Here is a 72,089-nt window from a genome sequence, read left to right on the forward strand (position 1 = left end):
GGCTGACGTGAGGTCGCAACTTGAGGCAGAAAACTAGGCCCTCGCAGATATGGACTCCAAGACCAAGACCTCTCAAGCCAGGTTGGTAGCTGACGTTGCTGCTGAGGTCGTGGAAGAACGTGGCCGCGGCTTCTTCCTTGCCAAGGCTCAAGTTCAACATCTCTATCAAGGAATTAACCTTCATAGAATGGGAGCTTTCAAGAAGATTACCCCGCATGGGCTTGTTGGCCCTGACGATCCTCCGGGCTTCACTGCCGAGCATTTCGCTGCTGCTGAAATTGAGAGGGAAAAATCGTCAATGTAAAGATAACTATGTTTTGTCATCTTTTGTAATGGATTAATGTTGTTATATTTTTCTTTATTTTAACTTCGTCTTGCGTCTTTCCGTCGCCATTTAGGCAATTTTTCGCTCGCCCATCGCCATTTAGGCAATTTTTCGTTCGCCCGTCGCCATTTAGGCAATTTTTTAGGAATTTTCGCCTTGCGTTCGTGTAGCGATTTGAAGGTGTGCCGAAGAAACTAGGACTTTTGCTCATTTTGAGGCTTTCATTCACACCAATATTTCCCGTAAGAGCAGGTGTGGCCTTGGCGGTTTCATCCCGCCAAGGGCTTACACTGCTGGGGCCCAATGGCCATATGGGTTTACCCAGACTTATGCCTAGTTTATTTTCTCGCCCATATTTCGGGGAGGCCTCGTATTCCCAGATTTCGGGGAGACTAAGGGGATAAGGCACCCATCCCATTTTGGGGATGAGTCGCTTTCCCGCACACATCGCCAACGAGAGGTCAGCGTTTCGCGCCGGACTTTCCCGGAGCAATCCCCAGACATCAAGGTCGTGTTGGGATTGCCACCTTCGGGGAATTTTTCCCACCGAGCAAACGTGACGTGTCAGTTGAGTTGCTATTTGGATAGCACCGGTTCGCGCCGGACTTTCCCGGAGCAATCCCCAGACATCAAGGTCGTGTTGGGATTGCCACCTTCGGGTAATTTTTCCCACCGGGCGACCGTATCTTTTGAAATAGGAGTATTGCTGGTGAATATCATTTTTGTATTTCATTTGTAAAAGACTTTTTGTACATCGAGGGATGCCTCGTTAAAAAAGAGTGCATCTTTATTTTTGATCCTACTAGCTTTGATCCGACCCTTCCGCTGCGCTCTCGCCCTTGTCAACGAACTTCCCTGTCAAAGTATCGTGCCCAGAACCTCATCCTTTGTTCCTGACGTGCTTGCCACCCACTCCACGCCACCGCGAATTTGGCGTTCTTGCCAGCGGGTTGTCAATTCGCTCTCTTGCATGCTCCTTTTACCTTTCTTGCCCCTGAAGACCTCTCCTCTCGCCGATTTCTGCTGCCTCACCCTTGCCTTACCTTTATCCTTGATGCGGTAGGTCGGGCCTCCTCGCCCTGCCTCTAGCTTATCCCAATCCTTTCCAAACAGCTCCATTCTTTTCTTCACACCCTCCTGGCGTTGGAGAATTCTCAAGTCCGCCCCAGGGCTCACCGCCCTTCTTTCCCCCTGCACGCTCAGTCCCTTGCTTATCAAAGCTGGTGTCCTGAACTGCGGAAGTTCCCCAAATTCCATATCTTTAGGGCTCCAGCTGAAGAGGTCAAAATTTTCCTCTACCAACTTTTCCAAACGTTGTTCCTGTTCAGACGTGAGCCTGGGCTCAATTGCCAACACTCCTCTACTTAATTTGTACCTTTCTAGATCATCAACCATCCCTGCCCAGCGCTCCTCTGCTCTAATGTCTGTGAACGGTCCCTTTATTTCTGTTTCCTCAACCCCTTTAGCTTGCCTTTGATTCTTCCGTTGTCTCTTTACCTTTTCCCCCACAATCTCTCCTACCCTGCGCTCCTGCTTACCCCTCTTGTTCTGATTTCCCTCTTGAATCTCTATTTCATGGCACCGATGTCCCTCGCCAGCTCCTTTTTTGCCGTACATGCTGAGGCAGTTATTGTAACATTCTCTGGCTCGCCTTTGGTCGACTGCAATCTTTCCCACTCTTCCGCACATTAGCAGATACTTAACCGCCAGGTGAGCCGTGGAGATTACCGCACAGAGACGGTTAAGTGTGTTCCTTCCTATAATGACGTTGTATGAAGCTATGACCTGTATCACGAGGTATCTCACACGAAGGAGCTTGGCATTCTCATCAATCCCAAAGATTGTGCCCAAATCTATGTATCCTCGCACCCAAACTTGCTCGCCCGAAAACCCCACCAGAGTCCCTGTATAAGGCATTAAATCTTTATCCGTTAATCCCAGCTGATCGAATGCGTCTCCGTAGATGATATCAGCAGAGTTTCCTTGGTCCAGAAGAACTCGGCGGACGTTGAAACTGTTGATCCTGATCATGACAACTATAGGATCATCCTTGTGCGTCTTAACCCCCTCAAAGTCTGTCGTTGAAATTACTATGACGGGATGCTGGAAACCGAAAGGAGTCTCATATTGTTGCACCGACGTCACCGCCCTAGCGTGCCTTCTCCTTGCTGAGGTCGTTGCACCGCCCCCGCCGAAACCACCTGCAATTGTATTTAACATGCCAACCGGCGGTTCAAGATCTTTATTAAAGGTTTCCTCTACTCCCTTCTTTCGTGCAGCCAACGTCTCCTTTTTGTCAGTAGTCGGCGTTTGGCGACGAACCTCCCGCTGTCGCTCTCCATTCCAGCGGTCGCCACGTTCATTCAGCTGCGACCGGCCTGCTCGGATGAGCCTCTCGATTTCATTCTTCAGAGTAAAGCAATCCCATGTGTCATGTCCTGCTGATCGGTGGTACTCACACCACTTGGTCTTGTCCGTCGTTGCCCGCGGCGGGTCATTCCTTCTTTCGCCCTCCTCAACTGCATGCGTCGCCTTAACTTCACGTAGCAGCTCTGTCAGGTGGGCGTTCAAGCTTTTTCCTGCCTCCTCTCGGCGACGAGGGTCAGCCTGATGCCAGGGCCGGCGTCGCTCAAAATTTTCCTTTTTGGGATACAAAGATTCCCTCGGTGCCTTTTCCCTAGTCCGAACCTTCCTGTCCCGTCTTTTTCTTCCCTCTGCTTTCTCCTTGCTCGGCTTGTCCTCTGGTGACACGTCCCTCTGTTCACCATCCTTCTCTACCTTTGCGCACTTCCGCTTAAAAGCATCATCCTCCTCGTCGAGTATGTACGTGTTCGCCCGAGCTCGCACCTCCGCCATTGACTTGGCTGGCTTTCGGCTCAATTTACTATTTAGCTTTCCTGGCTGCAATCCATTTTTAAAGGCGCGGGCGCAGGCATTTGGCTCGGATTCCTCTATCTTTACTGACGCAGCGCTGAACCGCTTCACGTACTGCTTCAAAGTCTCGCCCTCGGATTGACGCACATTGTACAAATCTTCAATCGTCACCTGCTTAGTTTTGCTCGCCGAGAACTGGCAAAGGAATTTGGACGAGAAGTCATGAAAGTTCGTGATGGGTCCTCGTGGTAGAGTCGTGAACCATGCCATTGCCGTTCCTTTGAATGTGGCTGGAAACATCCTACACTTGACCGCATCAGAAGCGGCGCTGATCACCATCTTCGTGTTGAAATACAACAAGTGCTCCTTGGGATCAGCCTTTCCACTGTAGGTTTCCAGCACTATATTCTTCATATTGTTTGGAATGGCAACTTCTCTCACTGCCGCTGAAAACGGTTCGAACTTCGCCACAGCCTCTGCCTCGCGCTCTCCCTCATCTTGCTGCTCAATGCGGTAATACTCTAGCTCCTCTTGGAGATACTCGTTTCGCTGTCGTATGTCGTCAATACTACTAATGAGACGCCTCCATTCTTGGCTGGAGATCGGTGCCTGAGGTGCCTGAGTCTCTTCTCTTGACGTCGTTGGTGACCTCTGTTGCTCAGGCGAGGACGGCGGTGAGGGCAACAGAGAGTGTTGGAGAAGGAGGAAGTGGAGGCGGAGCAGGAGGGAGTCACCTGATCCGTCTCCTCACATTGAACCTGCGCACGTCGTGGCCTGCCTCTGACGCGGCGCGTCGGCAAAACATGCTGATGCTCTGGATCGTCATCACGTCGTCTGCGACGTGTTTCCATCGAAATTGGAGAATCTCTCCGGAAAAACTTGGAAACGGAAGAAACTGTATGGAAAATCGAAGAATCTTCCTCTGGATCACATTCTACCAAAAAACTTGAGGACAATCACTTAGAAGAACAAGCTCCACTCTTCTGAATCACGATCCACGTAGTCCGGGAATAGAAATCTACCGATCCCCACAGACGGCGCCAAATGTTCCGTGCTAGAACATAGAGAGGGAAGGTAGTACCCAAAGTATGAGGAAGGTGATGAGAATGCTTAGAGAGAGAAGCTCTAACCACTTAGAGAGAGAAAATGTAACTGAATTTCAATGCTATTATTATTCAAATGAGCTAAGAGTCCTTTACAATTGGTACTTCCTCTCTATTTATAGAAGTGGAGTTGGGTTTTGGCGCCTTTATCCTGCATAAATGGGCCAGTTGGGCCTCGGGAATGGGGGCCCAATGTCATGGCGCGTTCCCTGCCTAAGGTCAGGTTCCCTGGGCGAGGGACCCTGGGGTCTCGCCTAGTCCAACTACACTGTTTGTGAATATGGAGTGTTATGAGAGTTAGCAAGTAGGATCCGATGGAAGGTCTAAGCTACTGCGGACGTGGACGATCGAGGCTTTCTTAGGAAATGAGACTTGGGGATAATGAGGATCTTTTGACTTGTTAGATTTCGAAACAAGTGAATGCATAAGACTTGATTTTGAGAATAAATTTCATAATGAATTAATTCAAGATAGAACACTTTGAATGATAAGGATAACCCCTTTTGAGGAAATCTTAGGATATGAAATGAGTTTAAGAACGGGAAGGGTCGACGATCTAAAGTTCGAGGAAAGATAAGTATTTCGGTTGCGAACATCAAGAGGAGGAGATGTTATGACTAGAACAACCACTAAGTGCAGGTGCTACTCCTTGCTTGTGAAGCAATTAGTTAATGGACCGGCGTTTACCCTAGGGAAAAACGATAGAGACAATGAACTTTAGCTAAACACGTATCCGGGTAAGGACGAAGCATTATTTGCTAGCTTTTGCTCACACATATAACTTGAAGTGAGACGGTTGAAAGATCAGGCTCCTCATCCGTTGAGGGAATGAACCTCATTTTCTATATTATTTGATTAAGGGGACTGTCCTTAATCCTACTCTTTACTACTTGATTAAGAGGTCGGACCTTAATCATACTGTCTGTTATTTGATTGAGAGGTTGGACCTTTATAATATTATTTATTATATTATTAAGAGGTTGGACCTTAATCATACTATTAGTTATTTGATTAAGAGGTTAGACCTTAATCATATTATTTGCTTTTGGATTAAAGAGGATGGACCTTAATCATGTTATTTGCTTTTAGATTAAAGAGGATGGACCTTAAACCTGTTATTTGCTTTTGGATGAAAGAGGATGTACCTTATTCCTAATATTTGCTATTGGATTAAAGAGGAAAAACCTTAATCATATTATTTGCTATTGGTTTAAAGAGGATAGGCCTTAATCAAATTATTTGCTATTGGATTAAAGAGGATAGACCTTAATCATAATATTTGTTATTAGATTAAAGAGGATAGACCTTAATCATAATATTTGTTGTTGGATTAAAGAGGATAGACCTTAATCCTATTATTGGTTATCGATTAAGGGGCTAGTCTTTGATTTTTTTATTTGTTTGCTTGATTAAAGAGTATAGATCCTTATTGCGTTAGTTGATTGACTCTTGGGTCGTACAAATACGTTAGCGACACGTGGCTCTGCCATGGAAAGGATTTGAAGATACAACTATGCGTAGGCGGCGAGAAATGGACTGATGGCTTGACGTTCACATGCTAGAGATGGACATATTGTAAGATCAAGTTTTGATCTAGTAGTACAACTCTATGTTTTGATGATTACAAGTTATCTATTAAGTATGAACAATTATGGTACTCTAACGTTGTTTTCTGAGTGTTCAAATGGCAGGCCAAGACTCTGGTATGATTCAGAAGCACAATGCTCAAAGAGTAACCTCTGCAACGCTTTCGCACATACTATGTTCAAACTGAACAGTAGATCAAGCTTCTGAAGATTATAAAGCTCTGATATGGATTCAGCTCACTAGAAGCTCTGAAGGATCAGACGCTCTGAAGGATCAGACGCTCTAAAGGATCAGAAGCTGAGTAGTGAAGATTCTGAAGTCCAAGAGTAAGCTGGCTCTGAAGACCAAGCACTACTCCTCTAAGTCCAGAAGTAGAAGGTACAAAGGTCATAGGATCCAAGCTTCCCTCTGACTCTGATCATCAAGCTTCACAAGTTCCAAGATGAAGCATCACTCTGATCAGAAGTCAACATGGTTGAAGGTCATGTCGCTATCCAAAGTACAAAAGCAATTGTACCATTCCTGACGACCTTACCTAACTGATTCAGCCACAGCAGAACCTGGAAATTCCAGATCTGCCCTCCAACGGTAGCATCTCCATGCAACGTTCAAACCCTAATCCTTGGAGTATATAAAGAGGCTGAAGATTGAAAGATGCCGCCTAAGAAACTACGCGCAAGCAAAAATTCAAATATCTTCTTAGCAATCTTTCTTCAAATAGAACTAAGTGTGTTTACTATCAGCTTTCCAAGAAGCATTTATTTGTAAACCCTAAACCTTCAAACAGTTGTTTGATTTACCTTTAGGAGATCAAGGTTGATCGGATACTAGAGAAGACTAAGAGAGTGAATCTTAGTTTTAGCTAAGTCAGTGTATTGTTAGTCACTTTGCAGGTAGCAAGTGCAGTTGTAACAAAACTCTGATTAGTGGATTTCCTTCATTCTAAGAAGGAAGAAATCACCTTAACGGGTGGACTGGATTAGCTTGAGGGATTTATCAAGTGAACCAGGATGAAATCATTTGTGTGCTTTCCTTATCTCTTATCTCTGCACTTTTAACATTGGTGATTGAAGAGATTTATTTAAATCTCAAGTGGGTTGAGCTTTTAGTTTTAAAACGCTATTCAAACCCCCATTTCTATCGTTTTTCATACCTCCAATTGGAATCAGAGCGCAAGTTCTAATTACCACACCTAACAGTGTTCAGTGATTCGGGCCGGTGTGAAAAACTAAAATGGCTGCCACCATTGAAACGCAAAAAGATGTCTACAGTGCAAAGCCTCCTATGTTTGATGGGCAAAGATTTGAATACTGGAAAGACAGGATTGAAAGCTTCTTTCTGGGCTTTGATGCAGATCTCTGGGATATTATAGTGGATGGCTACGAGCGTCCAGTTGATGTAGATGGCAAGAAGATCTCCAGATCAGAGATGTCTGCCGAACAAAAGAAGCTTTACTCACTACATCATAAAGCTAGAACTATTATTCTAAGTGCTATTTCTTATGAAGAATATCAAAAGATCACAGATCGTGAGTATGCTAAGGGTATCTTTGATTCATTGAAGATGACCCATGAAGGAAACAAGAAGGTGAAGGAGTCAAAGGCGTTGGCCTTGATTAGAAAGTATGAATCCTTCCAGATGGAATCCAGTGAGTCCATTGAGGACATGTTCTCCAGATTTCAGCTACTCATTGTTGGAATTAGACCTCTCAACAAGAGCTACACAACTGTTGATCATGTCATGAGAATTCTGATAGGCCTTCCTGAAAGCTGGATGCCTCTGATAACTTCCTTGGAGCTCACAAGAGATGTTGATCAGATGAGTCTGGAAGAACTCATAAGCATACTGAAGTGTCATGAACTGAAGCGTTCTGAACATCAGGATCAGAAAAATAAGTCTATTGCCTTGAAATCCAAATCTGAAAAGGCTAAAGCTCTCCAAGCAGAAGAAGAAGAATCTGAAGAAGCCTCTGAAGATTCTGATGAGGATGAGCTGACTCTGATCTCCAGAAGGCTTAACAGCATCTGGAAGCACAGGCAGAGCAAGTACAAAAGCTCTATCGTGGAATGATAGGTTCACTTCTATACTTAACTGCATCTAGGCCAGATATTCTGTTTAGTGTACACTTATGTGCTCGATTCCAATCAGATCCTAGAGAAACTCACTTAACTGCTGTTAAGAGAATTCTCAGATATCTGAAAGGTACCACTAACCTTGGCTTGATGTATAAGAAAACATCAGAGTATAAGCTTTCAGGTTATTGTGATGCTGATTATGCTGGAGATAGAACTGAAAGAAAGAGTACTTCTGGAAATTGTCAATTTTTGGGAAGTAACTTAGTCTCATGGGCAAGCAAGAGGCAGTCTACTATTGCACTATCCACTGCAGAGGCAGAATATATCTCAGCAGCTATATGCAGCACTCAGATGCTCTGGATGAAACATCAGTTAGAGGATTATCAAATCCTTGAGAGCAACATTCCAATTTATTGTGATAACACTACTGCAATCTCACTTAGTAAGAATCCAATCTTACACTCAAGGGCTACATTGAGGTAAAGTAGCACTTTATTAGAGATTATGTTCAGAAGGGCGTACTTCTTCTGAAGTTTATTGATCCTGACCATCAATGGGCAGGTATCTTCACAAAGCCCTTAGCAGAGGATAGATTTAAATTTATACTGAAAAATCTGAATATGGACTTTTGTCCAGTATGGAGATGAATCAGAACCTCTGACTATGATGCTTCCTCATCAGAAGATGTCTAGTTCAGAAGGTAACTCAGTCAGAAGATAAGTACTCATTGGTGCTTACTCTGAGACGAGACAGTAAGCATGTGTCAGTTACTTTGATACAACGTTCCTTGTGCCCGTGCTGACAATCTGTTGTAATGAGTGTTGATGTGCTTTTTCTCCACCGTGTGATTTGTGTATTAACTGTTCAAAATGATGTTCTTAATTTTCAACCGTTGATTTTACTTTTGCTTTTACAATCAACAACGGTTACTTTCTAAAACCACTACGCACACACGTTCTCCATCATTCACGTCTTTTGCTTCTCTCTCCTGTTTGCAAAACCCTCATTCTCTTTGAATCTCTCTCGCTCTCACTCATCTCTCTTCTACCCAAACCTCCTACCTCCAACAATGGCGAATTCTGAAATAGCTGACTCCGGTGAAAGGTCTGATTCCGCCGATGGAAGAGTACTTCCTAGAATGGTTGTGGGTATTCCAACAAGGCAAGTGGGTCCTGTTCTGCGTCCAAGATATACTGAGGGTGCTCAAGCACAAGTCCAAGACGCGGAAGATGTTGTTCCCTTATCTCAAAGAAGATGTGCAGTTACCTGCGTTTTCCCTCCAGAAGATCTCCAAGTTCTTGCTGAATGGAGATTTGACCTCGACAAGATTGCTGACAATGGAGTTGATCTTCGTCCTGAAGCTCAAGCTCAAGGCTGGGAAGGGTATTTCCAAAGACTTCATGGTCCAGTTTATGATAAACTCGTGAAGGAATTCTGGAAGCACGCTGACTACAATGAGCATCAAGTAGTGTCATTTGTCCTGGGGAAGAGGATCATCATTTCTGAGAAGTCGTTTGTAAGGCTTCTGGGTGCAGAAACAAGCAATGGCTACAGATTCCAGTTGCAGGAATCAAAAGTCAAACCAAAAACCAAAGAGGCAGTCAACATGGCTCTTTATTCTACATGGAAGCCAGGGAAAAATGACTGCAAGACCAAGGATCTTCATCCTGAATTGAGAATCTGGCACAAGATTCTGCTAAACTGCATAAATCAAAGGCCAAAGGGAAGCTCTCCAGATTACATCAACTTCACTCAGAAGGTGTTGCTCTTCTTTATCAAGGAGCACCGCAAAGTCTGTCTGCAATCAAATACATACCTTTTGGCAGATTACTTTCTGACTTCTTCATAGAGAGCAAACTGATAAAGGCTCTGCAAAAATTAGGATGCACTGAAGACTTGACAACAATTACTGGGGATGTCTTCACTCCTACTTCCATGAAGAGAATGGGTCTGATAGAAACAAAGGCTGAAGTCAAAATTGCTGATGCAAGACCAAGAAGAAGAACCCATCTGAAGGACTACCCCCTCTGGTCTAAGGCTGATGACCTAGAGGCAATCAGAATCTATCTTGATGATCTGAGGCAGCAAGGCTATGAGATTGATGTGGATGAATTCTTCAGGAATCTTCCAGATCCTCCTGACTTTGAGTCTCCCAGGAAGAGGAAGACTAAGAGAAAGCAAGTTGAAGCCTCTGAGGAGAATGATCTCTCTGATGGTGATGACAATGATGATGATGAACCACCGCCTCAGAAGAAGGCCAAGAAGGTCAGGATTGTGACTCAAGTCACTCATCTGCAACCAACTCAGGAGCCTGCTAGAACTGCACCTTCTACCAGAATCACAAGATCTGCAGCTAGAGCTTCAAGTAAGTTTGTTGTTCTTTCAGATGATGATTTAAATTTGCTTGATGCAATTCATGATGAAACCAATCCTGAACCCACACCAATCAATCAACCAACTTCTCATCCTTCACCCCCTAGGGCCTCATTCTTCCAACCTTCCATTGAGGAAGAACCCATCTGGAAAATGCTCCAAGCTAACAAACCCTCTGCTTCAACCTCACCCATTATTCTTCCATACAATCCACAACCCTCTGAACCAATAATTTCTGAGACACAAGCTTGAGAAACACTCTGAAAGAGAAGATCTCTCTCCTTGTCCCACTATTTCCAATCGTACCAATGTACTTTTTTCTTCTCCTTCCAACAAATCTGAAACTTCTCGCCGATTCTTTCAACTTGTCGGAGAAAGAGGATAGACCTTAATCCTATTATTGGTTATCGATTAAGGGGCTAGTCTTTGATTTTTTTATTCGTTTGCTTGATTAAAGAGTATATAGACCCTTATTGTGTTAGTTGATTGACTCTTGGGTCGTACAAATACGTTAGCGACACGTGGCTCTGCCATGGAAAGGATATGAAGATACAACTATGCGTAGGCGGCGAGAAATGGACTGATGGCTTGACGTTCACATGCTAGAGATGGACATATTGTAAGATCAAGTTTTGATCTAGTAGTACAACTCTATGTTTTGATGATTACAAGTTATCTATTAAGTATGAACAATTATGGTACTCTAACGTTGTTTTCTGAGTGTTCAAATGACAGGCCAAGACTCTGGTATGATTCAGAAGCACAATGCTCAAAGAGTAACCTCTGCAACGCTTTCGCACGTACTATGTTCAAACTGAACAGTAGATCAAGCTTCAGAAGATCTGAAGATTATAAAGCTCTGATATGGATTCAGCTCACTAGAAGCTCTGAAGGATCAGACGCTCTGAAGGATCAGACGCTCTGAAGGATCAGAAGCTGAGAAGTGAAAAGATTCTGAAGTCCAAGAGTAAGCTGGCTCTGAAGACCAAGTACTTCTCCTCTGAGTCCAGAAGCAGAAGGTACAAAGGTTAGAGGATCCAAGCTTCCCTCTGACTCTGATCATCAAGCTTCACAAGTTCCAAGATGAAGCATCACTCTGATCAAAAGTCATCATGGTTGAAGGTCATGTCGCTATCCAAAGTACAAAAGCAATTGTATCATTCCTGACGACCTTACATAACTGATTCAGCCACAGCAGAACCTGGAAATTCCATATCTGCCCTCCAACGGTAGCATCTCCATGCAACGTTCAAACCCTAATCCTTGGAGTATATAAAGAGGCTGAAGATTGAAAGATGCCGCCTAAGAAACTTGTTCACGCGCAAGCAAAAATTCAAATATCTTCTTAGCAATCTTTCTTCAAATAGAACTAAGTGTGTTTACTATCAGCTTTCCAAGAAGCATTTATTTGTAAACCCTAAACCTTCAAACAGTTGTTTGATTTACCTTTAGGAGATCAAGGTTGATCGGATCCTAGAGAAGACTAAGAGAGTGAATCTTAGTGTTAGCTAAGTCAGTGTATTGTTAGTCACTTTGCAGGTAGCAAGTGCAGTTGTAACAAAACTCTGATTAGTGGATTGCCTTCATTCTAAGAAGGAAGAAATCACCTTAACGGGTGGCCTGGATTCGCTTGAGGGATTTATCAAGTGAACCAGGATAAAATCATTTGTGTGTTTTCCTTATCTCTTATCTCTGCACTTTTATCATTGGTGATTGAAGAGATTTATTTAAATCTCAAGTGGGTTGAGCTTTTAGTTTTAAAACGCTATTCAAACCCCCATTTCTATCGTTTTTCATACCTTCACATATGTTGTGTTTAATTGTTATTCACACGCTACTTATAACGATGCTGAATTTCGCTAGGACTTATATTACATTACTCTAGGAAGTTTGCCATTTCTTGCCTTGTTTGTTTTGTTTGTGCTTGGGCGGTCGGCAAACTTCCAGGCTATAACAAGTGTTGTTGTGGGTAGCTGTCGTGTTGCTGTGAGGAGGTGATTGTGTTGTTGGCTGAAACTTGTAAGGATGTTTGTATAACTTTCTTTGGTTTTGGGTAGGTTCTGATGCATTGCTCTTCTGCGATTCTCCACTGCGGGGATTGTAGGAAGTATATTGGACTTAGGGTGTTATCGCATTCTGAACTCTGTTGTCAAATAAAACATTACTTTATTGTAGTTCGCATGTTTTGAATATCCGTCGTCACTCACGAGTGCTTGCCTTGACAAGGCCGGATGTATGGGTTTGGGCAGGAGTACATATCATGTTTTGGAAATGTTTTGAAAAGAAAAGAAAAAAAAATATACCCGTATTTTTAAATTCTTTTGGAAACTCATTTCATTTTCTTTAGCAGGTTACTATTTGTGATCCTTGAAGGTCGGGGTGCTACACATTGGTACCCAGACTTCAAAGTATATGTTCATAGAATTGAAAAAATGCATATTGTGTTTTAGTTTGAGGTATGTTTTTTCCAATTATGCAAACATATATGTGGTTTGTTATTGTTCAATGACCCTATTGTACTGCAGTTTAATGTGCGATATAGAAACAAATGTATATCGCACTTTGAAAGCGTAGTATTTATGTTTTTAGGCAATTTGACATACTTCATTTTAATACGCGGTAGCACTCGTGCCATTAAAATATACGTACCACACTTTTAAAGTGTGCTACAGACATTTTGCAATGAAATTCGACAAAATAAAGGGGATAAATTGGCGGCAATCAAGGTTGTCAAACTGTCGAGTTGACTCTTAGAATCTTACGATTCTACATTTCTAGGTCTCCAAAACGAGTCAACTCGCAAGCAAACTCTAAAATTATTGAAATCTAGCAAACTCTTGCTGACTCAGTAAACTCGCATAGACTCGGGATTCAACACCGAGTCTACGAGTCATGGAGAAAATGAATTTCACACTAAATCCTCATATTAAGAGGGGTTAGTTTGTGTTTTAACGAAAAAAATTTCAACAAAGACTAATAGAGAGATAGGGTTTCTCATATCAATACAACATTCTAATTCACTTTTGAACCCTAGGTGAAGCCACGTCGGCGCTGCAAGTCGTCGCCACCACTGTGGAAATTTTTAAGCTCTCTTTGTTCTACATTTGTTCATGATTGTCTGCATTTTAGCTAAGATGTTTTATCTGTCAAGATGTTCGACCAAATGTTGGAGCATCCGGTGCAACATTTGTCCCTGCGTAGCTGCTGTGTGTTGCACGAATTTTCTAGAAGCTTACGTGATCAACAAGCTAGGGTTGTTGAATAAGCTTCCGTGTGTTATCTGGAAATATATCAGGTATAATCAAATCTGCTGAAGAAGATTTGATTTGGTTTAAATTGTAGAAGATTATATCTTTTTATGTTCAAATCTTATTTGATAAGATTTGGTACTGTAACACCCCGATTTCCGGGGGTCACTTTAGTAACCTATTAAAATAAATATGCAATATTTTCTAAAAGGGATTTATAAATGTGAGTATTTTTTTTCTTTTCAAAGTATTTCTAAATCATGAAATGCATACTCCCAACTGTATATAGATTTACATCCAGCCTTAAACAAGGCAAGTACCCGGAGGTAACAACAGATGAACCCAACTTACAAACCTAACGAATAGAATTAGATTCACGAGGAATCTTATTATGCAATGACTCATAAATCCGATATACTCCCTACGATTTCCAAATCGGAGAATCGCAAGATAGCAATGCACCGGAACCTACCCAAAACTTTAAACAATACTTATAAAATAATCCTATAAGCTTTAACCAACAATGATAAGTTCTTTACCCAAAAGGCTCTAGCCTTACACCCGACTCTATTCTTCGAGTCTTCTATAGTTCTTCGACATGAAGTAGCATCTGCTCGCATCACCACCTATCGTTGTCTGACAATGGGCGTAGTCCGCCAAAACACACACAGAAGACGCGAGGGTCAACTCCAAAGAATTATATAAATAATAAATCCAATATGTAAGGAAAATAAATAATAACCACTTAGGCTTATATTTTTAGGGATAACATCCTAGGGTTGCATATATCACAATGAATATGAAAGAATCATAATAACAATTAGCATGCCTCAAATAGGATTAACAAGTACCAATCACACTCAGCAACTAAGTCAGTATGTATGTTGCATGAAATGCAATGCTGGTTGACAAGATGCATTCCGGAAGAAAGGATGGACATCAACGAGACGGCCCTAACACCAGCCACGATGGGTACCTCCCTGCTCGCGTGTCTCTTACACCACACAAAAGTAGTCAGATCAGCAGTGAACCCGTAGGTCTGCCATTCCGTCTGCTACTAAGAACCACCGTAGTGTTCTAAATATGGAAATCCGGGTCTTATGACCATTTTGGAATCCACCGAGGTCCGGTATCACGCCGTGTATTAACCTCAAAATGAGTGCATGAATGCAAAGTGATTAGCCAAACAACGTCTCCGACCTCACTCGACACGTCGCCACGTGTTCTAATTAACTTAATGTCTTTAAAAAGAGTACCCTAAGGTAAATGTCGATTCTGCGACAAAATCAATAAATCATAAGAAGAAAGAATGCAATTATTCATGATAACTTCTTGAGTTATCCGACTCATCTCCATCCGATGGTCAAAAACTGCTCAGCGAGCAAAGAGTACCACAGTACTTGGAACTTAAAGTTCCCGGCTAAACTTTAGATAGCCAAACAATAAACTGCTCATCGAGCGAAAGAGTACGATTGTACTTGGAAACTTAAAGTTTCCGGCTAAACTTTAGATAGCCAAACAACAAACTGCTCATCGAGCAAAAAGAGTATCAACATACTCAGAAACTTATAAATTCCTCAAAACTTGGACTCGACGACACTTCTCATTTTTCAAACAAATCTTCAAGTCCTAAGCTCTTAACTGAGATTGTTATTATTATTCAAAGGTTTAGAGATTGATTAATGTCTTATGAATTTTCCTTGTCAAAATCGGTTTCGTTTAGTCTTGTCATAACCCTATGAGTTTTCAAAGATCCCATAATCCCAAGTAATTCCCAGAGAATGTCTCGATCCACTAAAACGTAACAAGGCCCGAACTCCGTTCGTCCTTTCAAACTCTCAAAAATCTCATAAAAATTCGGCATGACTTGCCCGTTATCCTCACTCTCCAGTATCACAGATTTACGTTCCATAGCATAGTTAAATCAGCACAGAAACAACCATCATAGCTCATATATAAATACATCCTAGATTAACCACGTAGCACTTAGCATATATGGCAGATATCACACATCCTAGATTAACCATTTAGCACGTAGCATGTAATTCAATCTCAAAACAGTCAGTAGATGAATCATCTACATTGTCATCCGAAGTCTCAGAAAACATTTTCCCAGTCAAACACAAACAAGTGCATAAACAGTAAATCAAGTCGAATACGTCGACACCTAAAGCATTAACTAATACTTCAGTGAGTAGCCCTCACCTTAGCCAATTCTCATACTAGCTGCAATTTCAATTCCAACACATCTTTGCTTTCCCGTGTCAGCTGTGCTTCCTTTTATTCTTTTAGCTTCGTCGTCAAGCGCTCCCGTTATTCGTACCCTTCATAAGTACACATGACGTAATTACCATTTGAGTTAACCTACTAACTGAAGGTCTAAAACTACGACTTCAGGCAATTGACTCGAAGCGAACGCATGTTAAACCTAATCCCCATAATGGTTATAACCCATTAGGATAAATCTCAGAAATCCAGACAAGTCGTTGTAATGACAACAAAACAGTAACAATATTCAATACTTCAAAAAGCTTTTGACTTAGAAAGTCAACTTTAAAACCAAATACTGATATCTTTAAAATAGAAAAGTATAAATAACTAGTATTTACTCCTCCAGTTTTCCTTAGAGTTCTCAGTCTCTATTAGGATACTCATTGAGGTCTTTTCACAATATCATACAAATGAGTCTCTTTCAATTTAATTAATTACATAGCATCTCACAATAAATCTTTTCCTTTATTTTCTACAATCGCACACACACACATAGAATAATGCCTTTCTTTGAAATTCTATTTTGGTGCCACGAGAAATACTAGAAATATAGTCACCTACATCATTTAATTAACAATTACAATTATTTAAACATTGAATCCCCAAAGGATTATACAACTAGGGCAATTAAAATGATTATCATTTAAATTGGAAGGAAACTTCATGTAGGTGTTAAAGGCGTATAAATAATAATTGAGGAGAAGCTAGTCTCAAATTCAAACTCACTTTAGGCAAAAGCATTTCCAAACTCAACTTTTAAAGGTATAGCTGTCCCAATTTTCGTGATACAAAATAGCTCACTAGAAATAAAAAAATTATAATGATTCAGCCCCAAATTTTATAACATAAGACTATGTTTACTCATCTTCCAATTCCAGCCCAAATTTTCTCAACGGAACTAAAGAACCTATCATCTAAATAAGGGTGGAAATCACAATAGAAAATTATTGTCAAAAACTTAAGTGATTCTAATTGCTTGACATTTAAAAGTGAGGTCTTTAATCAAAACCAAGAGTAATGAAAACGTGAACTAAAAGTTGCAAAGAACTATTCTTATTTTAATGTATTTTTGCTACATTCATCAATTGTTGTATTTTCACAAGTGCTATATCAAACTGTCTAGTGTCTAGGCAAGGCCATTATTTGTTAAAAGAGAATGATATTTTAAGTTAAAACTAGATGACCCCAAAAAGGAGTATTAGTCATTGTACATTAGCATATTAGGTAACTAGAAATAATGGCTAACGAAATTGGAGTTGAAATACATCAAAATTGGGGAGGATGGTCCAACATACTACAAGGCTTACGTGAGAGACCATTTTGACAGAAAAAGTCCAGTGAAAAATCCAAATTCTATTTAACAAGGAACAGCCCTAAATAACCATGAATCATGGCACAAAGGATTGAAATTTTTAATTATTTATTTTCAATATAACTCCATTGATCTCATCAGCCAAAATAACCTAAGTGTAACCTTCAAAACATTTACTTCAGCTTTAACATATGGTTTTATTTTTAGAATAACAGTACCAATATAGACACCAACAATACCATTTTCCATCATAACTAATTAATACAAGGATAAGCCCAAAATACTACCACTATATTTTTTTTCTATTAACATATAATTTCTAAACACAGTGTTCAATTCTTTCTCCTTCTACCTCAAGTCTCATGGTCATGGGACTGAGCTTCAGTTCTTCCTCTGGTCTGGTCGTGCTCTCCCCTTCCTCCAGTAGCCATTGACACTGAATAATAATAAGGGCACATAACTCAGAGAATGGAACTTAGGATATGAACAAGAGAAAAGCTAGGGTTTTGAAAAAGGGAAATTTGAAAAAGATAAGAATAATCACCTCTTAATGATGATTGAGCCTTAGATTCAGGAAGAGGAGGTCGAGAGCTTCAAGAAATTGGCCTCCTTTCTCAGAACAAAGCTCGCCGGAGAAGACGGCGGCGGCGGCGGTCGCCGGAGTCACGGTGGCCGATCATCGAATCGATGGAGGGGTTTTGTTGCGGATGATTAGAGGAGTTCAGTGGTGGCGTTGGTTTCTCCAAAAACTTAATGGTTCGCCGGAGATCGGAGGAAAAAGGTGGCGGCTAGGGTTTTGGTGGTGGCTTTCATGGAGAGGAAAAACAGAACGTGGACAGTGGTGGTTGCTGCGTGAAGGAGGCATGGAGGTGGTGGTGCTCGCGGTTTTGGCTCGTGGTGGTGGTGTTGTTCCAGACATGTTGGGAAGAAGAAAATGGTGAGGAGGAAGAAGAGAGGTTGCAGAAGAAATAGAATGAGGAAGAAGAAAAACATATTTTTCTTTTGTGGGAGAAAGAGAGAAAAGGTCGAGTGAGTGAGAGAGAGGATATGGTTCAGATTTTTAATGAGTGGCATGTGCATCCTTTGTGTGAGTATGTGGGACCAATGGTGTATCCATACATACATCATGTATGGTACATGCATGTGGTGAAAGGAAAAAGAGTGAATCACCATTTTGGTCCCTGAGATTGTAAGCATCGGTCATAGTAGTCCCTGGGTTTCATTAATGGTGAAAAAAATCCCTGAGTTTGTCTCCGTCGGTCATAGTAGTCCCTAACCACGTTGGGCCGTTAGTCCCTAGGACAAAATGATGTTAAGTGACACATAAGATCACACACGTGGCTGCCACGTGTGTAAAAGAAACGTTTCAAAAAAAAAAACAATCCCAAATTCTCATAAATCAATTAGGAAAGTCCTATTTATACTTTTCTAGAAACGTTTCAGATTTGAAGATATACTGAAACTTTTTTTCAATTTCTACGCCAGACACCAACAAATAAACAAATCAAAGTTCCCAATCATTCAAAACAGAAAACTAAAATTCAAATTTCCAATCCCAAATTAGTGACGAAGGAACCAAATTCAAAGCCTCAAATTTCAATCCAGTTGTTGTTATGAACTCTCTTCTGCAACAAATCGATGTAATTCCCACCCAACCAAAACACCGAAGCCACTCAACCTGCATCTTTCTTCTCCCTCTCTTTGATCCCTCATTGCTACTCTCTCAACACAGTAGGATTCTAAGTCATCAACTCAAACCCAGTCACCAACTCTCGACCAAAGCCACCACCTTTCATCTCCATATCAACAAATCCTTCAAAAAGGCACAACCTTTAGAGAGTGATTGAAGATGGAGAGAGCGAGATCGTGACGAAGAGAGCTATTGAAGATAGCGGCGGGAGAAAAGGGGAGAGGTGAAGATGGGTTTTTTCTGGTCTCTTTCTCTATCGGTCTCTTTCTCAAGACTCAGATCCAAACCCCAACAAGTGTATTTGAGCCTCAGATCTGCTTCCCTCTCTCCTTCCACCAACCTCAAGTGTTGAATTGACTCTGGGCTTTTTTTCTAGGGTTTAATCTGGGTTTGAAGAGGTGAACATGGGTTTCTTTTTGTCTTCTCTGGGTGAACTTGTACAGATCTGACCGGAGAGGAGGAGGAGGGCAGAGTTTTTTCTTCAATTGGAGAGAGGAGGAGGAGGAAGAATCAACAATGGAAGCATGTCACATTGCCAGCGTTGCTTTTCCTTTCCAGCGGCTGTCTTTTTGTCTTTTCTTTCCACTTTGTTGGATTTTTGGTTGGAGGTCTCCTTGGTCTCCTCCCAATGGAAGCATGGAGGTGGAAAAGAGACAAGGTGAGAGATTGATACCACTGTTTCTTTCCTTTTCTCTGTGAATCTGAGGTGGACATAAAGATGTAATTGTATAATGTTTGGGATTCAAACGTTTGGTTTGATGAAAAATTTAGATTTCATATATATCATTCATGTGTTTGATGATGAGTAGGTTTGAGGAGATTTGTTTTTTATTTTTTAGAAGTTTCTGGGTTTTATGAGGAAGATGTTTGAAGAAGATGAAGACATAAGGGTTTTTTATTTCGGGGACCAAATTGATGGATTTCATGTTTTTAACTTTTCTTGTACACACGTGGCAGCCACGTGTGTGATCTTATGTGTCACTTAACGTCATTTTGTCCTAGGGACTAACGGCCCAACGTGGTTAGGGACTACTATGACCGACGGAGACAAACTCAGGGATTTTTTTCACCATTAATGAAACCCAGGGACTACTATGACCGACGCTTACAATCTCAGGGACCAAAATGGTGATTCACTCAAGGAAAAATGATTTGATCTGATGGGGGTGGCTCACGTGCAAGGAAAAGTGGGGAGAAAGAAAAAATAATTTAATGACTAAAGAGGGAGAAAGAGTGGGGACGGTTGAGAGAGCGAGTGGAGGAAGAGAGAAAAATCAATGCTTAATTAGGGAAGTGGGGACCACGTGAAGGAGAGATAAAAAGTTAGTGAAAATTTGAATTTTGAATGAGTGGTTGGGAAGAGAGTGGATGGTGTGGGAAGATGTGAATGAATTAATTGAGTGGTTGAGGGAAAAGAATAAAGAATATTCTTTGGTGATAGGCTAACATAGGTAATTATAAGAAGGTAACCTGTTAGAACAGGTCATCTCTATAAAAAGAAAGGGATAATAAGACAATAGAAATTCTTAAGATTAAAATGAAATGACACACATAAAAATAATTATAATATTATTCTTGTATTTAAATAAAACTCTATAAAATAAAAATATTGTAATTAATTAATACTCGATTAATTTTCACGGATCGCGATTAGATTCGAGTAAGGAAAATAATATAAAAATACTAAAATATAAACACACCATTAAATAGCTATAAGGAAAATATTCCTTAAGGTATTTCCCGCCATCGCGGCGCGAGTAATATTTAATAAAAATAATTAATAAATAAAACGCGTTGTCGTACGATATGCAAATTAAATAAATAAACGTTCTATTTACTTTCGGGTCTCACAGGTACTGGTTTAAAAATATTTGTTCCAGATTTAGTCTGAGGTGGTTGTTTTATTATGTGAACAAATCTGGTGAAGAAAGATTTGTTTCTGTTTTAGCTTGTGGAGAAAATATGTTTGTGATCAAATCTTTGACAAGAAGATTTGTTCAATATTTAAGCTTATGGACTATGTTGCAAGCCCATTGAAGATTAAAGGCTGCTGAAGAATTGTTATTTAAGAAGACCTAACCCTAGCTGCTCAAGGGGGGATTATGCGTTGTGTTGCTTGAGCAAGAACGTTTGTTTTAGGGTTTGTTTCTCTGTGAGTCCACTGTTATTTTGTACACCACTCTACTCCCTCCATTGATGATCATATGGCATAGAGTTGGTTTGTTTTAGTTGAGTTGTAATCTCTTCAAACCTGTGTTGCTTATTGTAAGTTCAATCACTGTGGCAGTGATTGTGAGAGAGTTCTCATACTTAGGGGGAGACCTAAGTAATAAGCCATTAGTAGGAATAGGTAGAAAGGTTGTGAACAGGGGCTGTTCAATTAAGAGCTTTTTGTACTTGATTCTCTATAATAGTGGATTATCTTTCTCGGGCCGAAGCCCTCCAAATGTAGGTGATGTTGCACCGAACTGGATTACCAATTCTCTGTGTTCTTCTTTATTGATTTACTGTTGTTACTATGTTGTCTCTACTGTATTGATTGTTGTGGCTTAATTCTTGTACGTTATACACGTTGTTCTACATGTTGTCCTGGACATTGTGTTCCACATTTATCCTGAGCGTGAACCAGAACTTTCACTCTTTAAGACTTTATTGTGAATTATGCACCATTGGTACTTTGGTTGTTTATGTACTTTGTTTAACTTTGATTTGTTATGAAGTTTAGTGTTGAATTTATTTGGTTAATGTCTCATTAATGGTTGTAGTATGTGTTCTTTATACATCATGACAGGTTTTACTAAGATTTTCTTTTGGTAGACTCTTACAAGTCTACGAGTCAACTCTGCGAAACGAGTTTACCTCCCCAAAATTAGTTTGCGTAGTAGACCTTTGAGTCTGACAACCTTGGTGGCAAGGATTTTCGCAACCAAGGTCGCAGCAGGACGATGAAAAAATAAAATAAATAGATAAATAAATATAAGTAATATAAGAGATGAGAATATAAGCGTGAGTGAGAATATGAATGAAGTCGCCACCAATTATTAAGGGAATTTGGAACTCTACAAAAACAAATAGAAAATTAGTCTGCGACAAAGTTCTTGATTCGGGAGTCATTTACGTGTGGGGAAGGTATTAACACCTCACGACATCCATAAAAATGGTTACTTCTGATTAATTCTGCATAACTCAAGTCTCAAGGCAAGGTATATAATCTTAAAGATATCCCCAAATCAAAGGGATGTTGGTGGATTTGGGGGGCTATTCAACACCACATGGCTTGTAAGATTCTTGCACCTCCTCCCCCGTTGCTTTCATCCTAACACCATCAATCATCGCACACTAGTGTAGTGATACAACCAAGCTACCATGATAACATGGAGATCATCCAATGTCAGATGAGGATGTCACATGTGATCACTAATAACATAACTATCACCTTTCGTACATTTACCTCACCACTAACATAAACCAACCACTCTGCTAAACCCTGTTTTTAAATGTATGCTTAGTACCAGCACCTACGATATGGAGTTTAATGTTGTCGGCAGTCTAGGTGAGTTGATCTTTGTGCTAGGTACTTCTGAAAGATAAATTACAACTTTTAAGAATGGATCTTTGGACTTTCCCCTCCCAACTCATATGTCCCCAGCTCTTACCAAGCTATCATTCAGGGACATCTTTGTGCTTGATTGTAATATGAATTTGTTTTTTTTCCAAAATCATTTTAAAAATTTCAAAAATAAAAAACCACAATTTTCCAAAAGTCCTCTAAAAATTTGCTTGCCAAAATAACTTCATAGCTAACAAATTTATCTTTGAAGAGTATATCTATCAACAAGTCATCAACGTAACTTCATTACGGTCATTGTTTGGTAGCCGTCGGATTAAGTTCAAATAGATGAAATTTAAAATGACAATCATACACATAAAATTGAGATCCTCTCTCTTTTTTTGGTGAATGCTATGAAGTCATGACTTCCATGACTTTAGGATTTTTTTTACTGCAGAAAATCCAAATCCCTCAACTTCTTCTTCAGAGTTCAGATTCAGTCACCACAGGCACCTTTTCATATACATTTGACCCTCTGAATCTGCTTGGCAGAACACAATGAGCACCAAAACGTTGCTGCAGGTAGATAATGATAGCAAACAAGATACCTCCCAAAGGAATGACAATATCCCAAGAAGTGGAGTAAAAATCTGCACTTGGATCTGCATAGTAGTATGATCCATCACCTAAACGAGCATAGTTATGAGCATCACCTAAACGAGCATAGTTATGAGCCCTGTAAAGATCATAGGCATGTGGCAACAATCTCACAAAAGTGGTTCCAAAGTAAAATGAACATGAAAGAACATTAATCTCCCTAATGTTTGAAAACAGGTTCATCACGATTTGTGGCAAGAGAAACCCATCCAACACAAAACCACCATAAGATTTCACATTCTCCCAAGTTGATCCATTTTTCAATTTCAACAACATCACCGCAATCAATAAACCTGCTGCATATAATGGTAAAGTCACATATGCACTTTTCCTCTCAGCAACCCATAGGCCTTTCTTGCTTTCATCCGCGTTTCGCGACGACCAAGTTAGTTGAAGGAGACGGAACTGCAGCAAGAAAGCCACCATGGTGATTATTCTCACAGCTATTTCATTGACTTCAAGCCATCCAACATTTCCAAACACAAAGTTTTTGTTGTTAGGATTTTGGGCTAAAAGTGCTTCAAAGTTGAGAACAAGGGGGATCATGTGACCTAACGTTAGAATTGACATCATCATGAGGGAGATGAAGGGTAGTAAATCAGGGTTCCTCTTCACATGGAAGAGTTGCAATCCCACAAAAATACATGCTAGAGTGGTTGATGTCAGAACCATGGTGATCTCCATGTCCATTCTCCAAACAGCTTTTTGGGCTGTTTCTCTGTAAAATGCAGCTGAAGAAAGATCTAAACTTCTGAAATAAAGAGGATCTGATTTTTTGCGTGTGCTTTCGATGCTTCCCTTAATGTAGCTTTCACCTTTTGCATCTAGTGATGGGAACTGAAACTTCACTAAAATCTCGCAGTCCACAGAGCCAGCTATTGGTGTCTTTGAGGGAAGATCCCGGCAACCGATCATACACAAAGTTCCTGTTCCAGAATCATAGATACCTTCTGCAGAAATCTTCACATCCTCAGAGGACAAGTTAAACACTGAATTCTTGTCGCGTAATGTGTAATTAGAATAGATGCTAATCTTGTAGCTAATGTTAAACAAGCTACCACTGGTGCGGATTGGAACATCAGGAACTTCTGTTTGAGAGCTTGAGTTAGAAATGAAATTAACAAAGTTAGAAGGTACCTTAACCTTACCACCAACAGAAGAGGGAGATGAATAGCCCCAGGCTACTCTTCTTTTTGATTCAGTAACTCTCATATCAAATCTCATGTTTTGAGAATCAGCATCTGGATATAATCTATCATGATTCTTCACATTCTTGTTTGTTGGGCATGATTTCTTAACTCTGTCTAGCTGTGTATACTCATACTTTGAGGCTTGAAATTCCCCCACCCTTCCATCATCATAGTTTTTAACTGTGATCATCTTGAAGTAGCCTGGATCATTAGCAACCTTTCTGCTCCAAATTTGCCCCACTAAGCTATTAGTGTTTTTTATTGACCAAATTGAAGAGAATCTCAATGTAAATCTCACTGAGCAATCACCCACTTGAGTACCCGCCAAGGATGATTCTTTGCCTATGATACGGCAAGCAACTACACACAATGTGTTTCTCTTCTCATCCCACCATCCCTCCCCTACCAATATGGTTTTGGGATTAAAATCTTGGTTAATCCAATATTGACTAATATTTGAAAATGTAACTAGAGCCCTCAACCTATGCTTGTTGGTGGAAGAAGAACATTCAATTCCTTTCAAAGACACCAGAGATGGAAGTGGACCAGAACCACCACTAATAGGAGAGCAGTTCTTAGAAGAATTGCACTCATGAGAGTACTCTAACTGGAGTCTTCTCAACTCCCTTGAGAGAGGATATGAGCAAAAGCTTAATGAATCTGATAAATTCAGTGATGATAAACCCTGCTCAGAAAATTTCCCAGAAGAGAACTCATTTTCAAAGGAATCCAAGGTATAATTGTAATTTGCTTTTGGAAACACCAAAAGCGAAATGGGTTCAAAGTAACTCTCATCATCCTTGTCAGAATTAGTACTAAAACTCTCCAAGCTTCCACTAACCAAGCTAGTTACATTACTAGCATTGAAGACATTTTGAAGCTTAAAAACAGCATCAAGATCAAGAGTGTTACCTGTTCTGGAATAGCCACTTCCTTTTCCAACCAAGCAAACCTTCCCTGAAGATTCAGACCAGAACCCATCAAGCTTGAAGGTTAAGTAACTCCTATGGAGGTGACGTTGCCCATAACTTGACCTTTTAGTACTAAAGCTGAAGTTCCCCCTCACATAAACAGAGTTGGGGGTGCTTCTAAATGAAACAGTACCATGAATTTTGAACAAGCCAGGGGTGTGAGTTTCTTGCATGTATTGAAGGTAAAAGGTGTATCGGTTCAATGAAGTTCTGGCATCAATGATCCTCTCACCTCCTGTGAAGTAACCTTTGTGCTGTTCACCAAGAGGAAAAGGTTTGAGGGTTGGGTTCTTGGGAGTTGACTCTGGGATTATGGAAGCACAGTGGTCTTTGTAAGAGGGTTGTTGTGATGCAAAGGTGGGGAAAAGGTTGGAGGAGAAGAGAGTGAAGAGAAAGAAGATGGAGAGAAGAGAATCCATCACCATCTCTCAACTGGTACGGGTTTCTGTGGTTAGAGAGGAAGAATGGAAAATGAGATAGTAGCTTGAGCCTTGAGGCTTCTCTCTATATGCTAGAGTCAAACTAAGCTTCTATTTTTTTACTTGAACAAAATTTGGAGATTTTTCGACATTTCAACCAAATATTCTAAGCTTCTATTAACTCATCAGATATTGATTTTTTGGGTACTATTTTAGTATATTTGATTGATTGATTGATTGTGTCTTTTGACATATACATTATACAAGAATTGCTTATTTTTTAAACACATATTTATGCTTTATAATTGTTTTTCCAGTCTGAAATACCTTAGAGTCGGTTCAAAATCTATCTTATTTGGTTACTTTATTCATGTATTCATAGTTTATTTGTCCAATACACAATATTTCACGATTGTATCAATCTGTCAATAGAGTTAAAATAGTCTCCTAAAAATAACCATTTTTGTACTTCGTGACATTTTCTTCGATGTTTCCTAATTATTTATTGTCATTTGTCTGCATTGACTAATATTATGCAAGAGGGTGGCCGAATTCCTAAAGGCAACATCGTCTCTATTTTCATGTATTTATATTTTATTTTTTGTTAGATAAGAACGTTTACTTGATTAAGGCCCACAAAAGACTTGGAAAAAGTCATCCATCACATAATCTCGAGTCAAGACAAGAGACCAAATGTTGTCAAAAAAAAAAGACAAGAGACCAAAGAATTTAATGCAAGGTGCACCTTCTGAACATTTTATTGTGGTAGGATAGTGATAGCCATTGGCAAGGAAAAGAATAATGTTCCTTTCACACCTCTCTTTGAGGTGGAGAGAGGTGGAATGAAAAGAGAGATAGGAAGAAAAGAAAAAGTAAAAGAGAAAAAGTATGAGATATGATAGATGATAAGAAGAGAGAAATAGAAATAAATAGAGGTGGAAATGGAGTGTTTAAAAAATGAGGTGTGTATATATTATTATTGGACAGTTTTTATATTATTATTATTTTATGTTGTGTGAAGACATTATTTGATACTGCCTAGGTCTTAAACTCATGAAAAATGAGAATCATGTAAATGAAGAACATGAGTGCTATTATATGAAAGGATTAACAGTAAGGGGTCCACCATTTGGTGTATTGTCCGCAATCTTATCCTATTTTTTACATAAGAGGATGTTTCCAGAACTTCAACCTATGACCTCAGTTACATGACAACAATGCTGTGCCAAGTATTGAAAACAATAAAATGAATAAATAGAAAAAATAAAAATTTCTATTAAGCCTCAAATTACTTGATAAGAAGAAAAATACGCCAGAACAAAATGATCAGGGTGGAATCTTATGTCAACCTAATAATGTATTAAAACCTTTTGCAGGTATAATGGTCTATACAAAATGATCAGGGTGGCATTGTTCCATGATCATGAAAATAAAATACTTCATAAGGAAAGTTTAACTGTTAGACATAAAATAGAAACCTGCGTGTATAACTAGATATGGGGTACCTTAGATACGGTTATCAAGTCTCAAATTGCTTTTTTCAAAAGAATGTTGAGGTTTTACTTTTTAGCCTTGATCAATATGAAATTCTCACAGTCCTTAGCTCCAATTTTTGCAAGATCTTTGACGAGGTTATTCACATGTCCAGGTAAAGACTTCTTAAATTTCTTTGAGCAGCTTCCCTTAACCTCATGAACATCCTGAACCCCACCTTTGACTACACCTCCAATTTGAACACCTTCCATGTATGCTTTACATGCCATCAGAATATCATGGCCTCGGCTGCGGAAATGCCCCAAAACAAAGTCCTCAAAATTCTGAAACCAAAAAAAATACCTCTAAACAGTTAAATTTTGAACCTCAAAAAAGGAAGACACAAATTTTAGACAATAGTAATATATTAAAAAAAAAATTCATATCATAGCACTCATGTTTTTCATTTACATGATTCTCATTTTTCGTGAGTTTAAGACCTAGGCAGTATCAAATGTCTTCATCACATAAAAAAAAAAAATCTACCAGTGGGCATTAATTGATGAGCACGACAAGCGAAATTTCAAACGAGGAATGCTGATGCAGTAGAAATGTGAGTTTTATCAGACACAGAGAGCATCATTATTGATGATTGGCAATGGTAGTTAAGGCCAATAACACACAAAAGCATAAAGATCTATAAAAACCTTAAGGTACAAGTACAAGTTAAGGAGATACACCTGCCTCCGTTAAGCAAAGCAATTAAATTTTAAATGGGGTATAAGGCAATCCTTAGTCCACTTTACGTGACGAGAGCGGAGAGATCAACAAACTACATTAACAAAATCAAGAAGCAGTCTTTAACCAATATTTAAAATCTCTAGTTAGTGCAGTTGAATTTGCGATCAAAGGTACATGGGAATATGCTTCAGAAATGGATCAACCAATATGCTAACTAATGTAACACAATGTATTTTGTTTTCGTCCTCTCTATTACTTTCTAAAAGGCACAAGCTTGCCTAGGTATTGCTTTCTTAGTTGTCCCCCTTAACACATTTCAAAAATACCACCCAAGCGCTAAACATGGCAAAGCAACCTTGCTAGAGATAAAAAAAAAAAAAAAGAATTGAACCAAGACTAGAATAAAACCTTTGGAGGCTGTTTTATCTTATACATCATTGTCTTCAATGATAGAATGAATGTTTGCTCATTGTACTTCAGGGACTTCTTTTCACCATCTGGTGTACCTTTCGAACTTTCATATCCAGGCTCATTAAAGTATGGCTTTGTATTCAAGATAAGACCTTGTATAGAGACTAGAACTTGTAGCATTGTAGAAACACCTGGAAGCCACTTCTCTTTCTTGCTGCCAGACCAGGTGTTAAGTAGACTAAGGCATACTTTGCCACAAGCATATAAATTTGGGTTGAGCCGAAGACCTCCAGCGTGGTAGTGGACATCCTGCCAAGAAAAAAAAGTCCCTTTCGTCAGGCTAAAATTAAAAAGAGTGAACAAAATGATAATCAACCACATACCGGTGGTTTACTAGGATAGCTACTAGGAAAGTGAACATCAAAAAAGAAAAGGCCATCATGGTAAGGAGTCCCTTCTGCTCCAATAATCACAGCCCTCAAGAGATCCATCCTTGATTCATAAACTCTGACAAATATTGAATCTGATGATGATAAAAGAATAGTAAAAGAAACAGTGAGATTCAGCAAAATGCCAGAAGCAAGCTGCAAAATAGGAGATTCACATCATAACTTTAGAGTTATTACGTCTTAATTTCAAATTTCAGAACAAATATCTGGACACAACTGAGAATAAAAAATTGATAAGCTTTCTCATAATGATATATCATTAAAAAAACAAATATGCCAGGGCAATTTGCATATGACAGGATCCTATCCTAACATTTCAATAGATGGGATTCTACATAAAGAATCACACTGATTGCAGATGACCCACACAGTACAGCTCTATCAAGTTGAAATGAAATTACGCAATTCATGAGATATGAAATGGAAAATATTACTAGCTATATTGTAACAGGAACACTAAACAAATTCACCTGGCAAATCCTTCTCTAAAATCTTCCAATCATCCTGGATTTTTTTAGCCCACGTATGTGGATTCTGTTCAGAAAATAGTCTACTGTAAACCCATAGAACCAAGATTTGAACTGAAACAAGGTGGCTCATAAAAAACAATTACCTGCTTCACAGAAGAATTATTACTAAAAAAGTAATGGTCCGAAGCATCTTCAACTATGTCAAATTGCTTGAAATTTCGGAATTTGCTCAGAATCTCATCTCCAACTTCATCCACAGCTATTCCATTATTTCCATCTTTAGCTGAAATTGTGAACCCAAGTGCCATCAAACACGTGTTCAGAAGGGGTATCAAGAGTATCAAATGGGTCATAAGTTGGATAGGCAGTATAATTAGTAAATAATGGCTTAAATTTAGGAGGATTCTTCCACGAAGGGTTTTCTGATTCTATACCTGGAGGATGCAATGATCCATCATGTCCAATGAAATTTGAATGGGATGAACTGCTACCGCCAGCTAACTTCTTAGCACCATTAGGCAACTTCATGGCCTCTGGCTTGTCAACCAAACCATGGTTTTTTGAAGCACAAGAAATGAAAGACATCATTTTACTGTGGAAAGATTTAAAAGACCACTTAGACTTAGATGACTCTTTTCCTAATGAAAGATTCAAGTCATCTCCACTTTGCTGTGATGTAGCTGATTTCTTCTTACTCGGGGCAGCTTGAGAAAATAATTGAGGAGCAAACTCTGTTCCAGAAGAGTGACCAACATTGTCCGTTTTAGAGTTAGTAGGCTCTAATGACCTAGAAGGCTGAGAGGAGTCCATGACATGACTATTTCGAGTCTGCTTCAAATCTCGGTCATATTCCTGCAAAGGTGCCTCAATCCCGGGAGGTATATTCACATTGTAAAAGTGTGCCTCTAATAAATCATAGTTATCTACATCCACAACATTTTCCGAAACAATATCACCGATATTATCATCTTCACATTTTAGATCACAACCATGGCCATCAGCACAGATTAAATTATGTGATACCAAAGGATGACCATTAGAAAACTCAATACCACTAACTGGTCCAATTTTTTCCACGCCAGACTGACAAAAAGTATAATCAGACACTTCCTGAAAAGGGTTCCAAGAAAAATGTTAGAGTCATTTTCCTGTAGGGAAAGATAACACCAATTTGCTGCAAGAAATAAAATAAATCATGCACAAACCACTACTTGATGATCTCCATAACCATTATAAGCTTCTGCAATTGCCTTCCCCTTGTTACGTTTACTTTCTTTTTCCCCAACGATCACTACATCGTTGGAGTTTTCATCGTTGTCAATGTCAATCACATCATGCACAATGGCCTAGAAAATTAAAATACAAGAATTATAGAAACATTCACAAAACATAGAAAAATAGTGATCACAAACCTTAATCAAATTATCCAAAGGCAATGCATAGCATTAGTAATTTAACATAGCCCGGTATGATCATAATAGAAAACACACACTAGACAAAGGCGCAGTACTACCTAAACACGCATGCAGAAACAAACAGCAATGAAGTACAACAAAAATAGCAAGAGCAATGACTTAAAAGCAGAAACGAAAAACATGTCAAAAAAGGAAACGAAGGGCATGGGCTCAAAAGTGAAACCCCAGATTAGGAATTTAGTAAAGATCAAAACTTTGGATGAATTAGAGACCCTAGAAGAAAAAAATGAAGAATTAAACAAACCCTTTAACCCCTTACAATGATTAATACATAAACACCATCAAATTCCTGAGGGAAAAAGAGAAGCGTGAATTGATGGGAGGAGAAAACCTGGTTCTGCATTTGGAATGTTGAAGTGGGGTGAAGTGGGGGAGGAATCTTGAAGACGTTAGGGTCCTCCATGAATGAAGGAGTTGTTGCACAAGAGAGAAAGAGTGAGTGATCAGTGATGACTGATGAGGAGAATGAACGTTCGCGCGGGGCGTTATTGTTCTATGATTATGATTATTATATGGAAAATACCAACAGAGAAAAGAGTGTTAAAGTAAAAAAAGAAAAAACAAATTAGGGTAAATCTCGGAGAATTTTTTTGGTACAAAAATATAGGGGATTGATGAAGTTTTATTTTGTTATAATTTCAAATAAAATAGGAAAAAATTGATTTGAATTTGAAAATAATTAATTTAAAAGTATAACTCACATCTCTTTTTTTACAACTATAATCTTTCAATAAAAATTAATTAATACTCTAAAAATAAATCAAAAATAAAATGGAATGGCGTGTGAAATTTTTTTATGAGAATTAACCTGGTGCTGTCACGTCACTAAATCAGTCTGACAGTAGTTGTTCTTTTCTAATATATATTGATTGATATTGATTCGTCATTGTTGAATATGCAATTTCTTCAAGAATCTCCAACCCTTGATAGAGACCTCTTTTTAAGCCATACAACTTTTAATAAATCACATGAGATTTGATTTCGTTTAGAATACCTCTAAATTCTGTAACGATACAGTATAATTTTTTTTTAAACAAACGATACAATATAATAATTAAGGGTTAATTGATTGTAACACTAACCACATGGGGTGGCACAAGTGGTGAATGTGCATTTCCTTAAGGGATTTCACCTAGGCTCCTAGCCCGAGTTCGATCTCCTCTGAGGTAAAAAATAATAAATTTTGTGGCCAGGGACATCACTACTGTATCAAGGCACTACATCCGGCAACAATAATGGAATCAGCTCCGAAGGTGGTAACCTCCATACACGACGTACCGTCCCTAGCGGCTTGAGGATAATCATTTGAAACACTACAATAGTTTTTTTTTTTGAACTTCACTACAATAGTTAATCACAAATAATTTTGAACAAAACTACTTTTAATAAAAAATACCGTGTGTAATATTATTATATGGGTTTCAAGAAAAATTATTATATGAGAGTTATATACCGTGTTGTAACTATTGCATTATATAGTAAATAAAATGGAAATACACTTATTATAAAATTTAGTTATATATTTTTTTAACTGAAAATGTTTTTTTACAGGGATGTTGTTAACTGATATAATGATTAGTAATCAATTTTATATTTTTTTGAAATTAATTTTGTAGTTGTTAAAAAGGGAATATTAAATTTCATCATATTGTTCCTATGTAAATATTAAATATTAAATTTCATCATATGTACTTGTATAAATGCTCAACATTTTTATATGTAAATAAAAAGAATAAAATCTTATGTTAAAGGTCAATTTATTGTTCATTTGTTTATATCGGAAACAATTTATATATTTTTAAAGCAATTTTTTTATTAAAGAAACCATAAAATTTCATGAATGTAACATTTTTATTCGCAACATAAGGAGTTTTTTTTCTGTATACCAAATCAATTAGTGACGACTAAGGTAGTTGTGGGTAAGTTACTGGTGCTCTAGGTCATCGATAATTGCTGATGGTCTAGGTTGCCGGTAGTTACCAACGAATTTTTTATAATTCAACACAAAGAATTACAGACAAGGTCAATACTTACGATTTTTTAGACTTCGGTAAATTACATCATTAACAGTTATTCTAATTATCGACGACCAAGTTAGGCCTAGCCCACTTGTGTTTGGTTGTGAGTTTTAGCTCCTTCTCCTTCAAGGAGTTTCTCTTTATATTTTTCGACACCTTTTGATCATTTGATTAGAATCATATATTGTGAGTGTAGAAACTCTCTCTAGTTATATCTCTATGAAACTTGGTTAAGAATTTGTCAAGTGTTCTATCACTTTTGGCATTCCTTCACAATACTTATCATTCTCTCTTGAATGTGGCGCATACAACCTCCTCCTATCCCTCTCCACTATGAACTTCTCCTTTTGGTTCCTTCATCCACAAGCAAGCTAGATCCATGAAGAAGACTAGTAGATCTATAGCTTTTGAAGGCAGATCCACATCAATTGAGGCATGGACCTCAGTGTTTTTCCCTTGCTATGGGGATAGAGACAAAGTAAAGATATGTCTAGCATACGTTTGTTGTGTTGAAAACCTAAGAATACCCTTAATACAATAACTCACGTAACTAATAAATAAATAAAATCAACACATTAGACCTAACCTATTACGTGAAAGAGAAATGCTAGCAACATTTTTATAAGTATACTCTGAAACACATTTCATGTGAATGGTTTAACTTTTATAAAGTCCATGAAGTTGACAAAAGCAGCACAAGAAAGGGGGGTTTACATTGTGCCATCCAAAAACTTGATTTTCCAAACGAATGATGTGTTTGTTTTACTTTGCATGATCGCCTGGTGCAGCGGATAAACAATCAGAGTAGTAAGCAGGGAGGCACAAACATTTTATCTTGGTTCACCCCCAGATCGATAGGGCTACATCCAGTCCTTGGGTACACCAAGATTCCACTAAAAGCAAGTATCAAGGACTTCTCTTTACAAGTATTATTGTACATGCCTCTTCAGGCATAACGAGTATTATTTTTCCCTTGCCTCTCCAGGCATAACAAGTATTCTTTTGTCACTGCCTCTTCAGATATTGTTGAGTATTCATTTGGCCACTGCCTCTCCAGGCATTGTTGAGTATTGTCCGGGACTCCTCCCAATGAGTATTAGTAGGACTTCTCCTTTAAACAATCTTTTTCAAGATCGTTTGCTACTACATAGGTCTCTTCTTCTAAGAGTGATTGTAGATACATTTCAGTACATGAATCATAAAGTATTGAAGAAAGGATTTGACTCTAGGAGTATACTTTATGTTCTGATACATGAGAGATTTACATGATTGGAAAAGTAAGAATTCTCTCTGTATGAAGCAGATGATGATAATCTTCTTTTTGAATGAAGTGCGTTGAAGCTTGAAAGCCTGGAAAGTCCTTTGAAGGGAAATATGAATACTTTGAGGGATTTCCAGTCCTTAGTTGCAGAGTCTTCAGATCTTGCCTTTTATACTTCATGATCTTCTGTGAGATAGGATATAGCCGTTTGAGCTTGTTTTTCACTGATTTTCTATCCGTTGGATCAAAGGGTACTTTGTGTGCTTGTGTCAGATGTAGTAAATGCACAGTACTGTTTGATGAAGACCTTTTGCTAAAAAGATGTATTCTATCAGCTTGTAGGTAGCGTTGGCCTTTGTTTCTATCCGTTGATACACAAATATGGAAGTTTGATGGTGACAACGTTGTACTTTAGCTTTGGTCAGATCATGTGATTTACTTTGAGACTTCTTGTAGAAGATATTCTAAGATCTCTTTAAGTCTTCAAGATAGGCATATTTTTCAGACAATGCAACTTCCTTTGTAAGATTGACCTTCTTCATTAGACAATTGACATCTTTGCTTCAGAGGTTCTGCTTCTTGCTTCATACTTCATTTCTGCTTCTTTCTTTCTATTGGTTGCTTGGAGTTAAACGATAAGCTTTGACCAATCACTTGTGACTTGTTCTCAAGAAATAGATTGACTTGAACAAGTGTTTCCTGACTACATTTGAGTTTTGTAGGGATAGAAGATAGGCTTCGTTCCATTCCTTGGGTGAGAGAGAAAGAGGATACTTGAGCCTGTTGGCGTTGTGTTTGTTTCCTTGATCAATGTGCTTTGTAAAGTTTCACTTGATTCCTTGCACTTGACTTTCTCCTCTAGCTTGTCAGAGATATTTTCCAAAACATAGTTGGTGCTCATTCTCTAGACATTGCTTCCATTTGTCAGTCTTTGAGATAGACGTTGAATATAGACGTTGAGTGTAGTCTTCTTAGACGATCTGATAGCTTTGATTAATCTTCCATGAGTTGTCCTGAAGCTTTGACTTCTTCTTCTAAAGACGGTCTTGTATCTTGATCGTTCTTCTCTTCTCTTGGTCAGACGATCTGGTAGATTTGATTTGACTTTGCTTTGCTCTTACAGACTGTCTTGCAACTTTGACCTTTCCTTTTCTTTGTAGGTGATGTCTTCTATCATCGTCTTGTACTTGATTACCAGACACTGGGGGATGTGAGTCATAAGTGTTATTACTCGAAATGAAATTCTTAATCATTACACTTATAATCTTGAAAATTGTTATCACTCAAAATATGATTAACGATATATCTAGCGTTTGAACTTAACAGTCCACACATCTTTTAAAAAGTGAGGCAAACCGTGCTGACTTTCTAAAAAATAAACTAATCATATGGAGTAGGTTGGAGAGTGTATCTATAAAAGAATGTATTGCTCATTCTCATAAGAGAGAAAAAATAATTCACCGAGAGAAACGCGTATATCTTTGTACTTACTACTTTCATTGAAAATTTAATTAGGTCCTTATAATTTAAATCTTTTTAAAAACATATTTATAATTTTAACTTTTTTTTGATTAAGTCCATGATTACTAATGCCGTAAGCAATCCATTAAACGTGTTCATTTTAGTTTTTACCCATTGGAATTATTACCTTCTATTGGTTAACATTCATGTTAATGTATAGTCATTGTTTGCCATTGGTCTTTTTTTGCTAGCTTTTTCAATTGGCTAGCTATGTTTGCCATTGGCCTAACGCTAATGATATTATACTATTCTTTAAGTTGGAGGAATTTAAGCTATCACTAGAGGTTAAAAAAATAAGCTATCACTAAAACAAGAGGTCAACTATAGGTTGATTTCAACATTTGTTGAAGGTGTGCAATGTTAATTTGAGTATATCCAGATTGAAAAAGAGTGATTCATAACTTTAGGTAGAAGATCACCATGTTATGGTTTTCCAAACTCAAAATTTACACAAATGGTAGGAACTCAAACCATGGAAAACAAGATAACCAAAAAATACACCAGAACAAAATGATCAGGGGAATCAACCTGATAATGCATTAAAAACTTATATGCAAGTATATACAATTATGTGCAGGCATAAGATAGTTCAAAAGAAAAGTTTATCTGTTTAACATAAAACAGAAACCTGCATGTATAATATGGTTATCTAGTCTCAAAATTGCTTTTTTCAAGAGAATGTTGAGATTTTACTTTTTAGCCTTGTCAGTCAAAAATAGGAATTTCTCACAGTCCTTAGCTCCACATTTTGCAAAATCCTGGACAAGCTTCTGCACATATCCAGCTAAAGACATCTTAAATCCCTGTGAGCAGCTTCCGTTACCCTCATCAACATCCTGAACCCCACCTTTGACCACACATCCAACTTGAACACCTTCCATGTATGTTTTACACGCCATCAGAATATCATGACCTCGGCTGCGGAAGTGCCCCACAACAAAGTCCTCAAAATACTGAAACCAAAAAAAACTCTAAACAGTTAAATTTTGAACCTCAAAAAAGTAATAGACACTAGTTTTAAAAAACATTTCATATCATAGCACTCTAGACCACAGGCATCCTCCATAGGAGGTAATCCTGTGTGAGCTAAATAGAACCCGTTGTGGGCAGAAAAACTCTCCCACTGAGTATTTGATGCAGCTGCATTCCCAAGTCTCGAACTTTAGAAGATTGATTAAGCTGAATCTATCATTAACCAAAGGCAAAATATAGAATGAGCATGGGAAAATAATTCCGTATTAATTCAAACCAACCCATTTTTATTAAGATTCCGGCTAAAGGCATACAAGTGTTGTAATGGGCCTCTCCGTGCGTATCCGGTAACCATGTATGTAAGGGTATAATCAGTGATTTGACAGCAAATGCAATAAGAAATCCTATATATACTATTATTTCCAACGCCAAGGGATATGATTGATTATTTAATGTTTCAAAATTGAGTGTTGGTTCATTAGAACCATATAAACCGATACCCATAGTTGCCATTAATAAAAAAACAGAACTTCCCGCAGTATACCCCAACCCCCCCCCCCCCCCCCCCAAACTGTGAAACACAATGCTTTTTTGTTATCTTCCTCCCTATTGCATTATAAAAGGCATAAGCATACCTAAGAATTGTCCCCTTACTCCTTTCAAAAACAACATGCCAGCGCTAAACATCGCAAAGCAACCTTGCTAGAGATGAAAAAAGAATTAAACTGATAAGATTAAACCTCCTTTGATCCAAGTTTATCGCCGGAAAAAGAAGAATTTCAGGTCTGGAACCACCATGGGGGGTGGCGCAGCCACTACTGTGGCCATGGAGACTGCTGAGCAGCCAAAACAGCAAGGAGAGAGGGGAAATACGAATTTGGCAGATGGATAGGGGCAGTTACCAGTCTGTAGTTATTAGGAGTTAGCAGTTATTATGTGTGTATGTCAGTTTGAATTCAAAATAGAAACTGCACTATGCAGTTGTATAAATAATAGATGTAGCCTATTAGATGATCATCCAGGAAATTATAAGTTTGGTAGTATGGAGAGAACAGGCTCTCGAACTCCTGCTGTATTGTACTATTCCCAGTAGAGATTCTTCATCTCTGCAGTATCAATAATAATTATCCATTATTCTATTCCCCTATCTTATCATTTTGGTATCAGAGCATCATCCAGGTGCTGTGGTACTTAAGTGGTTCACTTTATAAATGGGAAAAACTCGTTCTGAAGCCAGTCAAGATCCAATGGAGCGGATGCAAGAAATTATGGAAATGTTGCAGATTGATCGTCAACAAGCACAGGCTGATCGTCAACAAGCACAGATTGACCGTCAACAAACTGATCAACGAATTCAACGTTTGGAAAATATGATGGAGACGTTCATGCATCGGGACGACCTTGGCTCTCAAAGAGACAATCATGAACAGAGCATTAAGCGCCCAGGACAGGAAGAAGAGTCTAACTGTGATAACACTTCTGCACGTTGGCGGAAGTTGGAGGTTCCAGTTTTTGATGGTGTTGCTGATGCCTATGGTTGGGTTCATAAGTTGGAAAGGTTCTTCCAAATTCGTGGAGTTCCAGAGGAGGGGAGATTGCAGGCGGTTCTGGTGGCACTGGATGGAAAAGCTCTATCATGGTTTCAATGGAGGGAAGGTTGTCATCCTCACGCAGACTGGGACACTTTTAAGTTGGCAATTCTGAAGAGGTTCCAAGTTTCAAGTACTCTCAATCCCTTTGCTGCTTTACTAGCCCTTAAGCAAGAAGATTCGGTGGCGGAATTTGTGGAACAATTTGAGAAATTTGCCGGCATGTTGAAAGACATTGATGAAACACACTTAATGGATATCTTTGTGAATGGTTTGAAGGAGGACATAGGTGCAGAAATTAAACTTTATGAACCAACAACCTTATCCATCATGGTCCAAAAGGTTTTAATGATTGAGCAGAAAAATCTTGCAGTTAGTAAGGTTCATCCAAATTCCACTTCTGGTTCAAGGTTCAGTAATTCTTATAAGTCTCCATCCATTTCTCGAACTGTCACAGTTGATACTACACAGAAGAGTGGAGGCAAAAGTTACACACCATCTTCATCTTATTCTGGTAGTGTCTCAGTGGATAAACCATTTCAAAGAAATCGACCGGGTAATTACCGTAGACTTTCTGATGCTGATTACCAGGAGAAGATCCGGAAAGGAGAATGTTTTCGCTGTGATGAAAAATTTGGGCCTAACCATGTGTGCAAGAACAAACAATTTCGAGTTATGCTGATGGAAGAGACTGGCGATTCTGAACCAGAAGATGATCCAGATTGTCACCCCGAAACGGAACCTGTCCCACATTTATCCCTGAATAGTATTGTTGGATTCACTTCCAGAAGGTCTTTCAAGGTTTGGGGAACTATTGAAGATCACAAAGTTGTGGTGTTAGTTGATTGTGGAGCAACTCATAATTTCATTTCCAAGGCGTTAGTACAGGAATTGCACTTGAAGGTTGAGGATACTCCATCTTATGTAGTTGAAGTAGGGGATGGTCATAAGATACCATGCAAGGGTGTTTGTAAGGACGTGTCTTTGCTGTTACACAATGTGCCGGTCAATCAGCAATTTTATTTGTTTGGCCTTGGCGGAGTGGACATTGTATTGGGCCTAGAATGGTTAGCAAGTCTTGGTGACATTAGAGCTAACTTTGAACAGTTGACTTTGCGGTTTACTATGAATGGCCAGAAGTTATCACTCCAAGGGGATCCTGAATTATGCAAGAAGGATGCTTCTTTAAATTCCTTACTCAAGGCTTTGCAACATGGTGAGGGATTTCTCATTGATTTTCAACAAATTCGAGCGGAAACAGATTGGAGGGCTAATGTTCCAGCAGATTTAGTTTCCATTCTCCACCAATTTCCTTCCATCTTTGAACCGCCGGAAGGATTACCACCTCACCGTCGGCAAGATCATGCGATTCATCTCAAGGAATGGGCGCAAATTCCTAACTTAAGACCTTATAGATATCCTCATTACCAGAAAAACGAAATTGAGAAATTGGTTGCTGAAATGTTAGATGCCGGCATTATTCGTCCATCTACAAGTCCCTTCTCCAGCCCCATAATTCTGGTTCGAAAGAAAGATGGTAGTTGGCGATTTTGTGTTGATTACCGGGCCTTAAACAAGATCACCGTGCCAGACAAATTTCCAATTCCAGTCATTGATGAATTGTTGGATGAAATAGGAGGGGCACGGATCTTTTCAAAGCTGGATTTGCGTTCCGGTTATCACCAAATCAGAATGAAGGAAGGTGACATTGAAAAAACTGCATTCAGAACTCATGAAGGTCATTACGAATTTCTGGTACTTCCTTTTGGTCTCACTAATGCACCCTCTTCTTTCCAATCTTTAATGAATGAAGTTTTGAGGCCCCTTCTCCGCAAGTTTGTATTAGTTTTCTTCGATGATATTTTGATATATAGCCTCTCCATGGAAGATCATATCCAACATTTGCACACTGTTTTATCTCTATTACAACAACATGATTTGAAAGTCAATGGGAAGAAATGCACTTTTGGCCAAGAGACTTTGGAGTATTTGGGTCACATCATTTCTGCAGGTGGAGTTTCTGCTGATCCAAAGAAATTAGAGGCTATGTGGTTGTGGCCTACTCCCAAGGACATCAAAAGTTTAAGGGGTTTTCTTGGGCTAACAGGTTATTACCGCCGTTTTGTACAGAATTATGGGAAGATTGCGAAACCTTTGACTAATTTATTGAAGAAAGATGCCTTTCAATGGAGTTCTGATGCTCATGCTGCTTTTGAACAATTAAAGAATGCCATGACTACTCTTCCTATGCTGGCTGTTCCTGATTTTACCAAGCCTTTTGTTTTAGAGACTGACGCTTCAGGTACAGGTTTGGGTGCTGTTTTATTGCAGGAAGGTCGCCCTTTGGCTTTTTGGAGTACAACTTTATCTGATCGGAATCAAAGGAAATCAGTCTATGATCGCGAACTGATGGCGGTTGTCAAAGCTGTCCAGAAATGGCGCCATTACTTGTTGGGTCATCATTTTATAATCCGAACTGATCAGAAAAGTTTGAAGTTTTTGGCAGATCAACGCATGTTGGGTGAAGAACAATTCAAGTGGGTTTCTAAGTTGGCTGGGTTTGACTTTGATATTCAGTACAAACCGGGTAAAGACAATTCTGCTGCTGATGCCTTATCCCGGCGGAGTTCTTATTGCGCCATTTCTATCTTACAAATTCATGATTTTGAAGAATGGGTGGAAGAAGTCAATAAAGATGACAAGTTGCAGAAAATTATACAAGACTTGATTCTGGACCCTACTTCTCATTCCGGATATGTCTTGCGTGATCAGAAACTATTCTTTAAAGGTAGATTGGTTTTATCAAAGACTTCCTCCCGTATACCAGTCATCTTGAAAGAGTTTCATTCTTCATTGATGGGAGGGCATTCCGGAATCTTCAGAACATACAAAAGGGTGGCCAACTTGGTTTATTGGGACGGCATGAAATCTGACATCAAGAACTATGTGGCTGCTTGCGATGTTTGCCAAAGGAACAAAAGTGATACTTTAACTCCGGCTGGCTTATTGCAACCTTTACCCGTTCCTACTCAAGTTTGGACAGATATTTCCATGGATTTTGTCACTGGTTTACCTAAATCCATGGGGAAAGACACCATTCTGGTAGTAGTTGATCGTCTTACAAAATATGCACATTTCTTGGCCTTGGGTCATCCCTATACAGCTACTGAGGTTGCTGCAGTATTCCTTCAAGAAATTGTCAGGCTCCATGGTTTTCCTTCCTCCATTGTATCTGATCGAGATCCCCTTTTCTTGAGCAATTTTTGGAAGGCACTTTTCCGAGCAGCAGGTACTCAATTGAAATTTAGTTCTGCTTATCATCCCCAAACTGATGGCCAAACCGAAGTTGTCAACCGGTGCTTGGAGGTGTACTTGCGCTGTCTTACAGGTTCCAAACCCAAAAAATGGGTTTCTTGTCTTCCATGGGCTGAATTCTGGTTTAATACTAATTATAATGCTTCCAGCAAAATGTCACCTTTTCAAGCCTTGTATGGGCAGGATCCTCCTCTTCTTTTCAAAGGTTCGACCATTCCTTCCAAGTTAGATGAGGTTAATAAACTTTCTAAGGACCGGGACGAATTGTTGGCAGATTTGCGAGACAACTTGCTTAAGTCTCAGGATATCATGCGTACATATGCCAACAAACACAGAAGACAAGTGGAATTTGAAGCTGGCGATTGGGTCTTCTTGAAGTTGCAGCCTTATAGAAGGGGATCTTTGGCTCAACGAGTTAATCAGAAACTCAGTCCACGATTCTATGGGCCATTCCAAGTGCTAGCCAAAGTTGGAGCTGTAGCTTATAAATTGGACCTTCCTTCCCATAGCAGAATTCATCCGGTGTTCCATGTCTCTCTTCTTAAGAAAGCCATTGGCGATTCGTTTCAATCTCAGCCCTTGCCTCCCATGCTATCTGAAGATCACGAGTTGCAAGTTTATCCCGAATCGGTTCTCAATGTTCGTGAAGATTCTCCTGGTAATGTTGAGGTTCTGATTTCCTGGCAGAATCTTCCTTCTTGTGAGAATAGTTGGGAATCGGTGGCCCGCATTCATGAAGCCTTTCCAGACTTTCACCTTGAGGACAAGGTGAATCTTCAAGGGGGGGTATTGATAAGATTAAACCTCCTTTGATCCAAGTTTATCGCCGGAAAAAGAAGAATTTCAGGTCTGGAACCACCATGGGGGGTGGCGCAGCCACTACTGTGGCCATGGAGACTGCTGAGCAGCCAAAACAGCAAGGAGAGAGGGGAAATACGAATTTGGCAGATGGATAGGGGCAGTTACCAGTCTGTAGTTATTAGGAGTTAGCAGTTATTATGTGTGTATGTCAGTTTGAATTCAAAATAGAAACTGCACTATGCAGTTGTATAAATAATAGATGTAGCCTATTAGATGATCATCCAGGAAATTATAAGTTTAGTAGTATGGAGAGAACAGGCTCTCGAACTCCTGCTGTATTGTACTATTCCCAGTAGAGATTCTTCATCTCTGCAGTATCAATAATAATTATCCATTATTCTATTCCCCTATCTTATCATAAACCAAGACTAGAATCAAACCTTTGGAGGCCTATTTATCGTATACATCATTGTCCTCAATGATAGAATGAATGTCTCCTCATTATACTTCAGGGACTGCTTTTGACCATTTGCTGTACCTCTCAAACGTTCCCACCCAGGCTCATTAAAAAAAGGGTTTGTATTCAAGATGAGACCTTGTATAGAGACTAGAACTTGTAGCATTGTAGAAACACCTGGGAGCCACTTCTCTTTCTGGCTTCCAGACCAGGTGTTAAGTAGACTAAGGCATACTTTTCCACAAGCATATAAATTTGGGTTGAGCCGAAGACCTCCAGAGTGGTAGTGGACATCCTGCCACGAAAAGATGTACCTTTCGTCAGGCTTAAATTACAAAGATTGAACAAAAAGATAATCAACCACATACCGGTGGTTTACTAGGATAGCTACTAGGAAAGTGAACATCAAAAAAGAAAAGGCCATCATGGTAAGGAGTCCCTTCTGCTCCAATAATCACAGCCCTCAAGAGATCCATCCTTGACTCATAAACTCTGACAAATATTGAATCTGATTACAGTAAAAGAAACAGTGAGATTCAGCAAAATGTCAGTCGCAAGTTCCATACTAGGATATTTACATCAAAAGTTTACAGTTATGAAGCTCTTAACTTCAAATTTCAGAACAAATATCTGGACCACTGAGGATAAAAAATTGATAAGCTTTCCCATACTCATATATCATAAAGAACCAGATCATTTGCATATGACAGGATCCTAACCTAACATTTCAATAGCAATGAATGGGATTCTACAAAAAGAGTAATAATGATTGCAGATGACCCGTACAGTATAGGTCCATCAAGTTGAAATGAAATTAAACAATTCATGAGATATGAAATGGAAAATATTACAAGCTATATTGTAACAGGAACACTAAATAAACTCACCGGGCAAATCCTTCTCTAAAATCTTCCAATCATCCTGGATTTTTTTAGCCCACTTCTTTGGATTCTGTTCAGAAAATAGGTCTATTGTAAACACAGAATTGAGATTTGAACTGAAAGAAGGTGGGTCTTAAAACACAATTACCTGCTTCAAAGAAGAATTACGTTGAAAAAAGTGATGGTCTGCAGCATCTTCAACAGTGTCAAATTGCTTGAAACTTGGAAATTTCCTCAGAATCTCGTTGCTGTCATCATCAGATTTTGCCAAAACGGGGTGATCCAAAGCTTTTCTCTTATTTCCATCTCTGGCTGAATTGTGAACCCAGGTGTCATCATACAAATGCTCAGGAGGGTAATCAAGAGGATCATAAATTGGATAGGCAGTAATATCAGTAAATACTGGCTTAAATTTAGAACTCTTCCACCAAGGGTATTTTTTATTCCTAGAGGATGCAATGATCATGTCTAATGAAATTTGAACGGTATATGTTAAGATATCTATGAGGAAATATCTATTAGGATATATTTGGTTGAGAGGATTTGTTTGGATTAGATTTTATATTGTTACAGTTCTGCTATGATAGATTGGGATAAGATAAGAGTTTATTGTTTAGACTTTGTAGTTGACTAGGAAACCTCTATAAATCTAGTCTAAAAATACTGTTCTTTTGAATTAAGTATCATTCAATTATTCAGAATTCTTTCAAGAGTATGAACTTCTACCGCCATCTAACTTCATAGCACAATTACTTCCCAAAATATATAGTGACATACCAGCCTGTGGCAGCTTCATGGCATCTGGGTTGTCAACCGAACCATGGTTTTCTGAAGCACTAAACTTGGATGGCCAGTAAGACTTGAATGACTCTTTTCCTAATGAAAGATTCAAGTCACGTCCACTTCGCTGTGATGTAGCTGATTTCTTCTTATTAGGGGCAGCTTGAGAAAATAATTGAGGAGACAACTCTGTTCCAGAATAGCGACCAACATTGTCCATTTTGATTTGCAAATTAGAACTAACAACTGTACTATTTCCAGTCTTATTCAACCAATTAAAAGGCGCCTCAATTCCAGGAGGCATATCCTCATTATCAAATTGTGCCTGTAATAATAAAGCATACTCATCTACATCCATAAAACTATCTGAAGCAATACCCATGATATTATCATTTTCCTGAAAAGGATTTCAAGCAAAATGTTAGAGTCATTTTCATGCAGGGAAAGATAACACCAATCTGCTGCAAGAAATAAAATAAAATCATGTACAAACCACAATTTGATGATCCACATAACCATCATAACCGGATGCAATTGCCTTCCCCTTGTCACTTTTACTTTCTTTTTCACCAATAATCACTACATCATCAGAGTCTTCATCGTTGTCAACGTCAATCACATCATGCACAATGGCCTAGAAAAGTAAAATAAGTATTATATTGGAGTAAAGAAAAAGATAGACTCTTAGAAGCATTCACAAAACACAGAAAAATAACAACAACAACAACAACAACAATAAAGTCTTCCCCACTACATGGTAGCAGTTCACATGAAGCTATAATACTCTGTCATGTATTAGATTTAAAGATAGACAATTTATCTCTCTAAATGGTTTGACTTATAGTTTTCCTCAGTGTCTTGCTACCTCTACGAATTGGACTGTTTTTATTAGATTGCATAGTACTATAGTAGTATACTCTATACAAGAGTGCACCAACTTAAAGCTGTCCATCTGTCATCAGTTACTATACTGAGTTAGATTCTGTTAAACGGTATAACAGAAACTCACTTCATGTATTACTTGTGTACTAAAAGTACCTATGTAAATCACTGTACCCTGCCCCTGTGTAAAGCTTATTAAGGCATCAAAATTTCACATTTTCTTATAAGGGTTTCTCTCCTTTCTCTCTCAGAATGCTTCCCTTTAGCTTATTCTGTTTTCATCACTTTTTGATAATCTTCCATTGGTCAACCCTCTTTACCATTGCTTCTATGAGTTCTATTCTCACTTGCAAAAACCAAGTAAAATGAGACCATTTTTTTTTTAAAAGGGAGGCCCCAAATTTCTCCCTGAGTATCGTATTCATATCCATTCTTGTGTAACTACATATCTATTTTAATTTTCTCATCTCGGACTCTAAGAGACACTGAGCTTACTTTGTTAACTTTTTACCACCGAACATTCGATCCTATACAGCATTGCAAGTCAAATTTCACATACAATACCTAAATAATGAATTCTATACTATTACAATAAAGAGATTACCTGATCCGCCTCATATTTACTTTTCCTAAAATCATAAAGTACCACCATATATATTTACACAAAGTAAGCAGGCAGGAAAGAAAAAAACTAAGGCAACCAAACTTCAGAGGAAAATATAAGGAAAAGAAAGAAGGTGACATCTAATGTGAAGGACCACGTGGGTGGTGTATTGGAAAACCACACATGCAGGCCATTGGATATATTGATATTTTAATCAATTGTTGAGATTTTTAACAGGTTACCTATTACGCTAATTAGTTCGAAAATTTTAGTTATGCCCTTCAGATAAAAGAAATAAAATCACAGTAAAAGATACTAAAACCACTGATGAACACCAAAAGAAGGATTTGATTAACGTGGTAGGTGACTACTTGTAAGTTTTGAGTTGCACGCCTTATTTATTCAAGTGACAACTTCATTTTGGACATTGTAACAACCTCCCTTTATCATACTTCTTGCATTCATAGCACTAATCTCACTGGACCTCATATGAAGACAATGGTTGGTGTCATGATTTTATTTGACTTTTTTCTTGGCTTAATTGTTTCTTCCTATGCTACGTGGACAGGGAAAACGTGCCGGATTCATGGAGGGGAAAAGTATTATTTTTGTGGGGACGAGGTTGAAAACATGCCAGTTCAGTGGACTATTCATCTTAGTCGTTTTTCCCCCAACTACCATGGCTCCTTGTTCTCCTAAATGCTAATCAGATAGAGTCGAACTTCAATTAGTATTTGTGTAGTCACCAAAAATAGAGCCTAAGGCCTCTACGACCGGTCGAGTTCCCAGTTTGAAGAAGCTAGGCAGCAGATTTAGGTTTCAGAGGCATCATTTGTTGATTTATGGTGAGAATGGTAGCTGTGTGGACTGTGGACAATGATTTTGAACCTTGGATATGATCACCAACACAGCTACAGAAACATTTTACACAACAAACCCTAATCAATTTGTCCAAATGTATGCATAGCAAGAACATAGCCCTTTTCCACTTCAATTCTTTCAAGTGTCAACAGTGTGAACATCATCCAAAACCCAAAATTTACAATGTTGACATTCTCATTACGCTAAACAAAATCCAAGGCATTGTTCTACCAAAACACGCACGACGCAACAAATAGGCATGCAGAACGGAACAACAAAAATTGCAAAAGCAGTGTCTTTTAAAGCAGAAACCGCAAAGGAAACAGAAGAAACAGATGATCAAGGCTGAAAAGTGAAAAACCCATGTTAAGAATTTCAAAAAGATCAAAACTTTAGATGATTTAGGGACACCCCGTAGACAAAAAAAGAAGAATCAAACAAACCCCTTACTAATATTATCACATAAACCCCATCAAATTCCAGAGGGTAAAAAGGGAAGAGTGAGCAAACCTGTTTCTGTTTCTGTTTCTGCTTTTTGAATCTTGGAGTGAAGTGAGTTGGGGGAGGAATCTCGAAGACATCAGGGTCCTCCATGATTGAAGCGCTCTTGCTTCACGAAACAAAGAAAGAAAGAGTGAGTGATGAGTGATGAGAATTAAGAAGAATGAACGTTCGCGCTCTTGGTATATATATGATTATTATTATATAAACCCAATAGAGAGAAAGAGAAAGAGAGTGAAAAGAATAGAAAAAGAAAAAAGGAAAACAAAGAGACCGAGGGAGAAAAGGATTTGAGTAGCGGCGAGCGATTGATGATGAATGATGAGCTAACCAGAGAAAATATTTAGTGCAAATATAGGGGAAGTGACAATTTATTTGAAAGAAAAGAGATAGGGGGAGAGCAGAGTGAAACAAGTTTAATTTGTTACTTATTATGATTTCAAATTAAGGATTTACTAATTGTGATCAAGTGTAAAGGGGTTTGGTAACTTGCTCCCACTTAATTTCATGAAGGAGTAAGTTAACAACCAACATTTTTTCTTTAAAAAAAAAAAGCCCAACTCTTTTTCATCCAAGACACTTTTAATTTAGGACACTTATGTAATTTTTTATTTAATTTTTTTAATTCAAAAAACTCAATTTTCTCTCTCCTCCAACTTCCCACCTTTCTCTCTCTTTTTCCATTTAAGAATGAACACCTATGGCGCTTATTCAGCATTGTCATTGAAATCAAGCATCAGAAGATTTTAAGAACCTTGAGAACATGAACATTTTGCCATGAATCTGATTTTGTGAAAAAATTTCCCACCAATCATGCAGGAACTCAACCCCCAAATATTAAAAACACGAAAAAAAAGAGAGGGGTAAAGCAACAAAAAAGAAGTTGCAGCAAAAATCTTACTTAAATGGAAAAATAAAGAAATGGCAAGTTTCTCTCATTTTTTTAGAGCAACTCGTTTCAATGGAGAAGAAGAAATAGAAGCTTGAAAAACAGATAGATTTGTGGGGAGAAGAAAGATGACCGAAATTAAATGATGAGAGAGAAGTTAAGTTTTTGAATTTAAAATTTTAAAAGTAAATTACATAAATAGGCTTCATTTAAAGTTGGTTCTTTGAAGAGGAAGTTGGGTTTTTTTGTCTAAAAGAAAAAGTGTTGGTTGTTAATTTACTCCTTCACAAAATCAAGTGGGAGTAAGTTAACAAACCCTAGGTGTAAAATAGTTTTACATCAACGCACGCAATCATACATAGTATACTATTTCACATGGTGTAACCGTACCAAAAAAATAATACTCTGCTATATCGGATGTAAAAGCAATACATTTGTATTTTAATTTTAATTTTAATTAAAAGATTTAATTTATATACATTAATAGTGTAAAGAGTTTTAGGCTTAAAAAATGTGTAAAGAGTTTAACATATGCATCCAATCATTTTTTGTTTCATTTTTTCAGTTAAATATTTTTAAATTCAAATTTAACTAGTGTTTTTGACCCGCGCGTTGCATGTAAGACCCAAGTTTTTAAGTTTTGGATAAGTGAATAAAATACAAGAGTTTATTGGATGGAATAAATTTATGAAGGATAAGGTTCAGGAAAAGTCCAAGGATTGTATCAAAACCGATAAAAGTTATAGCACGACTAACATTCGCCTAATCTTAGGTCGAAGACCCTAGTGAATAGTTAATTTATACTTTAGGACACGATGGAAACTAATTCAAAAAATCTTCAGAGAAATATTAGAATTTCTCTTATTCGTCTATAAACAAGTATTTCGACGCGAAACCCTGGAACGTACGAACGTTAAATTCCAATCCTCGGAGGTTTGCCGAAACTAAAACCCTGATAGTTCAAGAAAACCTAAAATGAACGGTTTATGAAGACTTTTTCTATTCGGAGCTTCAAACGAAGATTCCACACGCGTACACCCATTTCTCTTCATGTTTTCAATCTTTCTTCAGAATAAAGTTTTCTCATCCGACATTCACTGCAAAAAGTAACTTTTCGGGTAAAATAGATTTACACCGACTTTTGATTGTTTACCTTAATTCCAAGAAAATCTCTTTTGAGTTTTGGAATTCTGTCGCCAAAACCTATCTTAGAATTCACAGAGGAATGCGCAGGAAAAATATCGGAATCACTCTTATATTTTTATCTTAACTCTATGAGCTAAATCCTCCGATGTCTAAACAAATCTGTACCGGTTTACAAAATATCTTCTCAAAATATCTTTGATAAATATCTATTCATCCTTATCCGATCTTTGATAAATATCTACTCATCCTTATCTAATCTTTACAAAATATCTTTACAAAATATCTTTACAAAAATATCTTCTCAAAAATATCTATCCATCCTTATCCATCCACCAAGTCATCCTTATCTAAACTTTGCAAAATATCTTCCTTTTCCTTCACTATATATAGGTTGTAGCTAGAAAATGAAAATTTGGCAAAATCTCACCCAAAAACCCACCCAAACCCGCGAGCACAAGGAGGAGAGGAGAGGAAAAAGATTTTCTCCGATTCTTGCCCGTTTGCTTCACAGTTCCTTGCTAATCGAAGACTACGAGGTATAGTTACTATCCCTCACTTTCGATCGTCATTTCCGTCAATTTTCTCTAGACTTTTCTGAGTTCAAAGTTTGGAGCTTTTTGTGAAATTGTCCAAATAGCTTGATTTCTCTGTCTAAACATCTTCCCTACGTGCCCAAGAGCACTTCTGTCGGATTAGTTTTTCCGTAATGTCGCCGGAATTCCGCCGGAATCAATTTTTACCTCAAATACCCATTTTTGGGGCAAAGTCTCAATCTTTTAGCTTAGAACTCTCGACTTAGCTTAATGTCAATAGGATTAGTTGTCATAAACGTCGTTAGTAACATTTCTATCGGATTGGTTTTTCAAATTTCGATTTTTGATTTTCCGAGCTAAAACTCTGACCAAAATACCCCTGCTTCAATTTTCGATCCGAAAATTTTTCCGAGTTTAGATTCGCCTTAGTTACGACTAATGATAACCTAGGAACCAAGTTTGATCGAAGAAAAATCGACCCACACAATTAAGGGAAGTGGCCGAGAGCACCCTCAAAGGGGGAGGAAATCCGACTTTTTCGAACACTTGTCTTAACGCGTTAGATTGTCGTACTACGGAGTTTGTAGTGTTCCGTGTACCCCTAGCACTGATTGTTTGCTGAGTTTCTGACTCATTGTGATTGATTTCTGTGAAATTGCTTTAAGGTTCGTTCGAGGAATTCGGAGGACTTGAGGAGGAAGATCGTGAAGGAAAGTTCAAGGAGCGAGCTGGAAACTCAACAGGTGAGGGCATCTCACTGAATACTAGATAATGATTTAGGTGTCGACGAATTCGACTTGATTTATGTGTTATGCACTTAATTGCTAAATGCCTGAAATGTTTTCTGAGGCTTCGGCCGATCTTGTTGAGTACTTGATGCCATGATATTGAGTGCTAAATGATTCACATGTTATGTGCTAAATGGTTAATCTAGGATGTGTTGGAATATGCTGTTTATGTTTATTGATTGAGCTGATTCATTTATGTTATTCCACTTATATATGTGATACTGAGGAGTGAGGATTACGGGCAAGTCATGCCGAATTTTTATGAGATTTTTGAGAGATATTGAAAGGACGATCGGAGTTCGGGCCTTGTTATATTTTAATGGATCGAGACCTTCTCAGAAATTATTTGGGATTATGGGATCCCTGAAACTCATAGGAAGTATTATAAGACTAAATGAAACCTATTTTCTCAAGGAAAATTCATAAGACACTAATTAATCTCTAAAACCCTTGAACAATGATAACAACCTTAGATAAGAGCTTAGAGCTTGAATATTAGTTTTGAAAAAAATGAGAAGTGTCGTCGAGTCCAAGTCTTGAGGAAACTTACAAGTTTCCGAGTATGCTTATACTCTTTCGCTCGATGAGCAGTTTATTGTTTGGCTATCTAAAGTTTAGCCGGGAACTATAAGTTTCCAAGTACATTCGTACTCTTTCGCTCGATGAGCAGTTTATTGTTTGGCTATCTAAAGTTTAGCCGGGAACCATGAGTTCCAAAGTACATTCTTCTTCTTTTGATTAATTCATTTTGTCGCAGAATCGACATTTACCTTAGGGTATTCTTTTAGAGACATTAGGTTATTTAGAACACGTGGCGACGTGTCGAGTGAGGTCGGAGACGTTGTTTGACTAACCACTTTGCATCCATGCACTCATTTTGAGGTTAATACACGGCGTGATACCGGACCTCGGTGGATTCCAAAATGGTCATAAGACCCGGATTTCCATATTTAGGACACTACGGTGGTCCTTAGTAGCAGACGGAATGGCAGACCTACGGGTTCACTGCTGATCTGACTACTTTTGTGTGGTGTAAGAGACGCCCGAGCGGAATGGTCCCACTATGGCCGGTGTTAGGGCTGACTCGATGGTGTCCATCCTTCTTCCGGAATGCATCTTGTCAACTAGCATTGCATTTCATGCAACATACATACTGACTTAGTTGCTGAGTGTGATTGGTACTTGTTAATCCTATTTGATGCATGCTATTTGTTATTATCATCTTTTATATTCATTGTGAAATATGCAACCCTAGGAAGTTATCCCTAAACTTATAAGCCTAAGTGGCTATTACTATTTATCTTTACCTATTGAATGTACTATTACGTAATTCTTTGAGTTGACCCTCGCGCGTGCTACCTGTGTTTGGGGGGCTATGTATGCCCTTTATTGTCAGATGTCCATGGCGGACCGGTACGAGACGGTCGTCCCTTCGGGGGGGACCAGGTTTGAGATGTTGGACCAAGACACCCCGGGCTCATGGGTGGTCGACCCCGCCGGCCACCGAGCTATCTATTCGGGGCGAATAATGGAGGATCGCGTTGACTGGATGCCAAGCCTGACGCACGGAGTTTGGAGGCGCTACACTGTCAGCTTTAACTTGCCACCGGGTGTACACTGCGGACCTGGACTAGGAGTACCACCACCACCGTCGCCTTCGGACGACGAGGACCCCTCGGAGGAGGTGCCTGTGGGAGGGACTTCTTCAGGCACTAGTTCACCCACTGTCGCGGCTGCTGTTGACTTGGGATCGGGCGCAGAACCCGCGCGACCAGCTGTGGAGACCGATGCAGTCATCGACATAGTCGTCTTGGATTCAGATTCAGACGACGATCTTGGGGATGCATAGTTGGGAGTGCGGTGATGTGCTCCTCTAGTTGGGATTAGTGTAGGAGTAGCGTCTTGGCTCTGATGTTCAGTCTTTCGTTTTGGGCAGGGTAGGTCCCCGACCTTTAGCTTTTCTTGTGGTTCTCTTTACGGGAATTACAGAGGGTTGGTCGGTTCAGAAGGTTTTGTTGGCTGACCTACTGTTGTAGGGAGGACTGTATTTGGAACTCTTGTCCTTTTGTTCCGGTTTGTACGTATTTGCCCACAGGCACTACTTTCGGTTAGTTACCCGTCACTAGAGGTTACTCGTGACGTGGTTTTGTTACTTACAGCGGGGGCTGTAATTATCTATCGTATAGTAGTTCTGCCATCTTTTGTTGTTGAGTTTCATTTCTTTCAGTTTCTAATTCCTTTATCAAAAAAAAAATATTCACGTTTTTCCGCTTAAGTATTTCTTTTGGTTACTAAAGTGACGCCACCGAAATCGGGGTGTTACATTGAACGAGGAATTTGTCTATTGTATTTGATACATCGATCAATATTTTAAACTATAATAATTTTAAGATACTAAGAATGTAAGAACAATCATAATAAAGATGCAGATATTTAAAGAGCATAAATTTAGACACTCAATTCTAGTGTTTTGTAAGCATACATTGAATTAACTAATATAAAAAATTTTGAAAAACACAGGAGTTAATATGCCAAAATCTTTAAGTTTTGCATATGTGAGGTATAACTGCATTGTGTTTGCGAAGATGTATACTTGACATATAGGGTGTTGTTTTTGTGGTTTAGATATGTAACTATACATAAATATATAATTATTGTTTAAATTATTAAAATTACACTTAAGTTATAGGAAAATGAAATTATATTTTTTTTAACTCGTACAAATTTTCATTTTTCATGTAAAATGTTCCTCCCCGTGACATCTCGTAACTCTAATATGTTAGCACTAATAAATTTAGGTCATAAATTTATAGTACATATGTATTTGATCTTCAAGTTCTTGTTTGAATTGTCAAGAGCCTCTCTTGGTGGCTCAAGGAGGGGACCTTCAAGACCCTTTAAAATAAAAGCAACTCCATTGGTCAATGTTGAAAAATGGCAAAGTTTCCTCTTTGGTGAAGAATCCACCAAATTCTTATTGGCCGGACCAATTTTCCCCAATGCTTCAACGATTGAGCCATACCTCCTAGAGTTTGAAATAAGGTGGTTAGTTAAGCTTAAATATCACCCAAAAGCAAACCTAGAGTCTGATATTTGAAAAAACTGAAATATCACTTTTCACAGGGCATACCATTTCTCAAAAGTTGTTATAAAACAAAACCTTAAATCTCAATCAAACCTTAAATCTCAATCAGCTAATTCTGCCTAAGGAAAAACTTTCATAAGTGCCATGAAAATTTAAAGGTACCTATCATAATGAGATCCTACTTGTGGTTAGTTGGTTTTTAGATCGATTAAAGCTATGTCAACCAAGTTAATGTGGTAGATTACTATCAATGATAGTTGAAGTTGAATTTTTTTGATAGATTGCTAACAATATAAATGAAAACTTTTGGACTGCAACTTCCAACTGTGCTTCTTGGGACAGATTCAAATATTCTCTTAGCGGAAATTAGAGCATAGGGGGACTTACTTCGTTTGGAGATGCATCAGCCACATGAAAATCTTCATTCAGCTCAAAAATCGATACTTCAAGGCTCAAGTGTGTGGCTATCACCATCATGAGCAAAGTTCATTAGCAGATTCAAAAAAACTGGGTGGCCAAATGTAACACCATCATAACGAACACTTGTCACACAATGTCACAACGAATGTCCATATTTTTTTTCCTGTAGAAAAGAGATAAGAAATCAATGCTCTGCAATCAGGAGAGAGACAAATCACCATTCAATCAGAAATGTGAAGAAAGTCAAGTTGGGACAGATCCACCAAGTAACATTTGTAGGGAACCAGGGTAACATGTAGTGCATAATCTCTGAAACTGATATTACATCATTACTAACAATGATAATTCATCCTCAAATATTTTCAGGTTGGCATGGAAAATTGGTATCTTTACATACAAATAAAGAATCAAAACATTTGCTTTAAATCATAAGTATAAATACTTACCTTGCCTACATACTCACAAACTGTAATTGAAGCTCTCAGAATAGAATATTGTTGCGAGAATAGTTCATGGGAAGTACAGATTAGGGCAGTTGCAACAATAGTATCATGGACATGGCTAAAAATACCTGATCTCAAGATGTGAATTAATTGGGGTCCAACTCAAAAAAAAAAAAAATACATGATGAAAAATTCACTTTAAGTAATTCAAACCTAATAAGAAAATAAACTACAAAATCACTTATAGATGAGGAAGTTTTCTTATCCCTCATCAAATCCAAAAATCTCAATAACAGGCAACTCAAGTGAGAAACATAGAGTACATGAATCAAATAAAAATTTAAATTTCACATAAAATTAAATAAAGTAGATTCACAGAAAGGAGACTCACATGATTAAAACAATATCTCCAGCTTCAAAAGTCGACCCTCTTCAAAAGTCCATCAAATACTACTCGTCATGGGTACGATTTAGCTTAGTTGTTGAATCGGACATTCAAATAGTATAAGCTTTATTAGGGCTTGAAATATTGATCAAATGAAGGTTTCAATACATAAATTATTGACTCAACGTACATTTAATAGAAACATAAAATTAACAAAAAAAAACTATAATTTGTGCTATCACGTTCAAATAGTATAACCATAATTCATCATAGAAGCATGGAGAACCTTGGGCGACTTGAGACCTACAAAAGAGAAAACAAAAGAGCATATAAGAATCAGATTTAGAGAATAAAATAGACTTGGATGATGAAAATCATTCTAACAAATATATCAAAAGAGGATGAGGAAAATAATCTAATTACTCAACAACATTTATGTCAAACACTTACACAATTATCAACTTATACAATTATCAACACCACATGAAGCAAGTTGCATACTTGAGTGATCTTCCTCATTTTTCCTCCATGCCAACCGGTTCACAGTAGAGACATGTAGGGGAGGAGATGGCTGATGCAGTATTAGTAAGGAGTAATCTAGGTAAATCTTAGATAATTAAGACAAATATTTTAAAATTTTAATATTTTATGAAAAAATTTCTTATATAAAATTACCTTTGAAAAATCGGTTTCAAGATGTGTTATGGAAATAAATTTTAGGTGTAGAAAAAGTTTATTTTTAGAGTATTAATTAAATTAAATTGTATGCTATTTTTATTGAATTTTCGGATTTTTATTTAATTTTCGGATTTTATAAGTTTTTATTGTGATTTGGTAGTTTTTATTCATTAATTTTTATTGGATTTTTAGTTTTTTATTTAATCTACGTAAATCTTAGATAATTAAGAAAAATCTTTTAAAATTTTAATATTTTATGAAAAAGTTTCTCTGATTTAAAATTACCTTTGAAAAATCGGTTTCAAGATGTGTTATGGAAATAAATTTTAGGTGTAGAAAAAGTTTATTTTTAGAGTATTTATTAAATTAAATTTTATGTTATTTTTATTGAATTTTCAGATTTTTATTTAATTAAGGATTTTATAAGTTTTTATTGTGATTTGGTAGTTTTTATTAATTAATTTTTATAATATTTTTATTGAATTTTTAGTTTTTTATTTAATCTACATAAATATTATATAATTAGGCTAATTTTAATATTTTATGAAAAAGTTTCTTAGATTTAAAATTACCTTTAAAAATCGGTTTCAAGATTTGTTATGGAAATAAATTTTAGGTACATTATAATAATTTAACAAATCTAATTTAACAATATGACGTTTTGTTTGGTTTCAAAAAAATTTGACGTTTTATTTGGTAGCTCCTTTTCAATTTTCTATTTATATAATTATTAATGTTTCCCACCAATCTGTATCAATTTTTTTCTTCTTGTTTATTTTATTATAAACATCCAATTATAAGGTTATTATGACCCAACGTGATTTTCATGTTTCTGGTATTCTATCTTTCAAAGATTGTTTATTTTATTATAAACATCAACTCTTAATGATATTATCAGGCCACGTGAGATAAAAAAATATAATAATTTTTTTTGGATGATTTGGTTTGAAATCAAAATAGGTAAGATTGATAAAAATCTAGCAAATCACAATAAAAACTCATAAACTTCTGGATTAATTAAAAATCTGAAAATTCAATAAAAATACCATAAAAATTCATTAATACTCTAAAAATAAATAATAAGATAAATTAAGATAAAATCATGAAATAAACAACCTAAATCCTAATCAAATCTAAAATTTAAAAAGGTACTAAATAAATATAGATAAAAACTATCAAAATCTAGCAAATCACAATAAAAGCTCATAAAATCCTGAATTAATTAAAAATTCGAAAATTCAATAAAAATACCATAAAAATTAATTAATACTCTAAAAATAAAGAAAAATTAACAACCTAAATCCTAATCAAATCTAAAATTTAAAAATTTATTTTTTTATGAGAATTAACCTGAGAATGACACGTGAAATTTTTTTTATGAGAATTAACGTGAGAACGACACGTCACCAAGAATTAACGTGAGAATGACACGTTACTAAATCAACTTGATGGGAGTTCTTCTTTTCTAATATATATTGATTGATTACAACATGTCAAGTTGATGAATTCTAATTGTATGTCTGTTATTAGTAAAAAAATTGGTACATCTGGAAGATAAATTGCATCCTCCAGAGATATTGTTCCCTGAACCTTCCTTATTCAACTCACTTGTCTTCTAACTCTTACCACTTTTTTTTTTGATAGACAAATGTTAGTGGTTTGTTGTTAGTAAGTTAGAAAATCCCCTCAAATTTCCCTTCCAGGATTCGAACCCTGGACCTTCCTCTCCCCAACCCTTATGTTTCATAGCTCTTACCACTTGAGCTATCATTCGGGGACAACTGTCATTAGTAATTGAACTCTTAATTAAATACATTTTTTTACGTGACAAAAATTAATTTGATGTTTGTGTAAATTTATCATGGTTATCATGATTGGACCGGATCGGTCGGTTCGACTAGTAGAATTGGGAACCGGACACCAAGCTGGTCCAAAACATCTACAAAATCGTATGGGAAAAGAACTGGAGACGAACCGAGAGAACCGGCATAAAACTGAGAGAACCGGCCGATTGGCGGTTTCACCCGGTTCAAGATTTTTTTTGGTTTTGTTGCCTAATCCATTGGAAATAGCATTCATTTGTCTTGAATTAAGAATTGCTAAAAAAAAATTCTCGTTAATATCGCCAAAGTGTACTCCTTTAATCATTTTGCTGCTTTGTGCATAGAGAGGCATAATAGAAATGTGCTATATGAAAGGGTTAATCCTCATATTAGTCTTTGTCTTTGAGTTGCCGTCAGAACTAAGTCTCTCCCCGAAAAAAATAGAAAAAAGGGATCATCTCATTTGTAAAGTGTGTGGGCAGGTCCTTGCCGGAATCCGGAGCTCCAACGACTGGTGATTTGGCATGCTGACTGTGTTAATAAGGCATATGTGGAATTTAAATATAATAATAATAACAAATAACACATCAGAAAATTAAATTAAATTAATCAAATCATCAATATATATTACAAAAGAAGAACTCCTATCAGACTCATTTAGTGACGTGTCATTCTCAGGTTAATTCTTATAAAAAAATCCACTTACAGGAATCCTCTGATTTGTCATTTTATTTTTTTCTCATGATTTACAATATAAAAATAAAATATGTAGTGCTGAGATTATAATCCATTAAAAGGTTTTCCCTAATTATCTAAGATATTGTATGAGTCTGTTGACACGTGTTCCCTGAACACATATTGGGAACAATTAAAAAAAAACATAAATAACTTAGAATTTAAAAAATAATAACATAATAAACTCGCATAATCACGTTTATGATTAATTGATGTATCAAATACAATAGACATATTTCTTGTGCAACGCACGAAAAAAAAAACACTAGTTAAAACCAATTAACAAATACAACCCTAATTTTTTTTTTGAAGAAAGAAAAAAAAACTATAACTAAGCGATGATAATTGTTGATTGTACAGTATGTAGGGATGGAAACCGTTCAAAGCTATGAACTATGAGCATTAAATCAAGAAAGAACAAAAGGGTGAAGCAATTACGAAGCGACCTAGAACAATTTCATTGCAAAATAGGAACAGAGAAACATTACAAAGCTTCAAACTAAACCGTAAACTGGTCAGGGCACCAGTTCAATCACCGATTCGGTTTTAAAAACCATGAAATTTATAGTGATAGTACATAGAATTTTTTTTCTTTGACAATGTACATAAAACTTTAATCCTCAAATGAAATAGGGATTTCAAAAAGAAAAAAATAAATAGAGATTGACCTGAATTCGAAAATTATTAATTTAAGAGTTTAATTTTGATTCCCTATTTTGTTGTGGTTTCCATTACTCTTCTCCCCCATTAGTTTTCAGAAATTCATTTTTCTCATAATGTGGGTATGTTTTCGTTAAACAAGTTTTTCTTCTGCTACTAAAAGTGAATTTTAGTTAAGATGTGATTCTTATCATTATTTTGTTTTGTTTTCTCTTTTTGTCATGATTCATTTATTTTACTGATCGATTCTAAACTATCTCTTCCATTAGTTATTTTATGTGTATGGATGTGATTCTACACTATTGTTATGATGGGACTCTTTGTATGATGGGATTCTTTTTTGTCATCCTTTGTTTATTGATAATAGTTTATGACCGTCGGTTTTGGTGGCGTCTCTGATGCAAGTACAAATTGAGTTTTGCACCATGCAAGAAGGGAAATGACCTACTATAACAGTTTTTATACCTACTGTAAAAATATTTGATGAATAAAAGGTTAAAAACTATAACCGTCCCTGAACTTTGAGCGAGTTTTGAAAACCGTCCCTCGTCGGAAAATTATCTGAAAACCATCATAAGACTTTTAAAAACAAATTTGACCCATCCCTTCGGCTGCCTCAGGTCCGGCAATCGCTGACTTGGCTGTCCACGTCAATTAATGAGACCCGACGTGGAATTTCTTTATATAATCGTCCCTGTACTTTGAGCGAGTTTTGAAAACCGTCACTCACTGGAAAATTATCTGAAAACGATCCACAGACTATTGAAAATAATTTCAACCCATCCCTCCAACCGCTTCAGGTCCGACCAGTTCCTTACGTGTCTGTCCAAGTCAATTAATGAGGATTACGTGTTTTTTTTCTTTAATTTAAAATATACCATAATTATCTGAATTAACACAACCAACCCTAAATCCCAAGTTTTCCCCCTAGTTAGCTCTAAACAACAAAATCAACATCTTATCCCTTCTGTTTGAGCTTATGTCCGAAACCCATCCCTCTCCTTTGCATTCACCATCATCGTTCGAACCCTTCGAAGAACTGGGTAAGGTGATTCGAAGAACTGAGGACGAAGTAGGCGACGAAGAAAACGAAGAACACCGAGGCTGCGACGAAGAACTGGGAAGGAAGCTTGTGAGGTTTGTTCTCAATCCTTCTCGTGTAACCGTTTAAAGTTAGGGTTTTTGTTGTTGAGAGGGTGTTGAATACGAATTGCGAGCAGCATGTGTTGTTGTTGTTGTTGGTTTTGCGAGTTGTGTGTTTTTGTTGTTGGTTTCTATTTTGGAGTTGAATCATATTGTTTCTACCTTGTTTCTATTTTAGGGTTTTGTTTGTTCGAATTGACAGTGTGCGATTTGTGTTTAGTGATGCTTGAAACTTGAAATTTGCTTAAAATTATGCATGCTTGTTCATCACCATGTGTTGCTTGTTCATGACCTGTGTTGCTATGCATTTTGTAGGATGAGTTGAAATTATTTTCAATAGTCTGAGGATGATTTTCAGATAATTTTTCGGTGAGGGACGGTTTTCAAAACTCGCTCAAAGTGCAGGGACGATTATATGTTTTAACCCAATTGACGTGGACAACCACGTAAGGAGCTGGTCGGACCTGAGGCGACCGGAGGGATGGGTTGAAATTATTTTCAATAGTCTGAGGATGGTTTTCAGATAATTTTCTGGCGAGGGATGGTTTTCAAAACTTGCTCAAAGTACAGGAACGATTATAGATTTTAACCAAAAAATAAAATAAGAAAGAAGTTCACGAAAAAAACACCATTTCCAATCTGTACCCCTTTCTCCCCCACTAGGCACTCTACCTCTCACCCCACCATGGCATTATACACCACCACGCCGCTGGAGCCGGGCCTCCTCCCTGCCGGAATCTGTCGCGCCCCATTCCTTCCCTCTTCGTTCTGCAGAGGATCTCTTCCACGGTGGAAAGATCAAGTCCTTGCTGAAATATGCTAAAATATAAAGGTTGGGATTGCAGGGAAAAGAGGAAATTGGTGGTGGTGGGGTTCAGGTAAGGAAAAGGGAAGATAGGAAATTGATATCAGTGGGTTCTACACCTTTGAACCACCCTCTTCGATCGACTCCCCTTCCATCTCTGCCTTTCTCTTCACCCTTCTGCATCGTTTCTCCCTTTTGCGTTGCTACTTCATGATGTCGCCGCTGTCGTCGTCTCCGTGGCACGACCAATCTCCGGCCAACCACCACTCTCTGTGCCTCGTGCTCGAACACCTTTCTTTCTCCCTCTTTCTCGTTTTCTGATCTCTTTCTATTCATATGTATCCCATGTTAAGTTCAAACGCTAGTTATATCATTTATCATATTTTGAATGATAACAATTTTCAAGAGTATAAGTGATGTGATTAAATATAACATGTGAATTATGTTTCAGGAAATCACATTCTTGCCCCTCATATCTTATCGTCTCCTATTCAAAGCATAAGACTACGTAAGAAGACAATCGACCAAAGAGGAGAAAGGACAAACACATCAAAGGAAGACGAGACAAGCGAAAAAAGTCAAACATGCAACATCATCTAAGCAAGAAGACAAAAAAAATAGTTAAAGTCGCAATACAGACTACACTAGCAAAGAAGTTTCAAATATGCTATCTTGTCTACTCAAAGGACGTCAAGAAGAAGACTCAAGATGGTCCGCGTAAGGAAAGTCAAAGTATCAAAGATCATCTAGACAAAAAGAGTCAAAAGCTCAAGGGCAGACGATACTAGCAAGTAAATGTCAAATTTGCTAGTCCGTCCAAACAGAAGAAGATCAAGATAAATAGCTTGAGCAAACATTGTCAAATCATCAGGATCATCTAAAGAAGAAGACTAAGCTTCAAGTCAACTCATGCAAGATCAAGCGAAGCTATCAGATCGTCTAAGAGGCCACACTAAACATCCACCCTCAACGTCTATCTCAAGGCTGACCAAAGGAAGCAATGTCTAGAGAAAAGAGCACCAAAGTCAAATGGAAATATCTCTAACATTCTTGAGGAGAAAGTTAATTGCAAAGGAATCACGTGATACTCTACAAAGCACGTTGATTAAGGAAACAAGTACAACAATGGTACCATCAAAGTTTCCTCTTTCTCCCTCAAGCAAGAATTGAAGGAATGGGGTACAACGTATTGCCCACGCCTACAAGCATTTATCCTTTTCAGGCAACACAAGACAATCCATTTCTGAAGAAGAAGAAGATTTAGTCAAAAGCTATCAATCACATTCTCCCTGACCAATAAAAGAAGATGAAGAAAGATGAGTCAATCAGAATCATCGTGTAAAGCTTAGAAGAACAATGGAAGCATAACTTCTAAAAGGAACAACGTCTATCATGAAATGAAGTCTGCAGCTTCAGAAAGAAAGAAAGAAAGAAAGAAAGAAGAATGAGCTTCACAGTTAGATCATTTGAAAAAAAGCTGAATAACTGAAGCATGAATCATCGTCTGAAGAATAGAAAAACGATGAAGAAAGATCGTCTAAAGCAAAAGGAAGAAGACAGATGTTAGACCCTAGTTTTTAGTTATAGATTAAATAAATTAATTTCCTATTCACGCTTAGGTTTCGGTGTATCGTGAAAGGAACCCGAACAAGTGTTTGCTATTTTGGATGACTTAATGAAGAAGAAAGTTCAGGAAATGACTAAGGATAGTACTATAGTCAGTTTAAGTGATAGATCGAGCCATTTCTACACCCGACTAAGGTCTAGAGTGTCCGAAATAGGCTATTTCAGCTCCTAGAGCACTGTTTAAGCGAAATTCAAAATCGTTATAAAGATAAGAACCTTCGGGTATTTTTCCCATGACCAGTGTTTCACTATGAAACTCTGGACTGTACACACGATAGGTTTTGTAAGATCAAGTTTTGATCATGTAGGACAACTCTATGTTTGGATGATTACATGTTAATTATTATGTATGAACAATTATGGTACTATAACGTTGCTTTCTGAGTGTTCTAATGATAGGCCAAGACTCTGGTCCTATTTCACATAATTCAGAAGCACAATACTCAAAGAGTAACCTCTGCAACGCTTTCGCACGTACTATGTTCAATCTAAACAGTAGATCAAGCTTCAGAAGATCTGAAGATTATAAAGCTCTGATATGGATTCAGCTCACTAGAAGCTTTGGAGGATCAGAAGCTCTGAAGAATCAGACACTCTGAAGGATCAGAAGCTCTGAAGGATCAGAAGCTCTGAAGGTCCAGAAGCTCTGAAAGTCAGAAGCTGAGTAGTGAAGATTCTGAAGTCCAAGAGTAAGCTGGCTCTGAAGACCAAGAAGCACTTCTTCTCTGAGTCCAGAAGCAGAAGGTACAAAGGTCAGAGGATCCAAGCTTCCCTCTGACTCTGATCACCAAGCTTCACAAGTTCCAAGATGAAGCATCACTCTGATCAGAAGTCAACAAGGATAAAGGTCATGTCGCTATCCAAAGTACAAAAGCAATTGTACCATTTCTGACGACCTTACCTAACTGATTCAGCCACAGCAGAACTTGGAAAACCCAGATCTGCCCTCCAACGGTAGCATCTCCATGCAACGTCCAAACCCTAATCCTTGGAGTATATAAAAAGGCTGAAGATTGAAAGATGCCGCCTAAGAAACTTGTTCACGCGCAAGCAATATTTAGATATTCTCTTAGAAATCTTTCTTCAACTTGAACTAAGTGTGTTTACTATTAGCTTTCTAAGAATCATTTATTTGTAAACCCAAATCTTCAAACAGTTGTTTGATTTTCCTTTAGGAGATCAAGGTTGATCGGATCCTAGAGAAGACTAAGAGAGTGAATCTTAGTGATAGCTAAGTCAGTGTATTGTTAGTCACTTTGCAGGTAGCAAGTGCAGTTGTAACAAACTCTGATTAGTGGATTGCCTTCATTCTAAGAAGGAAGAAATCACCTTAACGGGTGGACTGGATTAGCTTGAGGGATTTTTCAAGTAAACAAAGATAAAATCATTTGTGTGCTTTCCCTAACTCTTATCTTAGCACTTTATCCTTGGTGGTTGAAGAGATTTATTTAAATCTCAAGTGGGTCGAGTTTTTTGTTTTAAAACGCTATTCAAACCCCCCTTTCTATCGTTTTTCATACCTTCAATTGATATCAAAGCGCAAGTTTTGATTACCACACCTAACACTATTCAGTGATCTGGGTCGGTGTGAAAAACTAAAATGGCTGCCACCATTGAAGCGCAAAAAGATGTCTACAGTGCAAAGCCTCCTATGTTTGATGGGCAAAGATTTGAGTATTGGAAAGACAGGATTGAAAGCTTTTTTCTGGGCTTTAATGCAGATCTCTGGGATATTATAGTGGATGACTATGAGCGTCCAGTTGATGGCGATGGCAAGAAGATCTCCAGAACAGAGATGATTGCAGAGCAGAAGAAGCTTTACTCACTGCATCATAAAGCTAGAACTATTCTTCTAAGTGCTATTTCTTATGAAGAATATCGAAAGATCACAGATCGTGAGTATGCTAAGGGTATCTTTGATTCCTTGAAGATGACCCATGGAGGAAACAAGAAGGTGAAGGAGTCAAAGGCGTTGGCCTTGATCAGAAAGTATGAATCCTTCCAGATGGAATCCAATCAGTCCATTGAGGACATGTTCTCCAGATTTCAACTACTCATTGCTGGAATTAGACCTCTCAACAAGAGTTACACAACTGCTGATCATGTCATGAGAATTCTTAGAGGCCTTCCTGAAAGCTGGATGCCTCTGATAACTTCCTTGGAGCTCACAAGAGATGTTGATCATATGAGTCTGGAAGAACTCATAAGCATACTGAAGTGTCATGAACTGAAGCGTGCTGAACATCAGGATCGGAAGAAGAAGTCTATAGCCTTGAAATCCAAATCTTAAAAGGCTAAAGCTCTCCAAGCTGAAGAAGAAGAATCTGAAGAAGCCTCTGAAGATTTTGATGAGGATGAGCTGACTCTGATCTCCCGAAGGCTTAACCGCATCTGGAAGCACAGGCAGAGCAAGTACACAGGCTCTGGAAAGAATAAAGGAAAGAATGAATCTTCTTCTGGTCAGAAGAAGTCTTCATCAAAGGAAGTCACATGCTATTGTCAAGAACAAAGAAGCAGAGTCAAAAGAAGCAACTAACTCTGAATCAGCATCAGAGGAAGATCCAAACTCTGACGATGAAAGTGAGGTATTCGTTTCTTTCTCAACCTCTGAACTTAAATGTGCTTTGTCTGATATCATGGATAAATATAACTCTCTCTTGACTAAGCATAAAAGGTTGAAAAAGGAATTCTCTGCTGTTTCTAAAACTTCTACTGAACATCAGAAAATTATTTCTGAGCTGAAAGAAAATAATCATGCTTTAGTTAACTCTAACTCTGTGCTCAAAAACCAGATTATTAAGTTAGAAGAAGTTGTTGCTTGTGATGCCTCTGATATAAAGAATGAATTTAAATATGAAAAATCATTTCAAAGATTCCTAGCTAAAAGCGTAGATAGAAGCTTGATGGCTTCAATGATCTATGGCGTAAGCAGAAATGGAATGTGTGGCATTGGCTATTCTGGACCCAGTAGAAATGAGCCTCCTATGCCTAAGGCTAAACCTCTGCATGAACATTTTGTACCCTCTGGTACTATTTTGCCTGAATCATTGCCTGCTAAAGTTGCTAAACCCTCTCGTAAAAAAGGAACTCCTTCTGTGCTTAAATATCATGCTCAAATCCCTTTATATTATCATGTTGAGAAACCCAAGGTCATCAGAACCTCTGGGGTAACTAACAAGAAATGACCCAGAAAATGGGTACCTAAGGATAAGATTATCTATGTTGCAGATATCCTTGATCGCTCCACTGAAACACCAATCATGGTATCTGGACAGTGGATGCTCGAGTCACATGACGGGAGAAAGGCGTATGTTCCAAGAGCTAAAACTTAAGCCTGGAGGCGAAGTTGGCTTTGGAGGAAATGAGAAGGGTAAAATTGTTGGTTCTGGTACTATTGGTGTTGATAATAGTCCATGCATTGATAATGTTCTGTTGGTAGATGGCTTAAATCATAACTTATTGTCTATAGCTGACAAGGGTTATGATATAATCTTCAATCAAAAGTCTTGCAGGGCTGTAAGTCGGATCGATGGCTCTGTTCTGTTTAACAGCAAGAGGAGGAACAACACTTATAAGATCAGACTATCTGAGTTGGAGACTCAGAAAGTAAAGTGCCTTCTGTCTGTTAATGAAGAGCAATGGGTATGGCATAGACGGTTAGGGCATGCCAGTATGAGAAAGATTTCTCAGCTGAGTAAGCTTGACCTTGTCAGGGGCTTACCCACTCTGAAGTTCTCTTCAGATGCTCTTTGTGAAGCATGTCAGAAAGGCAAATTTACAAAAGTCTCTTTCAAAGCAAAGAATGTTGTTTCCACCTCAAGGCCGTTGGAACTTCTGCATATCAACCTTTTTGGACCAGTGAAAACTGAGTCTATAGGTAGCAAAAGATATGGGATGGTCATTGTTGATGACTATAGCCGCTGGACATGGGTAAAATTTCTATCCCGCAAGGATGAGTCTCATTCTGTGTTCTCTACCTTTATTGCCCAAGTGCAAAACGAGAAGGCTTGCAGAATTATGCGTGTCAGAAGTGATCATGGTGGAGAGTTTGAGAATGACAAGTTTGAGAGTCTGTTTGATTCCTATGGAATTGCACATGATTTCTCTTGTCCTAGAACTCCTCAACAGAATGAGGTTGTTGAGAGGAAGAATATAGCTCTTCAAGAGATGGCTAGAACCATGCTTCAAGAAACTGACATGGCAAAACACTTATGGGCTGAGGCAGTAAACACATCACGTTACATTTAGAATAGGATCTCTATCAGACCAATTCTGAATAAGACTCCTTATGAATTGTGGAAGAAAGTAAAACCCAACATTTCTTACTTTCATCCTTTTGGTTGTGTTTGCTATGCTCTGAATATTAAGGATAGATTACATAAGTTTGATTCTAAATCTTCTAAATGTCTATTACTTGGTTACTCTGAACGTTCTAAAGGATTTAGAATTTATAATATTGATGCTAAAACTATTGAAGAATCTATTCATGTTAGATTTGATGATAAGCTTGACTCTGATCAGTCAAAGCTAGTTGAAAAGTTTGCAGATATGAGTATTAATGTTTCTGACAAAGGCAAAGCTCCAGAGGAAGCTGAGCCAGAGGAAGACTCTCCAGAGGAAGTCGGTCCCTTTGATTCACAGCCTCAGCGGAAGAGCAGAATTGTTGCCTCTCACCCTAAGGAGTTGATTCTGGGAAACAAAGATGAACCAGTCAGAACCAGATCAGCATTCAGACCCTCTGAAGAGACTCTACTTAGTCTGAAGGGATTGGTATCCTTAATTGAACCAAAATCAATTGATGAAGCTCTTCAAGACAAAGACTGGATTCTGGCAATGGAAGAAGAATTGAATCAATTCTCCAAGAATGATGTTTGGAACCTTGTCAAGAAACCTCAAGGTGCTCACATCATTGGAACCAAATGGGTTTTCAGAAACAAGCTGAATGAAAAAGGAGATGTAGTCAGAAACAAGGCAAGACTAGTTGCTCAAGGCTATAGTCAGCAAGAAGGAATAGATTACACTGAAACATTTGCTCCAGTAGCAAGATTGAAAGCTATCAGACTGCTGATCTCATTCTCAGTAAATCACAACATAATTCTTCATCAGATGGATGTTAAGAGGGCCTTCCTGAATGGATACATCTCAGAGGAAGTGTATGCACCAACCTCCTGGTTTTGAAGATGAGAAGAACCCTGACCATGTTTTCAAATTGAAGAAATCTCTCTATGGTATGAAGCAAGCTCCCAGAGCTTGGTATGAGAGACTTAGCTCATTCCTTCTGGAAAATGAGTTTGTAAGGGGTAAAATAGATACAACTCTCTTTTGCAAAACTTACAAAAATGATATCTTAATTGTTCAAATTTATGTTGATGATATTATATTTGGATCTGCTAATCCATCTCTCTGCAAAGAATTTTCTGAGATGATGCGGGCTGAATTTGAAATGAGTATGATGGGAGAACTCAAGTACTTTCTAGGAATACAAGTTGATAAAAAACCAGAAGCTACTTACATCCATCAGAGCAAGTACACAAAGGAACTTCTGAAGAAGTTCAATATGACAGAATCAATAATTGCTAAGACTCCTATGCATCCTGCATGCATTCTGGAAAAAAAAGACGCCAGTGGAAAAGTATGTCAGAAGCTCTATCGTGGAATGATATGTTCACTTCTCTACTTAACTGCATCTAGGCCAGATATTCTGTTTAGTGTACACTTATGTGCTCGATTCCAATCAGATCCTAGAGAAACTCACTTAACTACTGTCAAGAGAATTCTCAGATATCTGAAAGGTACCACTAACCTTGGCTTGATGTATACGAAAACATCAGAGTATAAGCTTTCAGGTTATTGTGATGCTGATTATGCTGGAGATAGAACTGAAAGAAAGAGTACTTCTGGAAATTGTCAATTTCTGGGAAGTAACTTAGTCTCATGGGCAAGCAAGAGGCAGTCTACTATTGCACTATCCACTGCAGAGGCAGAATATATCTCAGCAGCTATTTGCAGCACTCAGATGCTCTGGATGAAACATCAGCTAGAGGATTATCAAATCCTTGAGAGCAACATTCCAATTTATTGTGATAACACTGCTGCAATCTTACTCAGTAAGAACCCAATCTTACACTCAAGGGCAAAACACATTGAGGTAAAGTATCACTTTATTAGAGATTATGTTCAGAAGGGCGTACTTCTTCTGAAGTTCATTGATACTGACCATCAATGGGCAGATATCTTTACAAAGCCCTTAGCAGAGGATATATTTAAATTTATACGGAAAAATATGAATATGGACTTTTGTCCAGTATGAAGATGAATCAGAACCTCTGATTATGATGCTTCCTCATCAGAAGATGTCTAGTTCAGAAGGTAACTCAGTTAGAAGATAAGTACCCATTGGTGCTTACTCTGAGACGAGACAGTAAGCGTGTGTCAGTTTACTTTGATACATCGTTCCTTGTGCCCGTGCTGACAATCTGTTGTAATGAGTGTAGATGTGCTTTTTCTCCACCGTGTGATCTGTGTATTAACTGTTCATAATGATGTTCTTAATTTTTAACCGTTGATTTTACTTTTACTTTTACAATCAACAACGGTTACTTTCTAAAACCACTACGCACACACGTTTTCCATCATTCACGTCTTTTGCTTCTCTCTCCTATTTGCAAAACCCTCATCCTCTTCGAGTTTGTCTCGCTCTCAATCATCTTTCTTCTACCCAAACCTCCTACCTTCAACAATGGCGAGATCTGAAAGAGCTGACTCCGGTGAAAGGTCTGATTCCGCCGATGGAAGAGTATTTCCTAGAATGGTTGTGGGTCTTCCAACAGGGCAAGTAGGTCCTGTTCTGCGTCCTAGATCGACAGAGGGTGCTCAAGCACAAGTCCAAGATGCTGAGGATGTTGTTCCCCTATCTCAGAGAAGATGTGCAGTTACATGCGTTTTCCCTACAGAAGATCTCCAAGTTCTTGCTGAATGGAGATTTGACCTCGACAACATTGCTGATAATGGGGTCGATCTTCGTCCTGAAGTTCAAGCTCAAGGCTGGGAAGGGTATTTCCAAAGACTCCATGGTCCAGTTTATGATAAACTTGTGAAGGAATTCTGGAAGCACGCTGACTGTAATGTGTATCAAGTGGTGTCCTTTGTTCTGGGAAAGAGGATCATCATTTCTGAGAAGTCGTTTGCAAGGCTTCTGGGTGCAGAGACAAGCAATAGCTATAGATTCCAGATGCAGGAATCAAAAAGTCAAACCAAGCACCAAGGAGAAGGTAAACATGACTCTTTACTCTACATGGAAGCCAGGGAAAAGTGACTGCAAGACCAGGGATCTTCATCCTGATATGAGAATCAAAAGTCAAACCAAGCACCAAGGAGAAGGTCAACATGACTCTTTACTCTACATGGAAGCCAGGGAAAAGAAACTGCAAGACCAGGAATCTTCATTCTGATCTGAGAATCTGGCACAAGATTCTACTAAACTGCATAAATCAAAGGCCGAAGGGAAGCTCTCCAGATTACATCAACTTCACCCAGAAGGTGTTGCTTTTCTTCATCAAGGAGCACTGCAAAGTCTGCCTGCCCTACTTTCTCTTCTCCTATCCGAAGGAGTGCATCAAGAAGTCAAGAACTATTGCTTCACCCAAGTCTGCAATCAAATACATACCGTTTGGCAGACTGCTTTCTGACTTCTTCATAGTGAGCAAACTGATAAAGGCTCTGCAAAAATTAGGATGCACTGAAGACTTGACAACAATTGTTGGGGATGTCTTCACTCCTACATCCATGAAGAAAATGGGCTTGATAGAAACAAAGGTTGAAGTTAAAACTGCTGATGCAAGACCAAGAAGAAGAATCCATCTGAAGGACTACCCTCTCTGGTCCAAGGCTGATGACCCAGAGGCAATCAAGATCTATCTTGATGATATGAAGCAGCAAGACCTTGAGATTGATGTGGATGAATTCTTCAGAAATCTTCAAGATCCTCCAGACTTTGAGTCTCTTAGGAAGAGGAAGACTAAGAGAAAGCAAGTTGAAGCATCTGAGGAGAAGGATCCCTCTGATGGTGATGACGATGATGATGATGAACCACCGCCTCAGAAGAAGGCCAAGAAGGTCAGGATTGCAACTCAAGTCACTCATCTACAACCAACTCAGGAGCCTGCTAGAACTGCACCTTCTACCAGAATCACAAGATCTGCAGCTCGAGCTTCAAGTAAGTTTGTTGTTCTTTCAGATGATGATTTAAATTTGCTTGATGCAATTCATGATGAAGCCAACCGTGAACCTACACTAGTTAATCAACCAACTTCTCATCCTTCACCCCCTAGGGCATCATTCTTCCAACCCTCCATTGAGGAAGAACCCCTGTGGAAAATGCTTCAAGCTGGCAAACCCTCTGCTTCCACCTCACCCATTATTCTTCCATACAATCTACAAACCTCTGAACCAATAATTTCTGAGACACAAGCTCAAGAGATACCAAACCCTGAAAAATCTAACTTTGAGCCTCAACCCTCTGATCACTCAAATGAGGAACCCTCTGAAAGAGAAGTTCTCTCTCCGGGTCCCACTATTTCTTTTCGTACCAATGTTCCTTTCTCTTCTCCTTCCGATAAATCTGAAGCTTCTCGCCAATTCTTTCAACTTGCCAGAGAAAGAGTTTCAGAAATTCCTGAACGTTTTCTAAATGTTCCAAGTCCAAACCGCTACTCTGGACCCAGGCCAGAACCTCTGGTTGCTCCGGATTTCCCAATCCAAGCGGTCCCTCTGGCTTCTATGCCACCTCCACCTCCTCCTCCTCATTCTCCTCTTCGAGAGAATGATGCGTCAGTCTCAAACCATTCCTAAGACAAATCACAAAACCCTGAGACTGAAACCTCTCATCAAAACCCTGAGACCAATATATCTGCACATCAGACTCTGCAGATTGGTTCTCCCTCTGAGGTTGCTAGTAGCAATCACTCTTCATCACCTAAACCAAACCTCTCTCTTGTTCCCTACACCCACTCTGGACCAAACACCCTCCTTGATTGTAAGATCAAGTTTTGATCTAGTAGTACAACTCTATGTTTTGATGATTACAAGTTAACCTTTTGATATGAACAATTGTGGTACTCTAACGTGTTTCTCTGAGTGTGCTATTTACAGGCTCTGACCTCAACTCAAATCTCACACAAATCAGAAGCACTGTGTATAAAGAGTAACCCAAGCAACGCTTTCGCATTCACCATGTTCAGTATGAACAGTGGAAAAGCTTCAGAAGTTCTGAAGTTATACAAACTCTGATGAGGACTCAGTCACTAAAAGCTCTGAAGATCCAGAAGTTCTGATAACCAAGAAACACTGAAGGTTCAGATGTTCTGATGGTGTAGAAGACTCTGAAGTTGCAGAAGCTGAATAGTGGAAACTCTGAAGTCCAGAAGCAAGAAACTCTGAAGGCCATGTTCTTCCGTCTGAGTTCAGAATCAGAAGATACAATGGTCAGAGGATCTGTGCTTTCCCTCTGACTCTGATCAACCGGCTTCACAAGTTCCAATATGAAGTATTCCTCTGATCAGAAGTCTCCTAGGTTAAAAGGTCAAGTCGCTATCCAAGTACAAAAGCAAGTGTACCTTCCTGACGACCTACCTAACGTTCTCAGCCACAACAGAAGCTGGATTTTCCAGAACTGCCCTCCAACGGTAGCATTTCCCATGCAACGCTCAACCCTAATCCTTGGAGTATATATAGTGGCTGAAGATTGAAAGAAGCGGCTAGAAGAAGAAGAAGATGTAATACACGCGCAAGACATATTCAAAATATTCTAAGCTTTCTTTCATCT

General features: G+C 38.2%; 2 protein-coding genes and 1 long non-coding RNA gene across 3 annotated transcripts; all 3 read right to left on the reverse strand.

Annotated features, from left to right (window-relative positions):
• Positions 1 to 17,259: 17,259 nt before the first annotated feature.
• LOC130743276 (uncharacterized) lies at positions 17,260 to 18,716 on the reverse strand. Its single transcript, XR_009021424.1, has 2 exons — positions 17,713 to 18,716; positions 17,260 to 17,604 (listed from the first exon to the last, which is right to left on the reverse strand). It is a non-coding gene; the product is annotated as an uncharacterized LOC130743276 (long non-coding RNA).
• A 4,175-nt stretch (positions 18,717 to 22,891) lies between these two features.
• Positions 22,892 to 25,651, reverse strand: LOC130744301 (uncharacterized). Its single transcript, XM_057596489.1, has one exon. It carries the CDS (start codon positions 25,649 to 25,651, stop codon positions 22,892 to 22,894), a length of 2,760 nt encoding a protein of 919 aa, XP_057452472.1.
• A 1,320-nt stretch (positions 25,652 to 26,971) lies between these two features.
• Positions 26,972 to 47,352, reverse strand: LOC130744302 (uncharacterized). The gene is made up of 17 exons (XM_057596490.1): positions 47,117 to 47,352; positions 44,753 to 44,893; positions 44,257 to 44,656; positions 43,628 to 43,791; positions 43,486 to 43,549; positions 42,967 to 43,106; positions 42,582 to 42,893; positions 36,157 to 36,417; positions 35,936 to 35,992; positions 30,996 to 31,157; positions 30,395 to 30,535; positions 29,624 to 30,299; positions 29,333 to 29,472; positions 29,190 to 29,253; positions 28,654 to 28,793; positions 28,268 to 28,579; positions 26,972 to 27,462 (listed from the first exon to the last, which is right to left on the reverse strand). Exons 1-17 carry the CDS (start codon positions 47,198 to 47,200, stop codon positions 27,205 to 27,207), a joined length of 3,516 nt encoding a protein of 1,171 aa, XP_057452473.1. The 5' UTR covers positions 47,201 to 47,352; the 3' UTR covers positions 26,972 to 27,204.
• Between the last annotated feature and the right edge of the window lie 24,737 nt (positions 47,353 to 72,089).

Source organism: Lotus japonicus, chromosome 3, assembly GCF_012489685.1.
Source record: "Lotus japonicus ecotype B-129 chromosome 3, LjGifu_v1.2".
NCBI lineage: Eukaryota > Viridiplantae > Streptophyta > Magnoliopsida > Fabales > Fabaceae > Lotus > Lotus japonicus.

Excerpts from the sequence above, each read along its gene's own strand:
- LOC130744301 (XM_057596489.1), bottom strand. The coding sequence starts at position 25,651 with ATGGTGATGGATTCTCTTCTCTCCATCTTCTTTCTCTTCACTCTCTTC.
- LOC130744302 (XM_057596490.1), bottom strand. The coding sequence starts at position 47,200 with ATGGAGGACCCTGATGTCTTCGAGATTCCTCCCCCAACTCACTTCACT. Across the intron at positions 35,993-36,156 it reads TGACTGACAAGGCTAAAAAG|GTTGATTCCCCTGATCATTT; the intron begins TAAAATCTCAAC and ends ATGCATTATCAG. Across the intron at positions 27,463-28,267 it reads AGATAAAACAGCCTCCAAAG|AATTTTGAGGACTTTGTTTT; the intron begins GTTTTATTCTAG and ends TTTTGGTTTCAG.